Raw genomic sequence first — 60,948 nt, 5'->3', positions numbered from 1 at the left:
CAAAGAAAATAAATATACACTACCAGTCAAAGGTTTGGACACACCTACTCATTCAAGGATTTTAATCTATTTGTACTATTTTCTACATTGTAGAAATATATTTATATTTTAAATATAAATATATTTTGTATTTGAGATTCTTCAAAGTAGCCAACCTTTGCCTTAATGACAGCTTTGCACACTCTTGGAATTCTCTCAACCAGCTTCATGAGGTAATCACCTGGAATGCATTTCAATTAACAGGTGTGCCTTCTTAAAAGTTAATTTGGGGAATTTCTTTCCTTCTTAATACATTTGAGCCAATCAGTTGTGTTGTGAAAAGGTAGGGGTGGTATACAGAAGATAGCCCTATTTGGTAAAAGACCAAGTACATATTATGGAAAGAACAGCTCAAATAAGCACAGAAAAACAAATGTCCATCATTACTTTAAGACATGAAGGTAAGTCAATCTGGAAGATTCGATGGCTTTGAAAGTTTCTTCAAGTGCGATCGCGAAAACCAAGCGCTATGATGAAACTGGCTCTCATGAGGACCTCCACAAGAAAGGAAGACCCAGAGTTACCTTTGCTGCAGAGGATAAGTTCATTAGAATTACCAGCCTCAAAAATTGCAGTCCAAATAAATGCTTCACAGAGTTCAAGTAACAGACACAACTCAATTGTCACACACTGATCTGTTTCACCTGTCCTTGTGCTTGTTTCCACCCCCTCCAGGTGTCGTCCATCTTCCCCTGTGTATTTATACCTGTGTTTTCTGTTTGTCTGTGCCAGTTTGTTTTGTTTGTGAAGTCAACCAGCGGTTTTGTCTCAGCTCCTGATTTTCCCCAGTCTCTCTTTTTCCTCACCCTCGTGGTTTTGAACCTTACCTCTCCTGACTCTGAGCCTGCCTGTCTGACCACTCTGCTTGCCCCTGAGCCTGCCTGTCTGACCACTCTGCTTGCACCTGAGCCTGCCTGACATCCTGTACTACTTCCCCAACTCTGGATTACCTTTGCTCCAATACTCTGGATTATCAACCCCTGCCTGCCTTGACCTGTCATTTGCCTGTTGCTGTAATAAACATTGTTACTTTGACACAATCTGCATCTGGATCTTACCTCCAAACCTGATATCAACTGTTCAGAGGAGACTGCGTGAATCAGGCCTTCATGGTCGAATTGCTGCAAAGAAACCACTACTAAAGGACACCAATAAGAAGAGACTTGCTTGGGCCACGAAACATGAGCAATGGACATTAGGCCGGTGGAAATCTGTCCTTTGGTTTGATGAGTCCAAATTTGAGATTTTTGGTTCCAACCGTTGTCTTTGTGAGACGCAGAGTAAGTGAACGGATGATCTCCGCATTTGTGGTTCCCAATGTGAAGGAGGAAGTGTGGGGGTGCTTTGCTTTTGACACTCGTGACTTATTTTGAATTCAAAGCACACTTAACCAGCATGACTACCACAGCATTATGCAGCAATACACCATCCCATCTGGTTTGCGCTTAGTAGGACTATCATTGGTTTTCAACAGGACAATGACCACAAAACACCTCCAGGCTGTGTAAGGGCTATTTGACCAAGGAGAGTGATGGCGTGCTGCATCGGATGACCTGGCCTCCACAATCACCCGACCTCAACCCAAGTTAAATGGTTTGGGATGAGTTCGACCGCAGAGTGAAGAAAAAGCAAGCCAACAAGCGCTCATGAAGCTGGTTGAGAGAATACCAAGAGTGTGCAAAGCTGTCAAGGCAAAGGGTGACTACCTTCAAGAATCTCAAATTTAATATTTCTGATTTGGTTGCTACATGATTCCATATGTGCTATTTCATAGTTTTGATGTCTTCACTATTATTCTACAATATAGTAAATAAAGAAAATCCCTTGAATGAGTAGGTTTGTCTAAACTTTTGACTGTGCTTACTACCGTTTGGGATCACTTAGAAATGACCTTGTTTTTTAAAGAAAAGCACTTTTTTCCCATTAAATTAATCAGAAATAGAGTGTAGACATTGTTCATGTTGTAAATGACTATTGTAGCTAGAAACGGCTGATTTTGAATGGAATATCTACATAGGCGTACAGAGGCCCATTTTCAGCAACCATGAGTCCTGTGTTCCAATGGCATGTTGTGTTAGCTAATCCAAGTTTATCATTTTAAAAGGCTAATTGATCATTAGAAAACCCTTATGCAATTATGTTAGCACAGCTGAAAACTGTTTTTCTGATTAAAGAAGCAATAAAACAGGCCTTCTTTAGACTAGTTGAGTATCTGGAGCATCAGCATTTGTGGGTTCGATTACAGGCTCAAAATGGCCAGAAACAAAGAACTTTCTTCTGAAACTCGTCAGTTTATTCTTGTTCTGAGAAATGAAGGCTACGCAATGCGAGAAATTGGCAAATACACCAACTCTGTCAGGAGTAATGGGCCAAAATTCACCCAACTTATTGTGGGAAGCTTGTGGAAGGCAACCCAAAACGTTTGACCCGTTAAACAATTTAAAGTCAATGCTACCAAATACTAATTACATTTACATTTACATTTTAGTCATTTAGCAGACGCTCTTATCCAGAGCGACTTACAGTAGTGAATGCATATATTTCATACAATTTCATACATTTTTTTGCTGAGTGTATGTAAACTTCTGACCCACTGGGAATGTGATGAAAGAAAAAAAAGCTGAAATAAATCATTCTCTCTACTATTATTCTGACATTTCACATCCTTAAAATAAAGTGGTGATCCTAACTGACCAAAGACAGGGCACTTTTACTAGGATTAAATGTCAGGAATTTTGAAAAACGGAGTATAAATGTATTTAGCTAAGGTGTATGTAAACTTCCGACTTCAACTGTATATATACAGAAATGTTTGTTTCCTCTAAACAAAAAAATAGATTGCTCTCACCTTCAAAGTTGTGTGAATGTACTGACATTTATGCTGTATCCGTCCACTAATACAGGTAAGCCAGCCCGCTCATTAGGCAGGATTATGCAGCAGATTGAAGAGGGTGACATTTTCTGAGCTAAACTAACCAAGATGCACCTTCAACAACACATAAAAACCTCATAATTCTGCCCAAAAACAATGACAATCTCAACCAGTGGCATATGGGCTAATTGATAGATGCGTGCGCAAACACACACATTCATGTTTTTAAATGTATGTAAATTGTATTCATTTGTCTGTAATGTCTTTTTCGTTATGTGTCGGACCCCAGTAAGACTAGCTGTCGCCACTGGCGTCGGCTAATGAAGATCCTAATCATATCAAAGTCACAAAAAGGCAGCAAACTAAATTCAGCAAAGGCTTGACAACCAACACAAACCTGAAAACAAATAAATATTCTCATGATTTATTGAGTGCTTAATGTTCAGTGCTGAACATTGCTAATCATTGCTAATAGGTAATTACAGCATTACACAAAATAAGTAACATTGATGTGATAACACTTTATGTAACAATACATTGAAGCATAGCCAAGGGAAGATGTTTGGGGGTGGGGGTGCTGCAAATTTGGGAGAAAAACATTTATCCTCGTGCTACAGACTGCTGTATCCGTCCACTAATACAGGCAAGGCCTGTCCGCTCATTAGGCAGGATTATGTGGCCGCCTATGGCGGCAGATTGAAGAGGGTGGCATTTTCTGAGCTAAACTGACCAAGACGCACCTTCAACAACACATAAAAACCTCACATATTTCTGCCCAAAAACAATGTCAATTTCTCTCAACCAGTGGCATATGGGCTTTTTAAGTGAGTGCTGATGCAGCCGTATAATAAACAGTGGCCACTTTGTCAAAGGCAGGGGCGCAAGAAATGTTGCTTGTCCATTTCCAGCGTGCGTCTCCATGGTGCTGTTGGAGAAATGCATCGCTGCCACTTTCCAACAAACCCGTAAAAAAAAAAAAATAATCTGACATAAATCATAGCAGATATCAAATATGGAGTATGTGGCCTTTTCTGTGGCCTACAGGCTGGAGATAAAATGTATGACAATGTAATGAGACAGGCTATTTGATCTGATAAATCTGCATGATGTGTCTAACACAAATGGTGCCCAATAAAAAAAAATGTCTTTAAATTGCTGACAAGTTAACAAAAAACAGATCCTAAAAACAGGACAGGTCAAAGTAAAATGGACAATATGGAATGGATAATCAGGCTACTCACAACTGCTGTCCAGGAGCTTTACACCGTGGGATAAATTGTCATGATAAGTGGTTTCAAGTTTGCATCCTTCAATTTTTGACGAGCTGATCATTACATTTTAGTCATTTAGCAGACTCCTTTATCCAGAGCAACTTATCGGAGCAATTGGGGTTACGTGCTTCACTAAAGGGCAAATCAACAGATTTTTCACCTAGTCGGCTTTGAGATTCCAACCAGCAACCTTTCGGTTACTAGCCAAACACTTAACCACTAGGCTACCTGCCGCGAAAAAGAAAATGCTTACAGTGCACTCGGAAAGTATTCAGACCCTTTGACTTCTTTTTCCACATTTTGTTATGTTACAGCCTTATTCTAAAATTGATTAATTGTTAGTTTTTTTCATCAATCTATACACAATACCCCATAATAACAAGGCAAAAACAGATTCGTTTTTTGCAAGAATGTGATGGAGTACTGAATCAGATGACCTGGCCTCCACAATCCCCCAATCTCAACCCAATTGAGATGGTTTGGGATGAGTTGGACCGCAGAGTGAAGGAAAAGCAGCCAACAAGTGCTCAGCATATGTGGGAACTCCTTCAAGATTGCTGGAAAAGCATTCCAGGTGAAGCTGGTTAAGAGAATGCCAAGAGTGTGCAAAGCTGTCCTCAATGCAAAGGGTGGCTACTTTGAAGAATCTAAATTATAAAATATGTTTTGATTTGTTTAACACTTTTTGAGTTACTACATGATTCCATATGTGTTAGTTCATAGTTTTGATGTCTTCACTATTATTCTACAATGTAGAAAATAGTAAAAATAAAGAAAAACACTTGAATGAGTAGGTGTGTCCAAACTTTTCATTGCTACTGTATATTTTTATTCATCAATTTTTTTCCCCCCAGATTTTTCAGGGGGTGCTACTGCACCCTCGGCACCCCTACTTCCCGCGGCTATGCATTGAAGGAGAGTTAATGTTGCATGGAATGAGTCAAAAGATCGATGGACATGCAGTAGATGTTGAGAAAACAATAAGTTAAACAGTAACATCAAGCTCTTACAGTATATACACATTTGTATGCATGACTGGTTTTATCTGCATTTATAGCTGGGTTTCCATCCAATTGGGGACAGATTTTAAATGCGAATATTCAAAAATTCTTAAAAACAATATGTACATTTTCCCACCACAGACGTTTCCATCAAATTGGCTAGTGGCCAATAAAAGGCCGTGCCAGATGACGGAGTGCCGAATAAAACATTTCCATCGCATTTTCTACTCTACTGATGGTTTTGTCACAAAACATTTTGTGTAATATTGCGAACGTCCCATTCTGGTGAGTGCATGGGCGCTCTAGCCAACAGCTCGCACTCGCAGATACAGTGTGGGTATAGCCTACTACATGATAAGATTATTATGGACAAAAGAGCGAGATTATTGTTATTTGTCAAACGGCAGACAAGCATCAATTCTCATGTCAACAGAATAAGACCCTCGATAGGTATTGGAAATGAGCATCAAGCTCATCACCGTGCACTTTCACCACCCAGTGAAGTTCATAACTTTTCATCTGTCTCCAATCCAAAATTTAATCTAGAATTGGCTTCCTATTTCGCAGAAAAGCATCCTTCACTCATGCTGCCAAACATACCCTCGTAAAACTGACTATCCTACTGATCCTTGACTTTGGCGATGTCATTTACAAAATAGCCTCCAACACTCTACTCAGCAAATTGGATGCAGTCTATCACAGTGCCATCCGTTTTGTCACCAAAGCCCCATATACTACCCACCACTGCGACCTGTATGCTCTTATTGGCTGACCCTCGCTTAATTTTCATCGCCAAACCCACTGGCTCCAGGTCATCTATAAGTCTTTGCTAGGTAAATCCCCGCCTTATCTCAGCTCACTGGTCACCATAGCAGCACCCACCCGTAGCACGCGCTCCAGCAGGTATATTTCACTGGTCACCCTTAAAGCCTATTCCTCCTTTGGCCGTCTCTCCTTCCAGTTCTCTGCTGCCAATGACTGGAACGAATTGCAAAAATCACTGAAGCTGGAGACTCATATCTCCCTCACTAACTTTAAGCATCAGCTGAATGAGCAACTCACAGATCATTGCACCTGTACATAGCCCATCTGTAAATAGCCATCCAACTACCTCATCCCCATAGTTTTTTTGGTCCTTTGCACCCCAGTATCTCTACTAGTACATTCATCTTCTGCACATCTATCAGTCCAGTGTTTAATTGCCAAATTGTAATTACTTCACCACTATGACCTATTTATTGCCTTACCTCCCTAATCTTACCTCATTTGCACACACTGTATATAGATTTTTCTATTGCGTTATTGACTATGTTTGTTTATTCCATGTGTAACTCTGTGTTGTTGTTTGTGTCGCACTGCTTTGCTTTATCTTGGCCAGGTCGCAGTTGTAAATGAGGACTTGTTCTCAACTGGCCTACCTGGTTAAATAAAGGTGAATTATTTATTTTTTTTATAAAAAAAATGTTTAAAAAATGTAGCCTTACCAAATAAATTGCATGCTTTCCCGACTCGTAGTGGGAGGATCAGAAAATATCATTACGTGACTCCAATATGATCAATATTTGCACATAAAAACATTTCCACTGCCATTTCTCGCATAATACATTTTAGACAGCAAAAGATCCCCCCTTGTCTAGCGTATTTTGTTTTGTCGAGATTTGAAAAGTTTACAGACAAATTTGCTGTTTCCATCAGGCCTGTCAATACATTTTTTTATCCAACATGTACTTTACTCACATAAAAAGGTTGGATGGAAACCTGGTTTGCCAAAAAGCAAACAGAGCTTGTAAAAACCTGGTGTTTTAGACTCTCTCTCTCTACCATACCTGCTGCCTCGACCTCTGAATGCCAGTGGTGGAAAAAGTATTCAAACGTCATACTTCAGTAAAAGTAAAGATACTTTAATAGAAAATGACTCAAGTAAAAGTGAAAGTCACGCATTAAAATAATACTTGAGTAAAAGTCTAAAAGTATTTGGTTTTAAATACACTTAAGTATCAAAAGTAATAATTTCAAATTCCTTATAGTAAGCAAAGCAGACAGATAGCCTTGGGCACACTCCAACACTGACATAATTTACAAATGAAGCATGTATTTAGTGAGTCCGCCAGATCAGACGCAGTAGGGGTGAGCAGGGATCTCCTCTTGATAAGTGCGTAAATTGGATCATTTTCCTGTCAAAATGTAATGAGTACTTTTGGGTGTCAGGGAAAATATATGGAACAAAAAGTAAATTATTTTCTTTAGGAATGTAGTGAAGTAAAAGTTGTCAAAAATATAAATAGTACAGTAGAGATACCCCAAAAAACATAAGTACTTAACACCACTGCTGAATGCTTGGCTATGAAAAGCCAACTGACATTTACTCCTGAGGTACTGAACTGTTGCAACCTCTCTACAACCACTGTGATTATTATTTTACCCAGCTGATCATCTACGAACATTTGAACATACTGAAGACCAATCTGGCCTAATGGCCATGTACTCTTATACAATGAGGGAAAAAAGTTTTTGATCCCCTGCTGATTTTGTACGTTTGCCCACTGACAAAGAAATTATCCGTCTATAATTTTAATGGTAGGTTTATTTGAACAGTGAGAGACAGAAAAACAACAAAAAAATCCAGAAAAACGCATGTCAAAAATGTTATAAAAGTTGATTTGCATTTAATCTCAGCTCGTTACCTGTATAAAAGACACCTGTCCACAGAAGCAATCAATCAATCAGATTCCAAACTCTCCACCATGGCCAAGACCAAAGAGCTCTCCAAGGATGTCAGGGACAAGATTGTAGACCAACACAAGGCTGGAATGGGCTACAAGACCATCGCCAAGCAGCTTGGTGAGAAGGTGACAACAGTTGGTGCGATTATTCGCAAATGGAAGAAACACAAAAGAACTGTCAATCTCCCTCGGCCTGGGGCTCCATGCAAGATCTCACCTCGTGGAGTTGCAATGATCATGAGAACGGTGAGGAATCAGCCCAGAACTACACGGGAGGATCTTGTCAATGATCTCAAGGCAGCTGGGACCATAGTCACCAAGAAACAATTGGTAACACACTACGCCGTGAAGGACTGAAATCCTGCAGCGCCCGCAAGGTCCCCCTGCTCAAGAAAGCACATATACATGCCCGTCTGAAGTTTGCCAATGAATATCTGAATGATTCAGAGGACAACTGGGTGAAAGTGCTGTGGTCAGATGAGACCAAAATGGAGCTCTTTGGCATCAACTCAACTCGCTGTGTTTGGAGGAGGAGGAATGCTGCCTATGACCCCAAGAACACCATCCCCACCGTCAAACATGGAGGTGGAAACAATATGCTTTGGGGGCGTTTTTCTGCTAAGGGGACAGGACAACTTCACCGCATCAAAGGGACGATGGACGGAGCCATGTACCATCAAATCTTGGGTGAGAACCTCCTTCCCTCAGCCAGGACATTGAAAATGGGTCGTGATTGGGTATTCCAGCATGACAATGACCCAAAACACACGGCCAACAAAGGAGTGGCTCAAGAATAAGCACATTAAGGTCCTGGAGTGGCCTAGCCAGTCTCCCGACCTTAATCCCATAGAAAATCTGTGGAGGGAGCTGAAGGTTCGAGTTGCCAAACGTCAGCCTCGAAACCTTAATGACTTGGAGAAGATCTGCAAAGAGGAGTGGGACAAAATCCCTCCTGAGATGTGTGCAAACCTGGTGGCCAACTACAAGAAATGTCTGACCTCTGTGATTGCCAACAAGGGTTTTGCCACCAAGTACTAAGTCATGTTTTGCAGAGGGGTCAAATACTTATTTCCCTCATTAAAATGCAAATCAATTTATAACATTTTTGACATGCGTTTTTCTGGATTTTTTGTTGTTGTTATTCTGTCTCTCACTGTTCAAATAAACCTACCATTAAAATTATAGACGGATAATTTCTTTGTCAGTGGGCAAACGTACAAAATCAGCAGGGGATCAAATACTTTTTTCCCCTCACTGTAATCTCCACCTGGCACAGCCAGAAGAGGACTGGTCACCCGTTTGAGCCTGGTTCCTCTTGGTTTCTTCCTAGGTTCCTGCTTTTCTAGGGAGTTTTTCCTAGCCAGCGTGCTTCTACATTTGCATTGCTTGCTGTTTGGTGTTTTAGGCTGGGTTTCTGTATAGCACTTTGTGACATCTGCTGATGTAAAAAGGGCTTCATAAATACATTTCATTGATTGTATGGTTCAGTATTACATTTTGTCCTTTCATTAAAATTGTTAACATGTTTAAACAATTACCAAATCATGAATCTACAGCTGGTCACATGAAGGTGCAAGGCACTAATCATGATCACTGTCAATAACCAGGTTCCCATCCAACCTTTTCATGCAAGTAAAGTACATGTCAGATAAAAAAAAATGTTATGACAGGCCTAAAGATGCTAGACAAGGTGGAATTTGTGTTGGTAAAATGAATTATGCGAGAAATATCAATGGAAACACTTTTATGCGCAAATATTGATATAATAACCATCACATCGAAGTAAACTTGGTGTCAAACGATGACATGTTGTGGTCCTCCCACTAAGACTCGTAGGGAAAGCATGCAGTTTATTAGGCTAAAGATAAAATAAGTTGTGAATAAGTGATGAACTTCACAGGGTGGTGAAAGTGCAAGATGATGAGCTTGATGCTCCTTTCCAATAAATATCGAGGGTCTTATTCTGGTGACATGATCATCGATGCTGGGCTGCTGTTTGACATATCAAATAATCTCGCTCTTTTGTCCTAATAATCTCATAATGTAAACTATAGGTGCGCTCTAGCTAACAGCGATGCCAATACCAGAGTGGGCACACTCACTATATAATCCAACATTTTGTGTAGAGTTGAAAATGCGCTGGAAACCCATTTAACTTGTTTATTTATTTTTATTCGGTACATGGGAATTTAACCGCAAAAGCTATTTTTAGTTGACCTACATCATCACGCGCAGCCTTTTATCTGTCAATTTGATGGGAACACATCTCTGCTGGGAAAATGTGCATATTGTTTTATGCAGATTTTTGAATATTCGCATGAAACTTTTGTCGCCAATTGGATGGAAACCTAGGTAGCGATGTGTGCTTTACAGTATACATAGCAGTTTACAGTGGAAATAAATATCCAACAAGGAGTGTCTCTACACAAAAATACCTCTTATGTTCTCCCCTTTACCACCGAGGACCACTTTGGAAACGTGTATTAAGGAATACTTTTTAGTGTCTTCTGGGAGTAATTCTACATCTTGTTGTATATGTTTTTAAGCAATTCAATTCATGAGTAGCCAGTACCAAATCATTTCCAGGTGCTATCACAGAGCTCCTTATTTAATGCAAGTAAAAGAAAACATGCAGTTTTGTATTAAGCCTTTTTTACCCGTGTTTGTTGTACCAATCCAGAAACAGATGCACCATCATCAAATAAGTAACATGTGAATGCAACAGCGCTTGTGTATAAGTATTTTGATATCAATTAATACTGGCATTGTACAATACTGTCATTATTACATTATCTTTAGCCATACAATGGAAAGCATGGATAACCTACAGTAATCCCATTTTATTTGACAGTTCAGTGTTAAAGCCTAGGTGTCATGACTTTCTCCTTCTTGCACAATCTCCTGAAGGATCTTTTGGTAGAAAGGGGAATAAACCAACTTGTTGAAGTGGACCAGACGGCCAAACTTCATGGCAATCTCTTCCAGCTCTTTGCTGATTGGAGCTAGGCCCCCTGGCAGGGTTGGAGCACTCCTGTGACTGGACTCCAGGAAGGCAAGCAGGTAAGTCTGGATGCGGGAGCCTGAGTAAGGAAAGAATGTTCATGCTCAGAGGGTTAAAGTGACACAGTAAAGCAACAAACTAGGTATGCTATCATCACAAGCAGATTGTGTCATTTGCATGACCACACATGTAAACGATGATCAAAGAATAGACAGAAGATACAGACCCAAACTATATTTTGCACAGAACTTCATTGAGGGGGTGGCATTGGCAAAATACATTCAACTATGGTTAGATTACCTATAAGCCTGCGGATGGCGTTGTCTGGGAGAGTAACAGCCGAGATCTGGCCTTTCAGAATGCTCTGCCGGTTGGTGGAGAACGGGGAGAAGCCATGTTCTGATAGACATCCACTTAGCTCCACACACATCCTCTCTCCAATGGTAGCCAAGGCTTCATCTGCACTGAAAGACCTTCAGACCAAAAGTTAAGAGTTGGGCGAGTTCATAAAATGAATGAGGGCTCTGGGTATTATGCATGACAAACAAGAGTAGTCACTATTCCTAATGTCATTCAAGTGTGTGTATGATCATTCAAACTGTGTGTTTAAATGTGTACTTACGGCATGTGCATCTCTGTGAGCAGAACCCCGATGGTCCTCTTCAGTCTGTCCATAAGGCCTGGCAGGCCTGAGATGGCCTCTCCTGTGGTGTTGTACACTATGAGTAGCACAGACGCCACCAGAACCAGCTGCTCCAAGACCTGCTGCATTTCCTGGAAACGCACTTGGTCCATGAGAAGAGTCTGGGACAAACGAAAAAGACAGAGAGGGCATATAAAAAAGTGATGATTTGATTTAGAATTTTAAGACCCCTTTATGTATAAAAAAATATATATAGATTTGATCAAACATTGAATTTGGCCTTTACTACTATAGCCCATAGAAACGCATTGAACAAAAACATTCATAAATGGCAAAAAAAGACAGTCAAAACATAAATAATAAGGAATAAGGTTTTGAAGTGTCTGTCCTTTATCTAGGAGATAAAAGAAAGCTCAGGAAATATTGTTGGGTTTTTTGACATACAGTACTTAACCCCTTATTATTGGTGGCCCAAAACAACCGCCATACTTCCATTAATTTGTATGGGTTACCTTCAGACGAGTCCCATAGGGTCATATTAGTTTGTAGCCCAAACGGTTCGGACGTTACAGACAGAAGTTGGCACATAAGCGTCACAATTCGGATGCTACAGATGTTTTCGTGAGATGATCTGGATTGTTACATGGTCTGAATACCGCTGTAGCTCAGCCACCTTCCACCGGAGATGTGGAAGGCCAACATAGGCGAATGCGGTGGATTGAGACGCAGTAAAAAAAACTGATATCTCTAGCTTAAACTGATGGATTTTAAATGGGGATTTTTTTTTTAATGTTACTTACGACACACAGGTGCATCAATAGACTTAAGGATTACTAACCACTGTTAGGCTATTGTTGGGCCTGTGTAAGGTGTATGACAGACAAGCCTACCTCAGGGAAAGGATCAGAGGCGTGGTTCCATTTAAGCAGACGCAGGTAAGCATGGTTGTGCACAGCGAGAGGAGTGGGTAAACTACCCGCCCCACCCGCTTGATCTTCATGAAGTACAGATTTAGCAGAGTCTTGAAGCCACTTCTCAGTAAAGTCTAAGGCGTCTGAAAAAAAGTCTGCATGTTACTCTCCACAAACATTTACATCATCTACAGTAAGAGCCAGCACAACATAGCTTAAGTGATGATTGAAGCATTAGTGATTAGCAATGATCAGTTGTGAGACGCTAATGATGTCCTCCTTACTGGGTTGTTTTTCAACAAACTCCTGGAATTTCTTCCGTTCGTACTCAACGGATTGTTGCAGGAGGTGGGGTCGGATACTGCTGACTGCAAAATTGGCCATATCAAGTTTCATTTTATCCATCACTGGAAATATCGCCCTATGAGAGAGAGTATGACAATTTTAAAGTAGTGACAGGGATGAAGACATTCCAAGCACAAATCTTAGCAAAATAAGGCCTTATGTTAGAATGACAAAAAGGAGGGAGACATAAATTGTGTCACATTAACATATCATTCAAAAGATAACCCCATTCCAGCACTAAAAAGAATTGACTGCCGATTTACTTTAACAGAGGCACAAGATCTGTGATTTCCCGAAGCTTCCTGATTTCCTCATCCCGGCTCGGAGCGCAGAGTGAACCCATCATACCAATGACAAACTCAACCACCTTACTGATGTCCAGAGCTCCGTTCTCTGCCTGCTGCTGGATCAGAGAGAGGTCTAGCACCTCCTCAATTCGCCCCCTCAACCGACCATGACCCGGAAGCAGAAAGGACAGCAGAGTCTACAGTGGTAGAGAGAGTGACCGTTTAATAAAAATTGCTCTTCTGAATGATAAAACATAGATGCGGTAAAGAGGTCAATGGAACTCGACCAAAACAAGTTTCAAGTTGTAATGTCACATGCACAAGTACAGTGAAATGCCTTTCTTGCAAACTCAAAACCCAACAATCAATAACAATGCATCACTACAAGAAAAAAAAACACGAGAAATAAGAATAGGAAATATGGAAATGTGGGGGAAAGATGCCGTGGGCGAAAGATCCCGAATCTCCTCATTGCCCTCGAGCAAAATTAGCCTACATTTAGGCTATTGTTTATACTGTATGTGTATTTCACACGAGGTAAAAATCGGAGTATAATGCTTGTATGGACTTCAACCCCAATACATGTTCATGTCATCGTCACCGTCACCAATCAACCGCATTACAGTTAAAAAACGACTTTGAATACCACCCTATGATTTCTCCATGCTAGCTATGCTACCAGCTCATAAGAACTGGAGTTAGCATTTAGCAGTCATGTTTTTCTAAACCTGAAAAGGGACTACTAAATGTTATGCAGCGAAAATATATCCAAATCGGACTTTAGCAACCACCCTTTGGGCCTGATACGATACATCAATCGTGAAGGATTTGACTAATATCTACTTCGTTAGATCAGAATTGTTGAATGTATGCCAATCAGGCGTCATTCTTCTATCCCCCACGGTCTGCGGTCCATAGACCTCTTTACTGCATCTATGGCCTAGCAACAGCTGTCTTACCTGTTTGATCTCAGCAAGAAGTTTGATAGCGTGATTATATGATGGCGGGTTCTCACTCAGTTGTGCCTCTAGAACGTCCCAGAATGCTTTATGCATAATTTCCTTCACTCTTTTTTCCAAACTGGGAGCATATCAAGAGAAATAATTTAAATGGCAATACAAAATGCAAAAATAGCATATTTACAAAATTGTGGATTCTAGCATCAGTACATCAGGTCTCATAATTGTGCATGGCACAGCAATCAGAATACATAGTGACAGCCACTTCTATAAGACTATCCATTGAGCTCACCTTCCTTCTGCTGGCTCTGAGGGCTTCACCTGAAAGTCAGTATTCACTACGATCTCATGGGCCAGGGCCATGTTGGTCACACCTTTCGCCGTCTCCATGAGCTCCTCCACTGACACAAATCTTGGTGGGCTGGCTGTGAAACAGGGGTGCAATGGCAACAGGTTATGCAGCTCTAAAAAGGGATGTGGACCTTAAATGACATCTGTTAGTTTTGGACTTCAAGCCTTCAACTAGAAAACCTGATTTTGAACCATTAAGGCAGCTGGGTTGTGGCTAGACACATAAATTGTCAAAATCATTTTTTTTTTTGTCGTTTCAGGGAGATTTTTTTTATTTTAACTAACCCTAACCATACCTTAACCCACATTTCCTAACCTGCTACAAAAATTTAATTATGTTTGTAGCTGTATACCATCTAGTTCTCACCCTATAGGTGCTACTCACATTGTGGGGTGTTCCCTCTGTGAGGACTAGGTGTGCCTCTCTGGACTCTCTTACTATGGGACTGTTCAGAGGAGTCAGTTCTGTTCTCTCCACCCCCAGGTTTGTCAGAGTCCTTGGGCATGTTGCTCCTCTCACTTGAGTCCCGGGACTGAAAAATGTAAGTTGGGATAAATTAGGATAAGAAACATTCAAATACTTTCAGTTGTGTGATGGCTGACCACTAGCCTCTACGAATCAGAGAGTGGAAGACTCCTCTCTCGTCTCGAACATGTAGGCTCACTTTTTGTGTACAGTCCCATCACAAGTCAGACTGTAGAATAAACTTCACTTGAACATACTTCACCTGTTTTGTCCGCTGATTTTGTCCTTATGTAGGAGGTAATCTGAGCCAAAATAGCCACAGAGTAGTGTTATTAAAACTACTTTCAGTATGATGGTCTGTAAGTCGGTTTGTATTTTCAATGCTGCCGCAATTCACACGCGACTTGCACAATATGTCAACAATAGCCGAGTTTAACCAAAGCACAGACCAAAAGTTGTCCCACACAATCATCTGGCAAATTCCAACACTATCAGCTGATTGCAAGGGAAGAGCTTTGGTCGAGAACATTTGGTTACATTCGGCTATTGTTTACATACTGTGCACCACGTGAAAGGCACCAGGAGATGGAAAATACAAGCAAGCAACAGAACCTAACGGCGCCGCAAAAAGTCGGGTAAACAACAATCTCCAGTTCCTACCTCCAAAAGGACCAACAGCACGGACAACCGATTAAGTACGTTTAAATATCACTGTGTTCAACATTCTGGCTTGTAGATACAGACTACTGTGTTTTCTTTACAGCGACGTCTTTCAGACTGATAGCGTGGACTAACCATGGTAACAGGCTGATGTTTAGACAACCTGACCCCAAGACAAGGCAAGCATTAATACAGCTTAAGGCAGCGAGGACATCGCACCATCCTAATGGTGTGATTGCAAACAAAAACAATCAGAGCTCTGTGGCTTCTGGTCATAAGATCACTGGCGCATAACAAACAATGCACAGTTCTGTCAAGGCTAAACCAATAGTGTGATTTCAATGACATCACCGAGTCCTTATACCTTGACAGCAGAGACAGCCTAACTTACGTCATGAGCTAGCAAGCAAAAACACTATTATTGTGAGCAACATACCGTATACTGTGGTTAGCTAGCTTGCAGAGTAGATTTCTTTGGTCCGATTTTTGCCAGACCTGAAGTGAATGGACAGTGGAGTGATGGAGTAGTAGTCTCTCTGCTGGCTGACAACAAAACAATAACGTGTGACACAGCGATTCGTTACCTACTGCCTGACTTTCATCATCTGGCTGCTAGGCTAACTATAGCTTCGATGCAACCAATATATTTTTTTTACAGCACAATGTAAAAACTATCTAGGTTGCATCGAAGCCAGGCTAGCTAATGTTACATGTAAAAGAATTAGAATCAATTTGGTTACCTAATCAAAGTGTACTTCTGGCATGGTGAATGAAGTTACATAGCTAGCTAAATGCGTTGTTGATCTCTGGTGAAAATGAAGCAAAGTCTTCCGGCAGTGGGTTGGACCAAAGTGACGTCGAACTTCGACCACTCTCGTCGTGAGGTCCCTGCTAAATACATTCTCAGATGGAAGATGGCTACAATATTTATGACTGCAATGTCTCCCTCAACACAAAAACACGGAAACTTAAAGAAAAATAAGACTGATGCAATCAGAGTTCTCCCACTCGAGTTTAATTCAAATACCATCCATCTCCATGTATTAAAATACTTTGATTATTTAAATGCAATTCATAATGCATGTTTACAAAGTTTGTCCTAGGCCTATATAAACATGTACAAAGTGTGATCTTTTGACAAAATTGACACTGGCTACACACTGACAGCAGACATAGAAAGGATGCATTTCTTCTCTTTGGCAGAGTACTTTGGATCAGTGGAGGATGGTGGGTGCAGGGCCGATTCCAAGCACAATCGGTCACTTAGGAACCCCGGCCGCTAGGTGGCCCCCGACCAAAATAATTAAATATACACTGAGTCAAATTATGAACGCAACATGTAAAGTGTTGGTCCCATGTTTCATGAGCTGAAGTAAAAGATCCCAGAAATGTTCCATACGCTCAAAAATAAATTTCAGACTTCAGTGTTTTCAAAACAACTAGAGCTCCGACTTTCCGACCTGAATATCACTGACGTCATGATTTGACCTTTTTTGAGTTCCCAGTTGTTTTGAACGTGGCATTTCACCCCTACTCTTACGATAAGTACCATGGGATCTTTAGTGACCACAGAGAGTCAAGACAACCATTTAACGTCCCATCCGAAAGACAGCACCCTACACAGGGCAATGTCCCCAATCACTACCGTGGGGAGTTTAGATATTTTTTTAACTTCCAGCAGCATCTGGTGTCCCATCCAGGGACTGACCAGGACCAACCCTGCTTAGCTTCAGAGGCAAGCCAGCAGTGGGCCGCAGAGTGGTATGCTGCTGAAACTCAGTATGCCATGGGCTCTCCAACCCTGTTCCTGCAGCTACACATTGCTTAATTTGGGAAACCAAGTGAAATCTGTTTGGGAACATCGATGGTAACATGTTTTCGCAACAAAACATATTTCACTAAACAGTTGACAGCCCTTCTGCATGCTCGAGAAAAGAATAAAGGGGAGAGAGGATGAAATGGAAAAGCATGGTGGTGAGAAATTCTGTATAGCTAAAGGTAATGTGCCACCCAATGAATTATGAAAAAAATTAATAAATTGCCTGTCCATTTCGTTGTGTTAGGCTTTGAAACAACATCCACAATGTTGAACTTCTTTCTTCAAATTGATCATCACAGCGAAGTGAGTTTTAAAAGCAGGATACAGTTTTGATGTGTTTGATTCAAGGTCATGTGGAATTTTACTGCGGTCATGACTCATGACTGCCCATGTGACGGTAATACAGTTACCCCAACTGCCCTATGCACAACTGAAGAATTTCATCACAAACTGTCAGAAACCGTCTCAGCGAAGCTCATCTGCGTGCTCGTTGCCCTTGACCAGACTGCAGTGGGCAAATGCTCACCTTCGATGGCTACTGGCACGCTGGAAATGTGTGCTCTTCAAAGAGGAATGCCGGTTTCAACTGAATGGCGTTGTGTGGCCGAGCAGTTTGCTGATGTCAACGTTGCCCCTGAGTGGTGGTGACGTTATGGTATGGGCAGGGATAAGCTACGGACAAAGAACACAATTGTGTTTTATCTATGGCAATTTGAATGCACAGAGATACCATGAGATCCTGAGGCCCATTGTCGTTCCATTCATCCGTCGCCATCCCCTCATGTTTCAGCATGATAATGCAAGGCCCAATGTCACAAGGATCTGTACACAATTCCTAGAAGCTGAAAATGTCCCAGTTCTTCCATGGCCTGCATACTCACTAGACATGTCACCCATTGAGCATGTTTGGGATGCTCTGGATCAATGTGTAGACAACATGTTCCAGTTCCCGCCAATATCCATCAACTTTACACAGCCATTGAAGACAAGTGGGACAACATTCCACAGGTCACAATCAACAGCCTGATCAACTCTATGCAAAGGACATACAGTGCATTCGGAAAGTATTCAGACCACTTTCCACATTTTGTTACGTTACAGCCTTATTCTAAAATTGATTAAATTGTTTCCCCCCCCCCCTCTCATCAATCTACACACTATACCCCATAATATCCCAGACATTTTTGCAAATGTATTAAAAAAAAATAGAAAAAGACTGAAGAATCACATTTTCATAGGTATTCAAACCCTTTACTCGGTACTTTGTTGAAGCACCTTTGGCAGCGATTACAGGCTTGAGTCTTCCTGGGTATGATGCTACAAGCTTGCCACACCTGTATTTTGGGAGTTTCTCCCATTCTATTCTGCAAATCCTCTCAAGTTCTGTCAGGTTGGATGGGAAGCGTTGCTGCACAGCTATTGTCAGGTCTCTCCATTAAGGCCTGATTGGTGCAGTGCTTCAGGGATGGTTGTCCTTCTGGAAGGTTCTCCCATCTCCACAGAGGAACTCTGGAGCTCTGTCAGGGTGACCATTGGGTTCTTGGTCACCTCCCTGACCAAGGCCCTTCTCCCCAGATTGCTCAGTTTGGCCGGGTGGCCAGCTCTAGGAAGAGTCTTGGTGGTTCCAAACTTCTTCCATTTAAGAATGATGGAGGCTACTGTGTTCTTGGGGACCTTCAATGCTGCAAAACATTTTTGGTACCCTTCCCCAGATCTGTGCCTCAACACAATCCTGTCTCGGAGCTCTACGGACAATTCCTTTGACCTCATGGCTTGGTTTTTGCTCTGACATGCACTGTCAATTGTGGGACCTTTTATAGACAGGTGTGTGCCTTTCCAAATCAGGTTCAATCAATTGAATTTACCACAGGTGGACTCCAATCAAGTTGTAGAAACATCACAAGGATGATCAATGGAAACAGGATGCACCTGAGCTGAATTTTGAGTCTATAAGGTATTTCTGTTGTTGTTGTTTTTTTACATTTGCTAAAGTTTCTAAAAACCTGTTTTGACTTCTTCATTATGGGATATTGTGTGTAGATTGATGAGGGACCTTTTTTATGTCATCCATTTTAGAATAAGTCTGTAACGTAACAAAATGTGGCAAATGTTAAGGGGTCTGAATAATTTCAGAATGCACAATACATGATAAGATTATTATGGACAAAAGAGCAAGATATTTTTATTTGTCAAACGGTAGCCAAGCATCGATCGTCATCACGTCACCAGCATAAGACCCTCGATAATTGTTGGAAAGGAGCGTCAAGCTCATCACCTGGCACTTTCACCACCCTGTGAAGTTCACCAAAACTTATTTCATCTGTAGCCGAATAAAGTGCATGATTTCCTAACGAATCATAGTTGGAGGGTCACAGAACATGTCATTGCGTGACTCCAAATTTACGTCGATATGAGGGTTATAATATCAATATTTGCGCATAAAAGCATTTCCACCGACATTTCTCTCATAATTCATTTTAAAGACAAAAAGATCCCACCTTGACTAGTGTATTTGGAAAGTTTAGCGTCAAATCTTCTGTTTCCATCAGGCATGTCATGACATTTTTTATCTGACATAATTTAATCCTAGTCGAATACCAATCGAGCACGCATGGCACCCGACCAGAGGCCCTGACCTGCAACATTTTCTCTACGCCACAGGGCAAAGTGTGTAGAATTGCAGGAAATCAACTTTAAAACATAAATGTTTCTCTCCACCGTTAAATCTTGCATAGGCCACCCAAAAGGCTAGAGTGGGAGGAGTTCTAGTAGGACGGGTTCATTGCAAGGACTGGAATGGAATTGGGAACGGTATCAAAACATATGCAAACTGTTCAGTTTATTCCATTTCAGCCATTACAAGAAGTCCTTCCTCCTATAGCCCCCCCTTCCCACCAGCCTCCTCTGATTTGGCTCTTCATCAAATCAAATTTTATTTCTCACATACAAGTGTTTAGCCGATGTTATTGCAGGTGTAGCGAAATGGTTGTTCTTCAGTAATGCCAACAGCTCTTCATTTGTTGTTCTTTGAGTATAAGCCTTCTTTGAGTATAAACCTTTGTTGAGGCTTGCTGACAGAAGGTGGAGCCTAAGGATAACAAAGAGAGCAAGATGTGAGACATCTGAGTCAGAGCACTCTCCACAAAGACTACCCGGCAGATATATATTTTACCTCTGGTTGTTTTCTGTGCACAACTCTGGCGAGTTTGTCTTGTGCAAAGAGTCTGGTATCTGAAACAGACATTTTTTCAATTAAGCCATGTATCAAATGTAATGACGCAATGAATGTATGTTCATGAGAAATTCTCACAACATACAATGTTAATGAAACATTCATATAGCTTTTCAAGGACCCAAATAAATCAGTCACTGCTCTGTCTACAAAACAAGAATACCTTAAAAATCTCATGATGATTTCACTTTCTGTTTGGCTAGCGATTTGCTGTGGATAATGGCTCTGGAAAAAGCTATCTTCATAACCATTTTGTTCTCAATCTGAAAATGAGACCATATAATGACGATAGTAATTCCAACATAATTTGAAACTGATTATATTCTGGTTAATCAAGGTCTGAATTAGAATGCTCTGACTCGGTACAGAAACAGTAACTGACTCATGTGCATTATCAATCAATCAATCAATCAATCAAATGTATTTATAAAGTCCTTTTTACATAAGCCGATGTCACAAAGTGCTATACTGAAACACAGCCTAAAACCCCAACCAGCAAGCAATGCAGATGTAGAAGCATGGTGGATAGAAAAAAACTCCCTAGGAAGGCAGGAACCTAGGAAGAGACCTAGAGAGGAACCAGGCTCTGAGGGGTGGCCAGTTCTCTTCTGGCTCTGCCGGGTGAAGATTATAACAGTACATGGCCAAGATGTTCAAACGTTCATAGATTGACCAACAGGGCATTAGTCTTACGGTCTCACCTCTTTGTCTAGCTTGATTTCCAGTGGGTCTGTAGCCATAGCCATGAAGCACAACAATGTGCACAGCTCCTCCCGCTTCACTTACGAGGGTGCAGTTGCTTCAAACACAACTGCAATGCCTCCAGAGCTTTATCAAACTTTGCATTAACTGAATGCAGTTCAAACAACAACAAAGCAGTAACACCACCACAGTTTCTGGTAAACAGCTTAGGGTTGGGACTGCAGAAATGTAACCAAATTCATAGACAGGTATATGGATGCAAGGACTGACCATCCGTGAGATCAAAATGATAGTTTTAACCATGTTTTGAAGCTATACAGTGTTTGTTTACAATGATATTGTTTACAAACAATGGAGTTAAACAAGCTTATATTTTGGGTTCTGATGGGGTTAGACAGTTAAACTAAACTCATGACATATTGATAAGTCATATTTTTCAAGAATAAATGGCTGCATATAATGAATAAAAAATCTAAATAAATGTATGTACAAACCACAGATTGCCCCTTTAATGCAGCGTTATAAATTGCTTGTGATAGAAAAGGTGCCATCATGACCTAAGTCATATGAAGTGGTCACCTAGAAGTTCGGTAACCCCAATGTATATGTCGGACATGTGACTGGCGAGCTGGGGCGAGTGGTCGGGCTGGCCGTAGTATTCACCAGTGCTTCATACAGCATCAGTTAGGATTACTGTTTTCCTGAGCAATGGCGCTGGCCCTGGCCAACAACAACACAGCATCTGGACACCTGGGCAGCTCACAGCTAACCTCCACCACCTGCTGGTCAGGCAGGTACTCCAGACAGACCAATGCTGCTGTAAGTCAATCATCCTCCCTTCAACAGAAGAAAACATACAATTTTGTGCCACTGAAAAAAAACTGTTGTCCCCAGTCCCTCACCAACAGGAATATTGTACTCTGTAGGCCTGTATGAGATCTTCAACTATGGTAGAAATATTCATATAAGATACTAAATTAAGACCGATAAAAAAATCACACTACATACTGTGATTCTTTGAAGGCCCTCAGGGTCTCATTGCCCAGGTAGTTGCTGGTGTATATCAAGTGTTGGTCCCTCTGTGCTATACGATGGGGAGAGAGAGGCCTCTCTACCTTCCAACAGATTGTCCAGCATAGGAAGCGCTATTAGCTGCAGCAGTCTCAGAATTGTCTCCTGCTGCCTCACTTCATCAACCAGAGTAAAGGAATGGACTGTTCTTCAATCCTAGTCCTGGGTACTTTACAGGGCTCGACATTTAAGTTTTTGCCCGACACCAGCATCCCTGATGTACTTAGTTTTAGTTGAATCTGGTGTGTAAGTCCCGGGCAATAACAAAATGTGCATCCCTGTGGGTTCCCAAATGCTAAATTGAAGAGTATTAGACCATATAAACACAGTAAACAGGTTTCCATCCAGGCTGTTAATGAGAGTACAAAAATGTAACCTGATGAAAACAACTAATTTGTCAGTAAACTTTCCTGATGTCGACAAAACAAAATGCACTAGAAAAGGTTGAATCATTTTTTTGTTGGTGAAATAGATTATGCACCAACTACGCTGGCAACACTTTTGTGCAAATATTGACAAAATAACCATCATATCGAAGTAAACTTGCTGTAATGGCCATCGTATGAAGTGGACCAAGGCGCAGCAGGTTGAGTGCTCATATTAAACTTTTATTGAACACTTAAATAACAAAACAAGACCACAAACAACAATCTTGCAGGATAAACACAGCAGCGCAAAAACAACTTCCCACAACCCACAGGTGAAAAAAGGCTACCTAAGTATGACTCCCAATTAGCAACAACGATGTACAGCTGTTCCTGATTGAGAGCCATACCAGGCCAACAAAGAAATACACAACGTAGAAAATCATAGAAATACAAAACTGGAACAACACGCATATGCGTATTTTGCGTATGTTGTGCATATGAATGTCAGCATAAGTATGTGTGAGTATGTGCAGTAGAGTCTGTGTGAGTATGTGGGTAGAGTCCAATGAGTGTGCATAGAGTCAGTGCAAGAGAGTCAGTGCAAAAAAGGGTCAATGCAAATAGTCCGGTAGCCATTTGATTAATGGTCTTATGGCTTGAGGGTAGAAGCTGTTCAGGAGCCTTTTGGTCCCAGACTTGGCACTCCGGTACCGCTTGCCATGCGGTAGCAGAGTAAACAGTCTATGGCTTGGGTGGCTGAGGTCTTTGAGAATTTTCCGGGCCTTCCTCCGACACCGTCTGGTACAGAGGTCCTGGATGGCAGGGAGCTCAGCCCCAGTGATGTACTGGGCTGTCCGCACCACCCTCTGTAGCGCCGTGCGGTCGGATGCCAAGCAGTTGCCATAGGGGGCATTGTCATGCCTTCTTCACGCCTGTTTTGGTGTGAGTGGACCATGTTAATTCCTTAGTGATGTGGACACCGAGGAACTTGAAGCTCTCGACCCGCTCCTCTACAGCCCCGTCGTTGTGGATGGGGGCGTGCTCAGCCCTCCGTTGCCTGTAGTCCACGATCAGCTCTTTTGTCTTGCAGACGTTGAGGGAGAGGCACCACACTGCCAGGTCACTGAACTCCTACCTATAGGCTGTCTCATCGTCATCGCTGATCCGGCCTACCACCGTTGTGTCATCAGCAAACTTAATGATGGTGTTGGAGTCGTGCGCAGCGACACAGCCATGGTTGAACAGCAGTGGAGGCTCCTCAGAGGAGGAAGGAAAGGACCATCCTCCTTAGTGAATTTCATACAAATTTAAATTGTGAAACATTAAAACAGTTATCCTTGTTAGATTAAACTATACTAAATATATTCACAACACCAAATAATTGATTAAAACACACTGTTTTGCAACAAAGGTCTACAGTAGCCTCAACAGCACACTGTAGGGTAGCACCATGGTGTAGCTTCTGTCCTCCATGGTGTAGCTTCTGTCCAGCTAGCTTCTGTCCTCCTCTTGGTACATTGACTTCAATACAAAACCTAGGAAGCTCATGGTCCTCTCCCCCTTCCATAGACTTACATAGTAATTATGACAACTTCCGGAGGATGTCCTCCAACCTATCAGAGATCTTGCAGCATGACCTGTCATACATGAACTGTCAAGTTGTCCATCCAATCAATGGATCAGATAATGAATCTAGTACTGAAAGCATAAGCTACATATAGCTAGCACTGCAGTGCATAAAATGTGGTTAGTAGTTGACTCAGAGAGAGAAAGACAATATAATTGAACAGTTCATGCCGGTGTAACTGCTTAACTGCTTTCTAACTGTACACTGTACTGCATGATTGTGGAGGATTTACTGATGCGTTAGTTCTAGTAGCTATGTTGACTTGATTTTATGGTGACAACAATTTAGGCTGTGTGTAGTGGTTAGCGGTTATGGTATGAAGGTTTGCCTTGGAAAGGTTTCTTCACCTGGTCACAGACAGCTGATGTGTTGTGCATACAAGTCCACAAGCTAAGGGAAAAGGTGAGAAGTGGAAAGTGCGTAGATATGACAAGGAATTATCCAACAATCAAAGGGATCATGCTATTTGAATGTGGCTGCTATGAAAGTGAACTGTGTTTGTGTGTGATTAGGGGTGTATTCATTCCGCCGATTCTGTTGAATAGTTTTTTTCTTAAATGGAAGCAAACGGAATGAAACAGGGATAAACATACCTGAATTTGTCCAATAGAAACTGTTGTTTGCAACTGACTAATGATTACACCTTACAGTGATCAGTTAGATGCAGGAAAGATTGTGCAAGGCGGTATTGAATGTGTCAATGTCCGTCACCTTGATTACAAAAATGTCTATCGACCTGTGCACCTACGTTGTAAAGTTTCATTTGTAGGCTAGGTTGTAGCTACCTCATGATGGGTATAGGGAAAATTTGAGTATCATGTCGTAGCCTAAACCTATCGATTTTACATTGAGCTGGGTGAATGGAATATGAATGACAGTCATCCTCTATCACACTGGAGTGATAGATGTGCAGAAGATGAATGTGTAAGTAGAGATACTGGGGTGCAAAGGACCAGAAAAATAAATAACAATATGGTGATGAGGTAGTTGGGTGGGCTATTTACAGATGGGCTGTGTACAGGTGCAATGATCGGTAAGCTACTCTGACAGCTGTTATGAGAATTCTGTTCCCAATGTTCATGAACTGAACTTCAATTAAACTACTCAGTCTGCACCCCAGAGTTTGTAAGATTCTGGTTAAATGGCACAGACGGACCTTCTTCCTGTTATCAGTTTCACAGTGGTCACAAGTTGTCTGCTGTCTGTTAACAGTTCCCCCTTTCCTTGAATGTCTTACTTACGTCGCTAAATAGTAAAGTCTTAGCTTGTCCTATGCACACACAGTTATAGAATTAGTCTTATAATCACTCAGTTATACATTTTAAGGGTGGAATCATTTAGTCAAAACCTTAAACATATACATTATTTTATCACAGCTGATGCTTAAAGTTAGTGAGGGAGATATAAGACTCCAGCTTCAGTGATATTTGCAATTCGTTCCAGTCATTGGCAGCAGAGAACTGGAAGGAAAGGCGACCAAAGGAGGAGTTGGCTTTGGGGATGAACAGTGAAATATACCTGCTGGAGCGAGTGTTACGGGTGGGTGCTACTATGGTGACCAGTGAACTGAGATAAGGCGGGGCTTTACCTAGCAGACTTATAGATGACCTGGAGCCAATGGGTTTGGCGATGAATATGAAGCGAGGGTCAGCCAATGAGAGCATACAGGTCGCAGTGGTGGGTAGTATATGGGGCTTTGGTGACAAAACGGATGGCACTGTGATAGACTGCATCCAATTTGCTGAGTAGAGTGTTGGAGGATATTTTGTAAATGACATCGCCGAAGTCAAGGATCGGTAGGATAGTCAGTTTTACAAGGGTATGTTTGGCAGCATGAGTGAAGGATGCTTTGTTGTGAAATAGGAAGCCGATTCTAGATTTAATTTTGGATTGGAGATGCTTAATGTGAGTCTGGAAGGAGAGTTTACAGTCTAACCAGACATCTAGGTATTTGTAGTTGTCCACATATTCTAAGTCAGAACCATCCAGAGTAGTGATGCTAGACGGGTGGGCAGGTGTCGGCAGCGATTGGTTGAAGAGCATGCATTTAGTTTTACTTCCATTAAAGAGCAGTTGGAGGCCACGGAAGGAGTGTTGTATAGCATTGAAGCTCGTATGGAGGTTTGTTAACACAGTGTCCAAAGAAGGGCCAGAAGTATACAGAATGGTGTCATCTGCGTAGCGGTGGATCAGTAGCAAGAGCGACATCATTGATGTATACAAATAAAAGAGTCGGCCCGAGAATTGAACCCTGTGGTACATAGAGACTGCCAGAGGTCCGGACAACAGGCCCTCCGATTTGACACACTGAACTCTATCTGAGAAGTAGTTGGTGAACCAGGCGAGGCAGTCATTTGAGAAACCAAAGCTGTTGAGTCTGCCGATAAAAATGCGGTGATTGACAGAGTCGAAAACCTTGGCCAGGTCAATGAAGACTGCTGCAGAGTATTGTCTTTTATCGATGACGATTATGATATCGTTTAGGACCTTGAGCGTGGCTGAGGTGCACCCATGACCAGCTCGGAAACCAGATTGCACAGTGGAGAAGGTACGGTGGGATTTGAAATGGTCGGTGATCTGTTAACCTGGCATTCGAAGACTTCAGAAAGGCAGGGTAGGATAGATATAGGTCTGTAACAGTTTGGGTCTGGAGTGTCTCCCCCTTTGAAGAAGGGGATGACCGCGGCAGCGTTCCAATCTTTAGGGATCTCAGACGATACGATAGAGAGGTTGAACAGGCTAGTAATAGGGGTTGCAACAATTGCGGCGGATAATTTTAGAAAGAGAGGGTCCAGATTGTCTAGCCCAGCTGATTTGTAGGGGTCCAGATTTTGCAGCTCTTTCAGAACATCAGCTATCTGGATTTGGGTGAAGGGGAAGTGGGGGAGGCTTGGACAAGTTGCTTTGGGTGGTGCAGAGCTGTTGACCGTGGTAGGAGTAGCCAGGTGGAAAGCATGGCCAGCCATAGAAAAATGCTTATTGAAATGTATGATTATCGTAGATTTATTGGTGGTGACAGTGTTTCCTAGCCTAAGTGCAGTGGGCAGCTGGGAGGAGGTGCTCTGTTTCTCTATGGACTTTACAGTGTCCCAAAACTTTTTGGAGTTTGTGCTACAGGATGCAAATTTCTGTTTGAAAAAGCTAGCCTTTGCTTTCCTAACTGCCTGTGAATATTGGTTCCTAACTTCCCTGAAAAGTTGCATATCGTGGGGGCTATTCGATGCTAATGCAGTACGCTGCAGGATGTTTTTGTGTTGGTCAAGGGCAGTCAGGTCTGGAGTGAACCAAGGGCTATATCTGTTCTTAGTTCTAGATTTTTTGAATGTGGCATGCTTATTTAAGATGGTGAGGAAAGCACTTTTAAAGAATAACCAGACATCCTCTACTGACGGAATGGAGTCAATATCCTTCCAGGATACCCGGGCCAGGTTGATTAGATAGGCCTGATCACTGAAGTGTTTTAGGGAGTGTTTGACAGTGATGGGGGTGGTCGTTTGACCGCGGACTCATTACGGACACAGGCAATGATAGCTGAGATCCTGTTTGAAGACAGCATAGGTGTATTTAGAGGGCAGGTTGGTCAGGATGATATCTATGATGGTGCCCATGTTTACGGATTTAGGGTTGTACCTGGTAGGTTCCTTAATGATTTGTGTGAGATTGAGGGTATCTAGCTTAGATTGTAGGACGGCCGGGGTGTTAAGCATATCCCAGTTTAGGTCACCTAACAGTACGAACTCTGAAGAGAAATGGGGGGCAATTAATTCACATATGCTGTCCAGGGCACAGCTGGGGGCAGAGGGGGGTCTATAACAAGCGGCAACAGTGAGAGACTTATTTCTGGAAAGGTGGATTTTTAAAAGTAGAAGCTCGAACTGTTTGGGCACTGACCTGGATAGCATGACAGAACTCTGCAGACTATCTCTGCAGTAGATTGCAACTCCACCCCCTTTGGCAGTTCTATCTTGGTGGAGAATGTTGTAGTTGGGGATGTACATTTTTGTTTTTGGTGGCCTTCCTAAGCCAGGATTCAGACACGGCTAGGACATCAGGCTTTGCAGAGTGTACAGGGCCTGGGTTCACCTCTACATCACCAGAGGAACAGAGGAGGAGTAGGATAAGGGTACTGCTAAAGAATATAAGAAATGGTCGTCTAGTGTGTTAGGAACAGAGAATAAAATGAGCAGATTTCTGAGCGTGGTAGAATAGATTCAGGGCATAATGTACAGTATGGTAGGATGTGAGTACAGTAGAGGTAAACCTAGGCGTTGAGTGACGATGAGAGAGGTTTCGTCTCTGGAGTCACCAGTTAAGCCAGGTGAGGTCTCCGCATGTGTGTGGGGTGGGACAAAAGAGCTATCTAAGGCATGTTAAGTGGGACTGTGGGCTCTACAGTGAAATAAAACAATAAGAACTAGCCAAGACAGCAGTAGACTAGGTATATTGACATTAGAGAGAGGCATAAAGCAATCATAGGTGTTGATCAGGAGAGCTAAGACAACAATGGGTAAATGGCAATGAATGCTCAGAGCGGGCCAGTTAGGTACATACAGGACCTGAGTTCGAGGCTGGGGCCGACAGGTAAACAAAATGAGGTACCGTGTTATTGAAACAGTCCAGGGGGCATCAGTTGTGTAGCCGAGTGATCATGGGGTCAAAAGAGCAGCAATAGGTGAGTCAGGGTGCCGTTCGGTAGTCACTACTACGTTAGGCGAGCAGGGGACACAGCGTTCAGAAAAGCTAGGGGGACGGGGCTAGTAGATGATTCTTCGGCGACATCGTAACAGAATAGCCTGTTTAGACCACATCGGGTGATCACGTCGGCAGTCCAGTCGTGATGGATCGGCGGGGCTCCGTTTCGGCAAAGGGTCCAGGCCAATTGGCAAAAGAGGCATTGTAGCCCTAGAATTAGCTGGTATATGGGTCTAGCTCGAGGCTAGCTCAAGGCTAGCTGGTGCTTGCTTCGGGACAGAGGCGTTGGCTAACAGTAGCCACTCGTTTGCAGCTAGCTAGCTGCGATGATCCGGTGTAATGATCCAGAGCGGCAGGAATTTAGTGATGTGGTAGAGGGAAGCAGTGCGATATGCTCTGGGTTGATATCGCGTTGTGCAGACTGGCAGGTATTGTCCGAGCTAAAGCTGGCTGGTGACCGAGAAAAAGGTGAAGACCGCTAGCCGTGGCTAACAAAGACTAGTAGCTAGCTCCTGATGGAAGTTCCAGTTATAAGGAATACAAATAGCAGATCCATACCACATTGGGTGAGGCGGGTTGCAGGAAAGTATATTTAGTTTGTAGATAGAAAGTGAGATTAAGATATATACGAAAAAGACCGGCTATTTACATGGGATAAGACACGGGATAAGACAAAGACAAACACACACGTGCGACTGCTACGCCATCTTGGTTTATAGATGATCGTCCTCCCTCATCTTAAACGGCACCGACCGCCACTGGTAAACAGGGAGTACAAGAGGGGACTGAGAATGCACCCCTGAGGGGCCCCGGTATTCAGGGTCAGCGTGGGGGATTCACTGTGGCCTACCCTCACCACCTGGGGGTGGATTAACAGAAGTCCAGGATCCAGTTGCAGAAGGAGGTGTTCAGTCCCAGGGTCCTGAGCTTAGTGATGAGCTTGGAGGGCACTATGGTGTTGAACGCTGAGCTGTAGTCAATGAACATTCTCACATAGGTGTTCCTCTTATCCAGGTGGGAGAGGGCAGTGTGGAGTGCAAAAAGTGCCTTGAATACCAGGGGAAAGGACTCCCTTTTCAAGTTCATCCACAGATGGAATTTGTGTTCAGAAATCTGTACCGGTTGCTATCCTGGAACACTTGCTCATTATCTATACCAAAGACACTGTCTCCCACCGTCTCAAACACTTTACAGTCCAGGAGGGCTTGGAAAACACGCACCACCTTATCCCGTGAGATGTCAGCACCTTCAAAGAACTTACTCCGGACTATATGGACCAACACCACATCTACTGCAGTCATTATGAGCCTTTGCTTTACCTTCACTGACATCTTGAGGTTGGCAATGATGCTGGTCTAAATAAGAAAGGCCCGGAATGGCTTATTGACCATGCCATGACCTGTAGAACAAAACAAGTGAGAAAAAGCAATATAAAGGTTTAACCATATCCTTGGTTGGCCAGCACAGTCTGTGCATGATAAACAGTGGTGTTGGCAGAACACTGAAGCCTCCCTGGACAATAAGAAGTTAAATCAAATGGTGGCCCTATAGGAGGAGAAAGTAATTTTTACAAACAAAACCATGGGAGTCATTGGTTTGATTAATACTTAGGGAAAAAAATGGCTTCTAAATAATCTATAAAATTGATAATGATGGTGGTGACATAATCAAAATATCTTTCCAAAATGTTGCCTTTTTATACATTCCACAGCTGAGAAAGGGAAACCTTAATTAGCTGATGAAGACCCTGTAGCCTAGGTATAATCTCTGCTAATTGCTATCAATTATATCCCTCGAACTTGAAAAATAGTGCGATTGTAACAAAAAATGTAGGCTAGTAATTTCTATTTAAAATAGTTTTATGTAGGGAATAGTAAATCTAGTCTGGAATATTTTGTCAAAGATCTTACTTTACAGCTCTACTTGGTGTCTTCTGCTCCAAGGGATACTCTGATACAGCGTCAAGGACACATGGGAACAATTACACATTGTGAACACTAGATTGCAGCAAGAAGCGGTTGTGCCACTTGCAGGTAAAATTATTTGTAATAACAATCTATTGGTCAGTCTATGTCAAAAACAATTGGTCAGATTTCTGCAACTGACCAACAACCAATCACATCATGTTTTATTTTTAATTCCCATTCTGATTAGAGCTCTGCTACCCAACCCAACCCAGACGGACCCCTAAATTATACATAGGGTTAGGGCTGGGTAGGGCCTGTTTTTACATAAATAACTAGAGCACGGTAGGGCTTGCGTATTAGCACAGCCATTTGCTCATGCTCTGCTGCATTGTAGTCATTCATAGCTGACTAAGATCATAACATGGTGTCAGAAGCGCTGGTCAGAAATGGTTCAAATATAGAACAGGAGAGATTATTTCACATAAAATAATAATGTTCCTTGAGTTTAGAGTGACGAAAAGTAGCTCTCTCATCTCTCATCACTGAGAAAAGCAGCCCAAGCGGAGCCGTTGCTATGTATACTCACCGACTCAGAGCCACCATCAGCAGAGTGCATGCAGAACGAGCTGCCTGCTCGCAGGGAGCGAGTGACAGACAGAGGAGCAGCTATTGGATTTACTAATGGAGAAAATTATTTCTGATTTCGGCAGGGCCAGGCTTTAAAATTAGCAGAAGCAATCGTCCTGGGTAGAGTAGGGCCTGAATGTCGCGGGCATGGGTAGGGCTCAGACTTAAAATTCACACCTGTGCAGGGCTCTAATTGTGATTGGTCCCTGAGCCCATAGAAGGCCAATTTAAATTGTATAAAATACTTGGTATTAGTATCTGCTGTAAATACTATCTGTAAATACAGATAGTATCTGCTGTAAATACTATTCTCGTTGTGTCGAAACCAGGGTCTGGCCCCCAAAACAAAGTTCCTCTCATCATTATCCATACCGGAGCCATCTCCACCCTGGTACCTCCCGGCACACAAACATCAACTCATTTTATGGAATGCAGGCTCTGAGAGAGGACAAGACCATCAAAAATCAGTTGCTAGAGTTAAATCTCAGAAGCTCCTCTCAGTTCACACAAACACAATATAGTTCTAAGAACCCCATTTTGTTGCATAAAACAACCATTTGATGCAATAACAGTATTATTTACATAATCTTGTAATTTCTCCAAGATAGATGGGCAAGTTCGTTTTGCCCTATCATTACTGTCTCTATGTTTTTCTTGTTCCTTAATTGTTTGAAACCTGAACATTTTACTCCATATTATAAGGCATGTTTTGCCTTCCTTCAAAGTAAACTGAGGAAATTATTTTACAAAAACTTCCTCATATGTGCTCTCTTGTTCTTTTGCTTTTCAAACCATCTTTCTTCCATGGTCTAGTAGCCAAAGGCATGATCCTAGTCATGTTATGCAGTGTGCTTTTCAGAACAGTGTTTTCCCACAAACGGCATTTGCGCGTAGGCCTACCGCCTTGTGCACATTGCTGCTCCTTAAAATGTGAAGAAATAATAGTTTATCAACATTTTAAGCTAAATATTCCTATCTGTTCCATCAGCCGTATTAATTTATTCAGCATATACCTCCACTACACTACTTTGATATTCATCATGGGGATTAAGGAGTGAGTATATGCAATGCCAACAAAAAAAAGTGTGTATGGGTCTTCATTGGTACACTATATATACAAAAGTAGTATGTGGACACCCATTCAAATTAGTGTATTCAGCTATTTCAAAATCAAGCACACAGCCATGCAATCTCCACGGGACAATCATTGGCAGTAAAATTGCCTTACTGAAGAGCTCAGTGACTTTCAAATTGGCATCGTCATAGAATGACACCTTTCCAACAAGTCAGTTTGTCAAATTTCTGCCCTGCTAGAGCTGCCCCGGTCAACTGTAAGTGCTGTTGTTGTGAAGAGGAAACGTTTAGGAGCAACAACTGCTCAGCCGTGAGGTGGTAGGCCACACAAGCTCAGAACGGGACCACCGAGTGCTGAGTTCCAAACTGCCTCTGGAAGCAACCAGCACAAAAACTGTTTGTCGGGAGCTTCATGAAATGGGTTTCCATGGCCAGACAGCTGCACACAAGCCTAAGATCACCATGCTCAATGCCAAGCGTCAGTTGGAGTGGTGTAAACCTTGCCGCCATTGGACTATGTATCAGTGGAAACGCGTTCTCTGGAGTGGTGAATCAAGCTTCACCATCTGGCAGTCTGACAGAGGAATCTGGGTTTGGTGGATGCCAGGAGAACGCTACCAGCTCCAATGCATAGTGCCAACTGTAAAGTTTGGTGGAGGAGGAATAATGGTCTGGGGCTGTTTTCATGGTTCATAAATAAGCACTTTTATAAGCTTCCACTATCCTTAAAGTGTTGCTAAATTAGCTCTTCACTTCAGTTTGATTCTCAAAACATGCACCTTGGTTGGAGAGCGAGTAACGTCAGTGTTTCCTTCCCTTTGCACAGGTAAAATAATGTGCAGTCACATATCTGGCATGTACCCAGTCACCGGTTGGGTTTCCACTAGCTTCTATAGCCACAGTAAGATTCCACAGCCACAAAGTCAAAATTGTCAAAACTCTTAATTTAAGGTTAGGTTTAGCAGTGTGGTTATGGTTAGGTTGCAAATGTAATATTAATTAAGATGATACGTTTTAGAAATTGGCTTTTTGTAGATATGTGTGCTGTGCATTCACGTGTCAGAACACAGGTCCAAATGATGTCCAGTTTTGTTTGTTTTTCTTGCGTGCTGAAAGTGCATTGACCTGGCTGTGCGCGAGCTGTGCTAGCGGCTGAATACATTTACACAGCAGATGGCTAGCTAGGCCTACAACATTGCCTTTGTTACTTTCATAAATGTAGCTTACTAGCTAAGCAAACAACACTGTCAGTATATAATATTAGAAACCTTGCTAGATTTACTTAAAATAACTTATTGTGTATTCTCAAAAGTGTGCTTGTTTCTTCACATCTAAAGGAAATCAGCTGTGAAATTGGTAAGTCACCAACCATGCTACCTAGCCAGCTAACGTTAGCTCGCTGGTAATGGTAGTGGAAGGGGTCTACCGGTAAGTCGGTGCCTTGTTCTAGTTTATAGGCCCTTGGACTTGAAGACGGTTGGTGAAAATGATTTACAGGTAGCCCAGACTTAACCAGGATTGTACAAACTAGGAACCAAACGAAACGGGGAAACCGACCTGAATTTGTCCTGTAGAAAAAAACGTAGTAAAATACTATGTGCGACTAATACACCCCTGTGACCCCAGGCTCTGAGGTAGACGCAGGGGCGGAAATCCCGGGGGGGGGACGGGGGGGACACGACCCCCCCATCCTGGGAAAAATATGATTTGTCCCCCCCCAATATATCACTGAAACATAACTATGTAATTTAAATAATATTAATAATACGCAATGAAAGCAATTGTGCTGATTATAGACACTTAATAGCGCGTTTTTAAGTTTCAAAAGATTGCGACCCCCCACCCTTTGCCTCACAATGGTTTGATCCACTGCCAGTTCCTTAGCTTGCTAGGTAACGTAGAGGTCGTATCTACTGTCTGAAAGGCACTCAATGCACGTAACTGATGTGAGGTTAATCCAGTCAATCGCGCACACACACTAGCTGAATATGCAGAGCTAGCGCGCAAATATTAACTATTAAGCTAGCTAGTACCTATTCCATTCATGTGGCGTCGTCAAAGATGGAATCTTTGCTATCGTCAATTTATTCCAAGATCAGCATGCATGTAAGTTAGTGTTTCAAAGTCCCTGTGATAAGGTTAGCGATAAACTGAACAGAACTACACTCTCTTCTACCATTGTTTTAAATATATTTAATGGTCTCGTTGCAAAAGCTAAATTGTCGCAAGGGAACTTTTATTTATATATTTTATTTCACCTTTATTTAACCCGGGTAGCAAAGATTATAGCAAACACCACTGAATTGGTGCTCGCTAGCTTTGCAAATTCAGCTATTGTTAGAAGCCAGCCAATATGAAACAAACGATTAAAATGACAAAAGGTTGCAGCATATGTTGTGTAAATGGTGAACTCATACAGCTGTCAACTCTTGTCACTGCAATCCGTTTCACATTTGCTAGCTACCTTTCAGATCGAAGCCCATATAGAATGATAGAAGATAAGATGATAGAAGCCCATCTCCTACTGTAAATAACCTACATACTGTGTGTGTGTAGCCAGCCAGGTAGAAAAATGGCAGAAAAAAGACGGACATCAGAGTATTTTTCAGTACACCAAAACGCAAAGTAAGAACCCTACTAGCCTAATATCTCAGACTAGTTGATAAAATGTTCATAAGAAAGAAGTGAAATGCTAATGGAATGTTTCACAATGATGTCATTAGGCAGAGCAGGCAACAGATGGCACACAGACAGCAGAGTTGGGGACAGATATGCAGGGACAGACTGGCAGAGACAGGGAGTCTCAGGTAAGTTTGTTGAGTCTTTGTTTGGCAACATTATGAAAGGTTCTCAATTTTTTTTACTTGTAAAATAGGAACATAATTGGAAAATGCCATGGATACCCCCACTCTCAACTTAAACTGGTGACTGAACTAAGATTTGTTAAAGGCAATGGTATTGCTGTTGTGATTAGTTGTGTAGTTTTGGGTACCGGTAGTTAGGAGTACGGCAAACACCTTATTTCTTTGGTTCCTCAATATACATTTACCATTTTAAACGTAGGCTATGTGTTACAGCACTACTTTTGGTGTCCCCCTCAGGAATTGCTCTTGAGAAAATGTAATGTAATTGTCCCCTCCAAAGTTGATATCAGATTTTCGCCCCTGGGTAGACGCCATGTAGCTAGTCAAAAGCACATTTCTCTAAACAGGGGTCTGCTAACTATATAGGCCTGGAGCTACACCAGTGGTTCTCAACCAGAGGTCCTATGGGTCCTATGGGTGCCCGAGGGAGATTTTAGGAGGTTCCTGAAAAAGCAGGTGGAAATCTAGCCCAAAGTAGCTACGATAACCTACTGTTACTCCTTAAGGTCCAAGGACCTTGCTATTTTCAGAGGTAGGCTGGCTCTGACAGCCAAAAACTATATCTAAACGTGAATTAATTCTCAATTGTGATACGGTTCTAGAAAACATAAAGCCCTTTACTTTCATATCACACCAAAATCATTTCACAAATACAAAAATATTCACTTACTATACACTGTTTTAACCAGCTTTATTACAGTTGAAGCTGACAGTATTTTTCAGTTAAAACACGTTTTTGGCAGCCTTCCTTTACACACAGGTGTTCAGAGTATGCTAGATGTCTAATTAGCACAGGTGGTCGCCTTGACCGTCCGTCTGTCTTCCGTAAACACGCGCTGTGACATGGAGATATGGACATGTGCGACACTAACCCTTTAAATGTGTGTAGTAATTTTTTAAAAAACGTATTTTTTGGGGGTATTTTTCTCACTGTTATGAAAGATACGTTCCTTATGTTTCCAAAACCATTCGGCAAGCTATGGGTGTTCACGTTCAGACCGAGCGTGGGGGATCTTAACAAAAGTCCCCCAGGAAAAATATACCTTCATCAATAAGCACTAAAGATACCTCATCAATCGGCGGTAACGGTAGTTAGCGTCTATGAATAGGGAAGGAGCAATCTAACAAATAGAAAACTAGAAGATTGATCAACTAGAAGATTGATCACACCAAGACAAGGTGATGCTGAACGTTTTTATTCAAAGAGATAGACATGGAGGCAATCAGTGAGATGTACAGGACACAATTCAATTAATTAATTAGTTATTCCAGTTTAGTGCTGAGCGATTAACCAAAATGTTGGTTCTTTTTCTGTTTTCAAACAACTAATTGACTAACATTGTTTCAACTATTTGAATTCCATTTCGTTCTGTTTTTTTTCCCCTGTGAGCTCAATGTCCACATTGCACAGTTTCTGTAGAGATAAATCAGATCCAGCCTGAACTTTGCAAAGTTTTTTTTTCTTCCCTTATTTAACTAGGCAAGTCAGTTAAGAACAAATTCTTATTTACAATGACGGCCTACCCCAGCCAAACCCTAACCCCGACGATGCTGGGCCAATTGGGCGCCACCCTATGGGACTCCCATTCACAGCTGGTTGTGATACAGCCTGGAAAAGTAGTAGGGAGTTGTAGTTTCCAACAGGCCAATGTCCAACATAGTTTAGTACATAAAGGTAATTAACTACAGTGATCATAATCCATTGTGCATCTACTTGTCCAGTCTGTTTCTTTGACACCTGCTACGGAAGAGACAGAAGAATGTACGATCGTGAGGAGATATAGAGAACAGCTGTTGCTTCACAACGTATCAAATCCATGAAAATACATTGATAGTTTCTATTCAGCAGTCATGACCTATTTCGCAACAAAACCTCCTTCACTCATGCTGCCAAACATACCCTCGTAAAACTGACTATCATACCGATCCTAGACTTCAGCGATGTTATTTACAAAATAGCCCCCAACACTCTACTCAGCAAATTGAACGCAGTCTATCACAGTGCCATCTGTTTTGTCACCAAAGCCCCATATACTACCCACCACTGCGACCTGTATGCTCTCGTTGGCTGGCCCTCACTACATATCCGTCGCCAAACCCACTGGCTCCAGGTCATCTATAAGTCTTTGCTAGGTAAAGCCCTGTCTCATCTCAGCTCACTGGTCACCATAGTAACACCCACCCGTAGCACACGCTCCAGCAGGTATATTGCACTGGTCATCCCCAAAGCCAATACTTACTTTGGCCGCCTTTCCTTCCAGTTCTCTGCTGCCAATGACTGGAACGAATTGCAAAAATCTCTGAAGCTGGAGTCTTATATCTCCCTCTCTAACTTTAAGCATCAGCTGTCAGAGCAGCTTACCGATCACTGTACCTGTACACAGCCAATCTGTAAATAGCACACCCAACTACCTCATCCCCATATTATTACTTACCCTCTTGCTCTTTTGCACCGCAGTATCTCTACTTGCACATCATCATCTGCACATCTATCACTCCAGTATTAATGCTGAATTGTAATTATTTCGCCTCTAAGGCCTATTTATTGCCTACCTCCCTACTCTTCTATATTTGCACACACTGTACATAGATTTTTCAATTTTTCTTTTCTATTGTGTTATTGACTGTACGTTTGTTTATGTGTAACTCTGTGTAGTTGCTTTTGTCGCACTGCTTTGCTTTATCTTGGCCAGGTCGCAGTTGTAAATGAGAACTTGTCCTCAACTAGCCTACCTGGTTAAATAAAGGGGAAATAAAAAAATAAATAAAAGTATACCTTATTTACTTTGAAGATCTACAAGGTGACAATTTTGTCAGACAGCACAGGCAGCAGCAGCTCAATAGAGATGACTTGGAATGAAATAATAAAGTCATCAAATCAAAAAATGTAATCTACACAACAACTGAAATATTTTAGTAAATAAATTTGAAGAAATTATGGTTAATAACTGATAAGCAGTAATGGGCAGTCACTACCATCATGGGACTTTAAAAATATATATATATTCTGTGTTACAGAATTAATCCCGAACTGACCTCAAAAATCCCTAATCGCTCATCACTATTCCAGGTATGCACTGTTCCCTTATGGAGTAAGTATAGAGAATATTTTTTGCTCTATTTTTTAGTTGATTTTGGTTAGGTTTGATTTAAAGTCCTGAATCATATTTGGACACAGAGAACCGATGTCATACCTGCTTAGTCCTCGGGTTCAAATAAGCTCATGTTGAAGTGAAGCAACCTTATGATGTTAACATACAATGATGCAGAATAGTATCTAAAACCACAAGCTTTTGATATTTCAATGTTACAAAGTTACAGTGACCAAGGTTTACAAAATATGGCAATTTGTGTGTTTTAGAATATTTCTAAAACTATTCAGTTGTACCATCCATCTGCTGTAAGTGGGTACTCTGGTCATCTCACGCCTCCTAGTGCTAGTAACAATTATTGGTGAATGCATAGGATTAAATGCAATTATCAGGCTACACATGCGTTAAACACATTATGGATTAAAGCTGGCATGGATGATAAAGCTGCCGACCATGCAGAAGCACTTGCACATAAAATGTTGATGTCGCTTGTTAGATATCATATATATTTTTTGTCAAAATACTGATAAGGTAAAATACCATAGTAAAAAGTATGTTACTGCTTGGCTGAAACAAAAGCCTTCACCCACCCTGGTCCATCCTGGCTAAAGATTTACTGTATTGTCTAACTCGGATGTTATATTTATTGTAGTTAACCTTTTATTTAAACAGAGAGTCAAATATGAGGTACTTTAGTGAGCTGTCATATCCTGTTTGGCAAGTGATCATGTAGTTCTGAACCTCCCATTCATCTAAATAATTTAAAATCATCCCATAAAAGAATCATCATACAATGGAAGCATACTAAACAAAAATATAAACACAATGTGTAAATTGTTGATCCCATATTTCCTGAGCTGAAATAAAACATCCCAGAAATGTTACATACGCACAAAAAGCTTATATCTACAAAATGTTGTGTACAAATTTGTTTAAATCCCTGTTGGTGAGCATTTCTCCTTTGCCAAGACAATCCATCCACCTGACAGGTGTGGTATATCAAGAAGCTGATTAAACAGCATGATCATTACAGAGGTGCACCTTGTGCTGGGGACAATAAATGGCCACTCTAAAATGTGTCACACAACATTATGGCGCTGATGTCTCAAGTTTTGATGGAGCGTGCAGATGGCATGCTGACTGAAGGAATGTCCACCAGAGCTTTTGCCAGAGAATTGAATGTTCATGTCTCTACCATAAGCCGCCTCCAACGTCTTTTTAAAGAGTTTGTAAGTACGTCCAACTGGCCTCACAACCTTAGACCACATGTATGGCATCATGTGGGCGAGCAGTTTTCTTATGTCAACGTTGTGAACAGTGCCCCATGGTGGCGGCTGTACACAATTCCTGGAAGCTGAAAATGTCCCAGTTCTCCATGGCCTGCATACTCACTAGACATCTCTTCCATTGAGCATGTGTGGGATGCTCTGGACTGACGTGTACGACAGTGTGTTCCAATTCCCGCCAATATCCAGCAACTTCGCACTGCCATTGAAGAGGAATGGGACAACATTCCACATGCCACAATCAACAGCCTGATTAACTATGCAAAGGAGATGTGCATGCTGCAGGAGGCAAATGGTCACACCAGATACTGACTGGTTTTCTGATCCACGCCCCTACCCATTTTTTAAGGTATCTGTGACCAACAGATGCATGTCTGTATTCCCAGTCATGTGAAATCCATAGATTAGGGTCTAATGAATTTATTTCAGTTGACTGATTTCCTTATATGAACTGTAACTCAGTAAAATCTTTCAAATGGTTGCATGTTGTGTTTATATTATTTTATTTGCACAGTCAGTATTTTCATGCTATTGTGTGGTCATTTATTTTCTATGGCATGAATTTATGATGCTTGTTTACGTTATCTCTTACAATATTATTGAGCTCAGTTATTACCTCGTGTCAATTATGTAATTGTGGTATAAGAGCCCTAAATACTTTGCTGTAGCTGTGCTTTAAGCATTTAAGTCAGCCCAGCCGTCATGATCGATGACATTGTGATTAAATACGTATGAACTTCACCTCAGGGCTTTGGTTATGGCGGTGTTTCCCTCAGTGCATTACAAGACAATAGTAATAAAACTCGAAGGTAATAAAGCCTTCATGTTGCTGATGGGAATTATCCCGTTGTATGGATGGTGTCCTTTTAATTTCACTTTTCATGGCTTATAGAATTGTTTAATATCTGCTCAAATGAATCAGAGGACAGGCAAATAAAGAAATTGCCCCCCTCCAGGTCACAATGTCATTTATGATAGTAGCAAATTCTAACGGGTTCATTTAATCCCTGCACTTGATTGATAATGGTGCAGGTTGAATGGAGAAAATACTATTTTCTATTAAAGGATCGTCGGCAGTGGAGACCTCCCACTTAAAAAGTGGTCATGATGAGGAGACAGGGACCATCTATAGGTCAAATTAAATAACTTATATTATTTAAGATGAATGACAGGGCAATTTGTCCATTCAGTGTAATGGCTCTGACCCCTATTAGACTCTCAGGACAGCTTCATTTCCACCTTGATGGGTTGAAGATGTTATTCTCAATGCAGTAGAATTGCTACTACTACCAAATCATTGCACTGTATACCCTGCAGTTGTGTTACGTTAGGCGTATACCAAATATGACTTATTATTATGTTATATATTTTTTTACTTGTACAGGAGTTATCAGAGGGTTAATTAGTCCCAACAAAACCTCCTGACCTGAACGTCTTGATGGATCTCAGTGCACACTCAGGAAAACTCCCCGCCACGCTAAGCTAGGTTTACTGTAGAAAGACATAAATTATAGAATGCATTTGAATTCTTATTTCCCTAACTTACAACATAATTATTGTCGTTTTTTGTTGTTGACTGGAGGACACGACTTTGAAAAGGAGCTGTCGTTATCGTACACCCCTCACGAGACAGACAGTGGGATATTTTCCTTACAAGTGTTGGAATTGAAAACAAGTCTTCTTGAAGCAGTGGAAGAACTACATATTCACATGGAACGGGGATTTATAAACATCCTTTAAATATCTCTTGATGTTACAGTAACATAAAGCCGGATAATCGATTTTTACATTCTTGGAAAAACTAACATTTTCAGGAATGTCTCCACAATAACAACTTCCTCTTCATCCCATTATTTACCAGGAAGAGCTCGGACACTTACGGCTCTATTTGGCCAAGTCATAAGGAGTGGGGAGTGTAATTTCGTAGGAGGTGTATTATGATTTTTCAGAGGAAGCTCACAGACATTTTTGGCCATCTGGACACAAGCCAGCTGTAGTTGCACATCAGAACGGGGTCATGCAAGCAAAGACCTGGTGAATTCTCGTGTTTGCTTGTAAAAAGGGGTACCCTGGAGCAAGCACTTTAAACCTGGCACTGGACATGTTTAAGGTTTTAAGAGGAAAATAAACTATTGTCTCTTGCCTTTTATTGTTATTACCATGTTTCTGGAACAGAAACAAAAGTATTCAATCTATGTGATCCTCAGGCATGCCATTAAAGTAACACTTTGTAGTTCTTGGGTTTATAGGTGTGAGGTTAAAAGAAGAGGATGTCACGTCAGAATATCTTGCGCAAGATAAATTCCATCATGTTTGTTTTCCTATACAGTGTGACGATGGAGTAGTGGCAAATATTTTAACTGCGCCATTTTTTTTTTAATAATCATATGGACGTTTTAGTGGCATGAGGTCAAAGTCTGGGTATCTCATTGATTTACCTGCATTCAAACTCCAGATGCTTTAACGCCCAGACTATGAAGCAATTAAATGAAGACCGATGATAGGCATTTATCTGATCTTAGAATACTGTGTTGTGAATTTTCACATAAGGTTATGCACATGTATTCAGATTACATATGGGATAGGCCTGATATTTACAATGTGTTTTGGCTCAGGCATTATTTAATCTGCTGTTGCCTCTTGATTTACTTGGATAACCAAGTTGAATAACCTTTTTACTGGGCTCACCACCCATTATTCTTCTGCAAACTAACAGCTTAATCTTGTGTGCACTTTTCAAGTATGCAATGCATAATTTAATGGGAACTTAAATAAACTCCATGAGCCAAATGCCACACGCATATACAAATGAACTATGTAGAAAGCGTTTTCCTTTTACCTGCTTTCCAGGGCACTAATATCACCACTCTAATGTACCGCTACTTCCCCAAAGATATTGGGGTGAACTACTGAAACTCAATTCATAGTTGAGCCTTCCTCCTTGAATTTATTCTGTAGACCGGTATCCAACTCTGTCTTTAGGAAAAATGTATTGGTATTGATCATGATTTGTTCAATTATTTTAAATTATTGCAGCCATTTTTATCTCAATATCAAACCATTTCTGGCTAACAGTTAAGTACCTTACTGTGATTGTTTTCAAAAAGAATGGTAAAAAGAAACAAAACTCATTAACACTGTCTGGGAGTTGTCTGAGTGGGAAGGGGAATACTGAAAATGAGCTGTTATTGGCAGAGAGGTTTGGAACTCTTTCTTATTGGTCTTTGGCAGTGCAAGGCCAAAACTCCATACCACCAAAACAGGCTGAAATTTCAGGAGGCGTTTTCAAACCTCTCTTACACTAAGGCAATGCCATCATTTTCACAGTATTATTCCAACCTCATAGTGTGGAAATATTTATAAAACACAGAAGAATCAAGTTTTTGCCTGCACTGGGCCTTTTTGACGGCACTGCGAATAATACTCTAGTAATAATTTTAAATCTGAGATTGACTATGTATTTTATATATTATTTGTATGCACTTTGCTTCAGGAGGCTGAAATTCGGTATGAAGAAAAGATTAGTAAACTTGTATCGAAGAAGCAGAAATTAGAATAGCAGAATATCTCACAAATGACAGCACCTTTTTTTTCTTCTCCAGATTTTTTACCCGCGACTATGTGGTGGAGTGGAAGCATGAGTGTGGTTACATGCACACAATAATACGATTATTGTGGATTGTCAGATTAATGTAATAGTTTGTCTAAAATGTTTACATGCTTTGCAAGAAGAAGGATTACCCTACTAATCCTGTTTACATGGACACCTCTGAAATCAGGCTAACTGATTGGACTTAAATAAAATGCAGAAAATCGGCAATGAAAATAAACGTTCTAACACATCTGAAATCAGGCTACCTGATGGGATTTAAATAAATGCAGAGAATCGCCAATGAAAATAAACGTTCTAACACATGGTTATACCACGTTATTTTTTGGAAAGCCTATTTGATTCTGAGTTTGGATATATAAAGTTTGTATGTGAAAACTATTTATAAAATGCATACTTTCAGTTTCTCTGAATTCTCTGAGTTTTGCGTTGCTGGCGCTGGCACATGCGCAGATCAAATACACCGCTGGATAAAACTGTTAACATTTCCTTCCAAAGATTGCTCAGAAAACCAGGTGTTTTAGTCGGCTTACGCTTACTTCGATTTTGACCTTAGGATAAGCAGAGTAAAGTGTTTACATGACTATTGCCATACTCGGCCTACTGCTATAATCAGTTTTATATCAAATTATTGGTGTGCATGTAAACATACTCAATGTAGCCAGCTTTTTTATTTTATTTTTTGTGTCCAATTTTGCTTTATAGTTTGGTAACATTTGATTCTGATATCATTACATAATAATTTTGCAATCTGTTTAATTTTCTCCCCTGAATTAAGTTTCAGTCCAAAATCAGAGGTGTCAAAGGTGAAAAAATATGATAAAACTATTCTTAACTTTTTTCCCTTTATTGATACTATTTTTTATTATTACCTTTCCCACACAGTATTGGGTGGGAAAGGTAATATGTCATTGCTTCATATTGTGTTGTACAAATGCAGTAATTCAGTAATGCCAAAATTAAGTTACTGAGTTTAGTTTATAGTTCACAAATACTATTCTAATAAACTAAATATATCTATTGTGACAATGTTTAATTGAAGGGAAATCACCAGCTGGACAAGGAGATTAACAGTCTGAAGGAGGAAGTGAAATTGTTACAGGTAACATTTCTAGAAAACACACAAGGAAGATTCCCCCGCTTTTCCCGTTTGGAGGATATGGGTGAACGATGTGAAAAGCTATCCCACCGCTGGCCTTATGAGTTGGTGTGTATGTGGAGTAGATACTGCGTTGAGACAGCTAAGGTGATATATGGCAGTCCCCATGGTTCACTGCATTTACAACCTAACCCTGCTATTGAGCAATACAGGCTCTTTTTGGCATTTTATTTTGGAGTAATATAATTGACTTCTTGCTTATATTATGGCACAATTGTGTTGACTTTATTTGATGTCTCACTGTATATTAAATCTTTTTAAATCCATGTGTTTTGTATTGTTAGTTTCATTTAATGTTATTTGCACATATGCAAGGCTTTGCTTATACTATAAAACTTCCCTGAAAGTCTGCATTGTAGACTGTAAACGTAACCGTCTTTTTACTACGGTTTTACAGTTGTTCGAGTACAGTTTGGAGAAGAAATTAAGCGAGCTGGTAAGGATTCCAATTATACAAAATGTCGCCGGGGGGAGAGTGGGAGTGGGCGGAATTAAAGAGGAGGATGAGGGGAGGGATTGGCTCATCAGGAGTAACGGATAGGGAGTGTGTGACACTTGAACTGCCAGTGCAGCCTAGAAAATATCACTATAATATTTTATAACTGAGCCTCACTCTGTTTAACCTTCCAGTGGCAAAGAAAAAAGCGGCTTGATACAGACAATCAAACAAAAATGACAGCGAGGAACAATAAAAGGCTTTCAGGCATGTGTCAAGTTGACTCCTTATCTCTAGGAGGGAAGCCGGCGGCCAAGATGTTAAACAAAGGTCCTCTCAGCCCAAAGTGACAGCAAACTCTTTCCCAGTATCCTCCTCCTTTGTGGCGGCTGACTTCGAAAAATCATACCAATCCTGACCATTCTACTGAGAGAGAACCCACTTGACTTCTTATTAGAGGAGCAGAAGCTGCAGCTGCAGACCCAGACTAAAGACAGCCACCTGAACCAACTCGGGGAAGTGGAGAAGTGGTTAGGCGCTCTCTCCAGACAGTGGGCCATGGTCAAGCAGGCCCGCAAGAAGCTGGAGCAAAATGGTAGTCCCACCACAGCCATGCCCAGTAGAACATTTAGACATTTTATGTCAGACTGAAGTTGCTCTTATACCTGTGCAGAGCAACTTAATGTAAAGTGTTACCATACGTTTTAAAAGCCAGACTTTGCCCAAGACTCTAATATACACTGAGTGTACATAACATTAAGAACACCTGCTCTTTCCATGACATAGACTGACCAGGTGAATCCAGGTGAAAGCTATGATCCCTTATTGTTGTCACTAGTTAAATCCAATTCAATCAATGTAGGTAAAGGGGAGGAGACAGGTTAAATAAGGATTGAGACAATTGAGACATGGATTGTGTATGTGTGTCATTCAGATGGTGAATGGGCAAGACAAAATATTGAAGTGCCTTTGAAATCAGTGGCAGGCCATACATCATCAGGTAGCTTGTCTGGCATTCAACCAGTAACTCTGTTGTGCTTGGTTTTTGAAACATGTTAAAATTTTGCCCCTAAACCATAGTATCACTATTTATGTAAAGTGGTGATACAGTTACGGTGTGGTCAGCAGCTGCTGTTAATTTAAAGAAGATAGGAACCATTTTGTCCACCTTGTGGAGTTAATCTGGAGAATGTTACTTTTCCATTTGCAGTAAAGATAAAGCTACATATGCAGTGCATTCGGAAAGGATTCAGACCTCTTCCCTTTTTCTACATTTTGTTACGTTACAGCTTTATTCTAAAATGTATTAAATAAAAAAATGCCCTCATCAATCTACACACAATACCCCATAATGAAATTGGGAAAACCGGTTTTTAGAAATGTTTGCAGAAACAGAAATACCTTATTTCTTATTACCTCCGAGACAGGATTGTGTCGAGGCACAGATCTGAGGAAAGGTACCAAAAAACATTCTGCAGCATTGTAGGTCCCCAAGAACACAGTGGCCTCCATCATTCTTAAATGGAGGAAGTTTGGAACCCCCAAGACTCTTCCTAGAGCTGGCTGTCCTGCCAAAGTGATACATCGGGGGAGAAGGGCCTTGGACAGGGAGGTTAGCAAGAACCCGATGGTCACTCTGACAGAGTTCCACAGTTCCTCTGTGGAGATGGGAGAACCTTCCAGAAGGACAACTATCTCTGCAGCAATCCAACAATCAGCCTTTTGGTACACTGGCCAATACCATCCCTAAGGTGAAGCATGGTGGTGGCAGCATCATCCTGTGGGAAAGTTTTTCAGCGGCAGGGACTGGGATACTAGTCAGGATGTGGTCTGATGAAACCAAGATTTAACTCTTTGGCCACACTTCACGTCTGGAGAAAATCAGGAGCTGCTTATCACCTGGCCAATACCATCCCTAAGGTGAAGCATGGTGGTGGCAGCATCATGCGATGGGAAAGTTTTTCAGCGGCAGGGACTAGGAGACTAGTCAGGAATCGAGGGAAAGATGAATGGAGCAAATTACCTTGATGAGATCCTTGATGAATACCTGCTCCAGAGCACTCAGGACCATAGACTGGGGTGAAGGTTCACATTCCAACAGGACAACAACCCTAAGCACACAGCCAAGGCAACGCAGGAGGTGCTTCGGGACAAGTCTCTGAATGTCCTTGAGTGGCCCAGCCAGAGCCCAGACTTATAACTGATCGAACATCTCTGGAGAGATCTGAAAATAGCTCTGCAGCGACGCTCCCCATCCAACCTGACAGAGCTTGAGAGGATCTGCAGAGAAGAATGGGAGAAACTTCTCAAATATAGGTGTGGCAAAGCTTGTAGCGTCATCAATCAATCAATGAAATGTATTTATAAAGCCCTTTTTACATCAGCTGATGTCACAAAGTGCTGTACAGAAAGCCAGCCTAAAACCCTAAACAGCAAGCAATGCAGATGTAGAGGCACGGTGGCTAGGAAAAACTCCCTAGAAAGGCCAGAACCTAGGAAGAAACCTAGAGAGGAACCAGGCTCTGAGGGGTGGCCAGTCCTCTTCTGGCTGTGATGGGTGGAGATTATAACAGAACATGGCCAAGATGTTCAAACGTGCATAGATGAACAGCAGGGTCAGATAATAATAATCACAGTGGTTGTAGAGGGTGCAACAGGTCAGCACCTCAGGAATAAATGTCAGTTGGCTTTTCATAGCCGATCATTCAGAGTTAGAGACAGGAGGTGCGGTAGAGAGAGAGACCAACAGCACGTCCAGTGAACAGGTCATGGTTCCATAGGAACAGGCAGAACAGTTGAAACTGGAGCAGCAGCATGACCAGGTGGAATGGGGACATATGACCAGGTGGACTGGCATTATACCCAAGAAGACTTGAGGCTGTAATCGCTGCCAAAGGTGCTTCAACAAAGTACCGAGTAAAGGGTCTGAATATTTATGTAAATGTGATATTTCAATTTTTTATATATATATATACACACTGCTCAAAAAAATAAAGGGAACACTAAAATAACACATCCTAGATCTGAATGAAGAAATAATCTTATTAAATACTTTTTTCTTTACATAGTTGAATGTGCTGACAACAAAATCACACAAAAATAATCAATGGAAATCCAATTTATCAACCCATGAAGGTCTGGATTTGGAGTCACACTCAAAATTAAAGTGGAAAACCACACTACAGGCTGATCCAACTTTGATGTAATGTCCTTAAAACAAGTCAAAATGAGGCTCAGTAGTGTGTGTGGCCTCCACGTGCCTGTATGACCTCCCTACAATGCCTGGGCATGCTCCTGATGAGGTGGCGGATGGTCTCCTGAGGGATCTCCTCCCAGACCTGGACTAAAGCATCCGCCAACTCCTGGACAGTCTGTGGTGCAACGTGGCGTTGGTGGATGGAGCGAGACATGATGTCCCAGATGTGCTCAATTGGATTCAGGTCTGGGGAACGGGCGGGCCAGTCCATAGCATCAATGCCTTCCTCTTGCAGGAACTGCTGACACACTCCAGCCACATGAGGTCTAGCATTGTCTTGCATTAGGAGGAACCCAGGGCCAGCCGCACCAGCATATGGTCTCACAAGGGGTCTGAGGATCTCATCTCGGTACCTAATGGCAGTCAGGCTACTTCTGGCGAGCACATGGAGGGCTGTGCGGCCCCCCAAAGAAATGCCACCCTACACCATGACTGACCCACCGCCAAACCGGTCATGCTGGAGGATGTTGCAGGCAGCAGAACGTTCTCCACGGCGTCTCCAGACTCTGTCACGTCTGTCACATGTGCTCAGTGTGAACCTGCTTTCATCTGTGAAGAGCACAGGGCGCCAGTGGCGAATTTGCCAATCTTGGTGTTCTCTGGCAAATGCCAAACGTCCTGCACGGTGTTGGGCTGTAAGCACAATCCCCACCTGTGGACGTCGGGCCCTCCTGGAGTCTGTTTCTGACCGTTTGAAGAGACACATGCACATTTGTGGCCTGCTGGAGGTCATTTTGCAGGGCTCTGGCAGTGCTCCTCCTGCTCCTCCTTGCACAAAGGCAGAGGTAGCGGTCCTGCTACTGGGTTGTTGCCCTTCTACGGCCTCCTCCACGTCTCCTGATGTACTGGCCTGTCTCCTGGTACCGCCTCCATGCTCTGGACACTACGCTGACAGACACAGCAAACCTTCTTGCCACAGCTCGCATTGATGTGACAGATGTGATGAGCTGCACTACCTGAGCCACTTGTGTGGGTTGTAGACTCCGTCTCATGCTACCACTAGAGTGAAAGCACCGCCAGCATTCAAAAGTGACCAAAACATCAGCCAGGAAGCATAGGAACTGAGAAGTGGTCTGTGGTCACCACCTGCAGAACCACTCCTTTATTGGGGGTGTCTTGCTAATTGCCTATAATTTCCACCTGTTGTCTATTCCATTTGCACAACAGCATGTGAAATCAGTGTTGCTTCCTAAGTGGACAGTTTGATTTCACAGACGTGTGATTGACTTGGAGTTACATTGTGTTGTTTAAGTGTTCCCTTTATTTTTTTGAGCAGTATATAAATGTGAAAAAATGTCTAAAAACCTGTTTTTGCTTTGTCATTATGGGGTATTGTGTGTAGATTTATGAGTGGAAAAAAACAATTTAATCAATTTTAGAAAAAGGCTGTAACGTAACAAAATGTGGAAAAAGTCAATGGGTCTGAATACTTTCCGAATGCACTGTATATAAATCCCAGAAATATTTAACTTGGTCAACAATTGCATGATGCAATTTCATTAATTAATTTAGTTCAGCAAGCTTACATTTGTTCAATGACTTTCTCTTTGTGGTCTCTGATGCCTCCCTTACAGTTGAAAATGTCATGAGACTCAACAATAAAACTGACGTCTGTAAATAGGAAAGACGAATCCACAATCATCTCCTTAAAACACTTGAGACATGATTTAAATATGAATTTTAAAATGCGTGTTACGTCAGCAGAGTATACCGACTGCTGTTTATAGGGAACGATTGGCTAGAGAAGGCATTGTCTGGAGGTGTAAGTCAAATAATTATCTGTCAAGGAGATCAAAGACGATCATATATCACTGTATCTCTGTAATATATATGTACAGCATTCACTGTGCCAAAGGGCATAGTGCACTATAAAGTGCCGGAGACTGAAGGTTACACACATTTTACCACGACATCATTTTGTTACTTTTCCCTCTTATGGATGTGGATCGGAGTTTTGGGGTCTCCGAGTTTGTAAATGAAAGCACTCTTATGTCCTTGTCTTCGTCAAGGACGTGGAGGAACTTAATAACAAGCTTCTTAAGGCCAAAGTGTCATCGGTGGGTGGATCTGGAGATGTGCAACCTCATAGTCAAAGAGCAACACAGACCGCATGTGATAAAAGGGATTTCGTTTTTGGGAGAAAAACTGGGTTTATGTGTATCAAGACAACATGAATGAAATGTTAATAATTAAACAGGTTTTTTGTTGTTGCAGGAAACAGAAATTAATTTGAAAAACTCAGCGATGAGTGTACAACTGAAAGGGCTGGAAAAAAAGGTCAGTATCCAAATTGTCTTTCCCTGCATAGCATAGTGTATTACAGTGGCTGCTCGATGGGGTGAAAATGTTAAAAGGTGATATTTTATGGATTTGGGGAAAGTGTGTAAGTGTAAAATAAAGGGGGTTGGTTTGTGGAGGTTGGGAAAGGGGATTTCCACATGGGGCAGGCAAGCGGTTGTGCTTTATGTCATTAACACAGCCCCCACCCCTTTGTGTATGTTCAAGAGGTGATGATCTCACTACAACATGTCCAGCAGCTTCTGCTGTCATAAACTCAGGCTGTGAGCCAAGTGGAGCTGGAGGTTGAAGCACAGCGGAAGGAGTACCGGATCAGACATTTTAGCAGTTATTAGTGTCTCCTCGTTTCAAATGAGCAAACTAAGCTAAAGAAAATTGTTTTTCTTTTAAGATTACAAAATGGGCTGCAAAATTCACTTTCCCGATCCATGTTTATTCTGCTCTATTACATCTTATTGCATTTTTTATTGACCCATGATTTTCTGAAAATAGAACACAATTTGATAGGTATGATTTAAATGACCAGAGAGCACTGTTGATGGTTTAATACAAAACGGTGGAACAAACACTTCCTCTGTCACTCTCTTTTCGATCAAAGACTTCTTAAAACCAGTTAAATGATTATGAAGTGAATTTATACAAGGACAGAAATAAATGATGATAGTGTTCGCAGCACATAAAGATGACGGACTGCATTATATATCACACTTTGCACATTAGTACACACGAAGTGCAACTGAATGATAGTGTGTTTATTCTCTGTTTACAGCCGCGTATCTTATTGCCTCTTACTCGCCCCTCTACCTCAGTTTAATTCACATATTCATTCATTTATTAAAATCATTATTAACATGACACAGCCTAGCTGATTTGTATTGGCTTCCCTTCCTGTTTAGATCCCTCTGTCCAGGTTAAATAAACACATAAAAATGTATTATGGCATGAAAAACCTCTCGGGTGATTAATTTTATTGCAGGCCCTTAAAAGAGAACATGAAGTGATCCGAGAGAAAACCCAGGAAAAAGAAGACATATTCGCTCATCTGATGGAGGAGTAGAGAAATTCTAAGATGACATGGGACAATGAGGTATCCCTGAATATTGTCAAATACGGTTGAAAAGATGTTGTGACGCACTGGACAAATATATTCAATAGGCCAAGTCTCTCTTGTGATGTAAAAGCTTGGTCAAACTAAACTAGACACTGTATGTTTGTGTCATTGTTTCACATATCTGAACACACTAAAGTTGTGTTAAAATCGTGTGTACTGCGTATGCTTAAACAGAAGCTTATGTGACATGTGAGGATCCAGCCAGAGCACCTGAGATCTGTGAAGAAGGCTTCTGATCACCTTCATGAGAAACACACTGAACTTTCATCCCATGCTGTACTGCAAGCAGATCGCATACAGGGACTAGAGGTGGAACAGCAACATTTGCCAAATAAAAATCTGAGTTACACATGCTGATATATGCCGAGTGTACAAAATACTAAGAACACTTTCCTAATATTGAGTCACACCCCCTTTTTCCTTCAGAACTGCCTCAATACGCTGGGACTCTGCAAGGTGTCGAAAGCGTTCCACAGGGATGCTGGCCCACCTCAATGTTTACCACAGTTGGCATGTTGGCCTTTGGGTGGTGGACAATTCTTGATATGCACGGGAAACTGTTGAGTGTGAAAAACCCAGCAGCATTGCAGTTCATGACACAAACCGGTGCACTTGGCACCTATTACCATACCCCATTCAAAGGCACTTAAATAGTTTGTCTTACCCATTCACCTTCAGAATGGCACACACACACAATCCATGTCTTAACTGTCTCAAGGCTTAAAAATCCTTCTTTAACCTGGATTTAAAAAGTGACATCAATAAGGGCTCACAGCTTTCACCTGATCAGTCTGTTATGGGAAGAGCAGGTGTGCATAATGTTTTGTACACTGCTGTTTAAAAGCAGAAAGACAGATGTTTAATTGCTGTATTTCGACCTTACACCATGAATACCTCAATAATACTGTTATCTGTTACCGTTCACCTATACAGAGTGGGCTGAAAGACAACCAGAATCCAATGGGTGAAAGCAGAGACCAATCTGCTAAGGACATTCCTAGAGAGGATGCAGATGTAGTGGATGGAGAGGCACAAACAGGGGAATTGACATGTTACAAATGTGTCATGTAAGATGCATTATATTGTACAAAAATAACATTATATTGTTTGCCAGTCATTGCCATTGCATGATTCATTACCATCGCATTCAAGTTAATTGCATATTTAATTGTGGCATTGATGTCGGTTCAATAACTTTGTAGAAATTGTACCAAATGTATCTTTGATGTTGTTTGTCTATGTGATTTACCTATACAGATCAAAGCTGTGAAGTCGGTCCTGAGGGGTGTTTGGAGACTGATGGATGTCTCTCCACAGACAGCCAACTATAAGGTTATCAACAGCGTACAGGCTGTGATGGTCGGACCATGGTTCTGATCCAGCGTACACAGACGTAAAGGGAGGTGGAGAGAGCCGTCAGGGTATTGACAAACCTAGCTCAGTGCTCCAACCACCAGCAGGAAGTCTGGAGTGGTTGGCCTCGCTCCAGTCCGGATCTGCAGATGGTCCGACCATCACAGACGTGGTCCATAAGCTGAGTATATGCAGAGCAGGGGAAGGTCAGCCAGCTGACTCAAACAACAAACGTAACTCCAGTTATTCCAATGATCCAGTCTGCAGTTTGATTAATAATGTCTGGACGTCCATCTAACCGACAAAGGTCACTCTATGAAGATGCAATCTGGCTCTGAGAACAGGTCTGTCTGTGGTGCGCTAGACGTTGACCCAGTGGCTGGAGGAACAAGGGATGGATAGCAAGAACAGAGGGTGTATACACCAGAGATGACAAACAGACAGACATATGATAAACACGGAGGCAGCCAGAAAAGCAGCATCATAATTTCAGGACATTGGCCCAGTCCGAGCTGAGACCCCATTGGCAGTCTCACAGTCCTCAGATCCATGCAACGCGCTTCCTCAGAAGGTCGTTGAAATCAATGTGATAAGATGTCACACGCCAGAGGTCAATGATGAGTCAAGTAGCAGGTCATTACCAGCTTCAGCCCAACACAGCAACACACACATTGAGAATACGACAGAGCAAGAGATAACGGGAATATCTTGTCTTCCATCAATGCCCCTGAACCTTCCACAACAAAACAGTCCCCAGAGTGTTGTTGCACAGGACTGTGCTCAGTTGGACTATAATATTGGCACCAAGAAGTCGGAGGACAAGCATGAACAACCAGCTGGAGTGTGTGCCTGTGACAGAGGATACACTGGATCCTAACTGTCAGAAGACCTTACCAGAGAGAGAAGAGCTTGATGCGAGCCCTGATGGAACCCATGGAGATGATGTCCCTGAACATCCTTCTTCAATTGTTTGTGTGGATGTTGCCGGCCCTGTTGGATCACAGTCCCAACCTTCTCCACTTGCTATGGACTCACCACACTCTGAGAGGGTTCATGAAGGCCACTGCCGTAACTCTACAGTGGAGGAAAAGTTGAGACCACAACATGCCAATGAAAAGGATGCTGAAGTTACGCACAACAACCCACCCACGTCAAAGCCCCCAAGAATTGAGACCGATTTCTCCTCCAAAAGCAATCATTCAAGACAATCTGACCTTCTAAAAGTTGAAGGGAAGACATTTGACATTGACAATGCGTTTTTTGCAAGCAACAAAAGATATCAATCATCATTTGTGTTAACTGCAGAAAAAAGGGACATACATTCCAGGAACATGCAGAGCATCGCAATTAGTCAAAGTATCAATGACAGTAGGCCTGCAACCTCTACATGCCAGATATCTCCAGTGTCTGAACTGAAAACCAAACAGTCCTCTGGGTTCCAACAGCTTCCTTCTCCATTCACAATACCCATCATCCTTAAGGGCAAGCGAAACAGTGAGTATGTGAGTACAGGTGAGTATGGCAATCATTTAGTCTTCAAATAATCTTTCAAAGTACTTTTACTCTGAAAAAGGAACATTGTTGTTTTGCGACTTCATGATTGCCTCCTTGTGATCGGCATACCTGATATTTGATCAAGGGAATCTGATTGGCTTGAGTATATCTTCCATTCCCTGTTTGTCAATCAGATCCGTCAGTGATGACCACGTCTGCAGACTCACAGAAAGCTGACAGCATCCTGACTTCCCACAAGAGAGATCATCAAGGGAAATGGAACAGAATCAGAGATACCTTTTATGAAATATCAAGAGAAAAAGGGAATTAATTTACAGTATCTTAGGAGCAGCTATGCAGAGCAATGAAAATAAATAAGTGTGCTTCAAGTTTTCTTATTTTACAAAAACGTTTCAGCCTGGTGAAATGACAGCATTTTCTCAGTTAGAGGTTGATGGAGAACAGCAGTATCTCGACTCCGAAGGGATAGATTAGTAGACGCGATCAACCATGCTTGGGGAATGTCTAGAATGTTGAATCAACTCTTCTGCATAAGTTTATAGGGAACTCTCAGACATATCTGTCAAATGACAAGTGACAGAAAACAGTTCAAACTATTTCAGATAATTGTTTCCTGTAAACCTTTTTTATTTTGTATCCAGGACTCTGGGTTGAGGGTCACAGAGTCTGAGTCTTAATGTTGAGGGTCACAGAGATGCTACTGTGGAGGGGTTGGGATTTTCAACGTGTGTTCAACACATAAAACTCACATTGCTAGATAGAGAATGGAGTGGCTGTGGGAATAGGCTACCTAATGATACTTTGCTACCTCTCCTCACTCACACACACTCACTTACTCTCTCGTCACAATCATCACAGTGTGTCAGTCTGCTGTTTATTAGAGCCAGGTGCTGTGAAATGAGAAACAATGAGCATGAGTTACATGTATGAGGGGAAAGCACCTAAAACATGTAAAGGGACAATTTCAACAAGTTGGATGTATTATTTAAGCCTAAATGGCTCATAACTAATAACTAACTGTCAGCTCTGTGTTGCTCAGCATCCCGACCCCTTCCACTATGGGCAGGAGTACCCCAGGGCCGACTCCTCTCCCTGTCACCCCAGCTTCAGCAGAGGGACTGCTTCTGGTGCTTTTCCACCCAGCTCACAGGACAACGAGGTGTCGCAGCAGTCTAACATCAGAGCCCAAATTGCCAAGATCGAGCAGTTCCTGTGCTCCGAGAGGTTGAGACTCCCCAAGAGACTCAAAATGGATGAAAGTGAAACTACGCAGTTATAAAGAAGTACTAGAGTAGATTTCATTCATTTATTGATCATTACATTCCACAAGTTCACTTGTTCAAACTATCAAATGTTCTGTTGTTGAGATTTGAAAACTACTCTCAAGACAGGAAGGCATTGCTCGAGTATTTTCAGTGGTTTCCTGTATTTATTTTCAGATCCATGCAGTTTGTTATTTACCCACAGTTCAGTCAATTAAAAGTAGCCTAATTCTTTGTACCTGGCTTGTTTAAGTTGTATTGTTATAGACTTCAAAAGGGTCGTCAGCAGTCTTAGGTTGCAATATAGACACACTGAAATAGATAAACCAAGGTAGGAAGACAATTGCTTGGTCTAATTGTTTACAAGCTAATTAACTCTTAATTACTCTACAGCCAATCTGGCAGTGTCTCAGAGGGAATTTAATGGCGAAAACACCACTCATTTCCAGCAGGAACAGGACCACTGGGCAACTGTAACTTGGGTTAATTGGAATACACAAGTTACAGGAATCAATTAGTGCACATTAACCCAAATTAACAAATGCAAATGAGCTTCTCATTAAGTTTATGTCCCCCCTGTGAGGAAGCAGTAGAGACCATATGGACACATGTTAGGGCGATACAGTATGTTGCTCACAGGCCTCACCGGTCAAGATTAACAAGTGGATATTTTATTCCGACTAACAGAGAGTAGAGAGCAGTGTTGAGAATAAAGAACTAGTCTTTAACCACAACACTTGTACTATTTGTAACCATGGATAATTACTATGCTGTAAATTGGCTATTGCGATGATCACTTTGAAATGGATGCCAGAAGATGCTGTCAAATTGACTCGATCTAATCGAAATGCAGCAGAAATGGATTACAATTCTGCCCATTTCCAATTTTTTACAAATACAGAACCCTGGAAGATACATAGGGAAATTGAATCGTTTTTCAGCCAGTTACCCGTACGAATGCAATTAAAACGGCAATTATCATTTTGCTCCTACGGATACTCAGTAGGCTTACCACTCAAGATGTATTCCACAAGAAAATTCCTCACACAGCACAAATAAGACTCCACACACCTTCGACAGTGGCACAAGGTCTCTCCGAGGTCCATCTTACTACACTTACTCATTATGAGCACGTCAAAATGTTAATGCCTTCATAAAGAAGTCTTATGTGTTTGAGTGTCTCAGCCAGTGGTGGTGACCCCTGTCCTGAAACGGAGGGTGGGATATGGGGCAATATGGAGAGGGTAATATTAATACACAGCCAGGATTATGAAGCGGTGGTCCTTTTGAAACAGTCAATTACACTTGAGCGCGGGAGGGCGCCCCGGTGTTAATTACCAGTTGGTTTTTATATAGTGTGTAAATAAAGAGGCTGCTGACATTCACATTCCATCACTGTGTCCTCACTGAGTGCCAAGCGAATTAGCCAGGCCCTTTCTCTACTCTTCTCTGCACGCTCCACTGGGTCGTGTGCATTCAGCTAACATTAGAATAACACTGTTGAGGAAGGTGCCTCTCTCTGGGAACAAGGCACCCTGTTCAAAATCATGTCAACATAGTCTTCTTTCGCTGTGGGGGTGTGTGAATCATAGACCTCAATGAATTCCCCTTTTTTTATTAAGCCCTTCCTGTCTTATCATTTGAACGTCTCAGCTGTGCTATTGTTCTTTTTTTTATTTTTTAGATCAGATAGACAATGCTGCTCATCACGGGTGAGTGTGTGAGCGATGATTACTGCCAGAGTATGAAAACAAAGTTGGGTAAAATACTAGAAGACCTTGACGTTCTTAACGTATTCCCCACATACTGTAGGTGATGAGCCTTGAAGCCCGAACAAACACCTCACATCTTTACTGTTTGAGTCAAGTTTTGAGTTTGCTTCTGATTTACGTCCCAGATCAATTTAATTCAAAGTCTTTATAGGCGGGGAAAACATTTTATTTGCCAATTTTCTGCGACCGTCAACTAAACGGAAATCTCGGAATGCTCAGCGCTTGTGGAATATCCTGAGGTTATAGAGCTTGTTTTTTTGTCACGTTATGCCTCTTTACTTCAAAAGCCATCACAATAAATCTAACCAGGAAGTCTTATTAAATTGAGAAGAAAATGTCCTTTTAAGAAAGCTTGAGTGCAATCCTGGCACTCCGAGTGCACTGCCTCGTGAAGTGAAATACTGCAGCTGCTGGTCTATAAAATACTTCCGGTACATGAGCACATTATACTGGGCGGATTTTACTCTGGCCCCCCCCCCCCCCCCATAGTGCCTCTGTAGAGAAACCAGAGTTTTTTTTAGAAAAGCATTGCCCACATAAGAGTGTTGTATCAATCCAATGAAAACATAAACCTTAGATGTGTATTTGAAGTAAGAAGGGATCTAGTGTTTGATTATATTTTCAATAGTTTTAACGATCAAACAACCTTGAACTTTTTGCATTCATTTAACACATCGACTTTGTAGCATTTATACACTTCAGTATTGTTAGAAAAATTATACAGCTTCTGCAAGCAATAGCTGTACTAAAACTCACAACTTAACAATGAATAACTGACTTTACCTTTGCTTGTAAGGTTTAAGATGAGCGACTACGCGCTTGGTCTCCCTGTGTGCATGTGTACTGCTGTGAAGCACTTCTGCTCAGGCCCTCTCCTCTTACCCTGGGTCTGGAGCATAGAGAAGATCATCTTAGGCCATCCCCCACTGTCAAAGGTCACCAGGGTTTGAAGTTCATCCTTTATATCATTTATGCTCTTAAATAAGCTCAGTCCTTGTCTCTTTGCGGTCTCACTTTTTGCCGTCAGTTATCAGTCTTCAAATGATGAAATATCCCCGTACAAATCCTTCTGGTGAGAGATATGGAAGTAAGGCTAACACTCTTTGGATGGTTCCTCTGATTGAATTATACACATCAAAGACCACCATGCCAGCGCCACACACGTTTGATTTGAGCAAGGTTGAGAACATCACATGGGGTACATCCTCCTCCCATGGCTAGGAGGTACAGAATGTCACCCTATATATCTGTATGAATAACTCTGACTGTGTGGAGCTCCATAAAGGATGAACTGTTTTGGCTGTGATTGAGGGAGGAACTGGAGCCCGGGTCTTAACCCATATGCCGTCTTGCATTAAGCCGCGTCGCCATTGAGGTGTCAGCCCATAAGTCTCCAACAGCAGGACGCAGCAGCCACATGACGGAGAACACTTCTTCACTCCAGGGGATCTTGTAAAACTGTCATGCCCCCAGCCTCTCCTCCTTGTCTGGGCCTGAACCTCAACATGCACTACTCTCTTCCTAAATCACGACTATATAATAACACGCCAACGTCCAGTGAGCGGGCAAATATGTTTAGTTAGCAACTTGTAGAATAGCTAAGAGAAGGCGCGTTTCTGTTGTTCACTAGGTAGTTATGTTCTATTTATTTAACATTGAAATATGGCTGGAGATCAGAGCTAACTTTTGTCCTGTTTAATGTTTCAAAGGGCTAAAATATGTATGGAATACTGTACAAAAACCAATGTCCTCTGTAACCATGTCAACGCTAGTTTATGACAGGATAAATAAGGTGTTGTTTGAAGTTACAGTAGGCCTACTGTGTGTGGGCGTTCATGTGTTCAGAATTCACTGTGTTACTCAATACTGCTTTTCTCCGCTATATGTTCCAGTGCAACGATTTTCCACATGAAATGAAAATACAGCTATAGAATGTTCTCCGAACTCTGCTTATAACCTGAAGAAACTTAAGACTGAAACTTCTGCTTGATGTTTTTAGATCCACGTTACAGGGAATGTTCCGTGCTCTTGCTGTATTCAACACACCACAAAGTATTGTAACTCTGATTTAACCTGGTATTATTTGATATACTTACACTTGCGAACTGTCTTTCCTTTATTCCTTATAGGGTATCTGCTTACTTTACCAGCCAACCAGAGAATCTCCTGATGAGGCTTCAATGACATGCTCCATTACTCTTACCAAGCGACCCTTGACTTCACCTCCCTGATGAATGTAGCCTCTGACTTGGGGAGTGTTGATGCCAGGTTAGCTGTCCCTTTTTCTCTCTCTCACCCTGTCTCACCCTGTGTGAATCTTGGTGCAGGGTCTTCAGTGATACGACAATATTATATGAGACGGAAAAGGACGTTATGAGATGACAGATGTTACGAAGCGTGTTATTTTGAGGTTTGGTCTCTTTCTCTCTCATAAATCTGTTTAGAAGGGAGCTGTCGCATAGGCATACATCCTCCAACTGGGTCATATTATTATCACTCAATTAGTAGATCCAGTCTCAGTTTTCAGCTCTGTGGCCCTTCACCCTGGTTCCCACTGGCTCAGAGAAGAGCTCATCAGAGAAGGCTACGTCTGGGTGAGCTGCTGGTATGCTGGAGGGAGAAGCCCCAGATATAGGCAGCTCAGTGAAAGTATAGAGGATAGGCCATCCAAGAGGGGCTCAGTAGAGAGGAACCAGTGCCTGGAGCAGGTGCCTTCCATCACAGTCTTCCTCTAGGTTCATAGGCATCTGTAGGTACATAAAAACACCAGTCTGACAGCCCCTGTCCATCCCTTAGCCCTCATCCAATCATCGGGATGCCCCTTAATGCCTTTGTCGTTGTTTTGTTTTCTTTCTTCTCACTAATAATGATAACTGACTTTATGTCTGGAAGGATGTTCTTTGGAAGGACAGTCTCTCTGATCTACCCACTTCCTTTTTTTGTCATGCCGCTCAGTGTAGATCATTTGTTTCTTTCTCGAGTATTGAGTTCCTTGGGATAACACGTAGACTTGTTGATGAAGTCTGTAAGCAACTTTCCGTAAACAATGATCAGATCTGATCAATGGCCTTCAGATTGATGATGTAGCTTTCAGTGTTTAATGATCTGTCAGTTTGGAGGAAAAATGGGGTCAAAGGTCTTCAGATTGATGTCAGTGGAGTTCCTGGTGCCACTGTGTGTTCTATTCCTCACCAGTGATAAGCAACGTTTATTTATTTTGTGTGTTCTGTACAGTACAACCATCGGAACTCAAGTTTCGGCACGTCTTCCAAGAGCTAAAAAATGA

The 60,948-nt window shown here is 41.8% G+C and overlaps 1 protein-coding gene and 1 pseudogene across 6 annotated transcripts; both read right to left on the bottom strand.

The window, feature by feature from the left end:
- Positions 1-3,319: 3,319 nt before the first annotated feature.
- tcp11l1 (t-complex 11, testis-specific-like 1) lies at positions 3,320-20,011 on the bottom strand. 6 transcript variants are annotated; one of them, XM_014148071.3, is made up of 11 exons: positions 16,270-16,384; positions 15,966-16,072; positions 14,789-14,936; positions 14,345-14,477; positions 14,053-14,173; positions 13,070-13,290; positions 12,746-12,882; positions 12,441-12,604; positions 11,530-11,711; positions 11,208-11,380; positions 3,320-10,986 (listed from the first exon to the last, which is right to left on the bottom strand). In XM_014148071.3, the coding sequence occupies exons 3-11, from the start codon at positions 14,907-14,909 to the stop codon at positions 10,772-10,774; spliced, it is 1,467 nt and encodes a 488-aa protein (XP_014003546.1). In that variant the 5' UTR covers positions 14,910-14,936; positions 15,966-16,072; positions 16,270-16,384; the 3' UTR covers positions 3,320-10,771. The 6 variants fall into 6 exon arrangements, with proteins under 6 accessions (XP_014003546.1, XP_014003547.1, XP_014003548.1 ...); XM_014148072.3 differs by having other exon boundaries at positions 15,966-16,068; positions 16,270-16,375; XM_014148073.3 differs by having other exon boundaries at positions 15,966-16,024; positions 16,270-16,354.
- A 742-nt stretch (positions 20,012-20,753) lies between these two features.
- Positions 20,754-30,341, bottom strand: LOC123727805 (DEP domain-containing protein 7-like; annotated as a pseudogene).
- Between the last annotated feature and the right edge of the window lie 30,607 nt (positions 30,342-60,948).

This window comes from Salmo salar, chromosome 16, assembly GCF_965601325.2.
Source record: "Salmo salar chromosome 16, fSalSal1, whole genome shotgun sequence".
NCBI lineage: Eukaryota > Metazoa > Chordata > Actinopteri > Salmoniformes > Salmonidae > Salmo > Salmo salar.
This window is presented reverse-complemented; position numbering and strand designations above follow the sequence as displayed.

Coding starts and splice junctions, on each gene's coding strand:
- tcp11l1 (XM_014148070.3), bottom strand. CDS start 19,993: ATGTTGCAGGTCAGGGCCTCTGGTCGGGTGCCATGCGTGCTCGATTGG. Junction 14,937..19,846: donor TTCCAAATACACTAGTCAAG/GTGGGATCTTTT, acceptor TACATTTTTCAG/TCCCGGGACTCAAGTGAGAG. Junction 11,712..12,440: donor CCTCTGATCCTTTCCCTGAG/GTAGGCTTGTCT, acceptor CGTTTGTCCCAG/ACTCTTCTCATGGACCAAGT.